This window comes from Lutra lutra, chromosome 5 (genome assembly GCF_902655055.1).
Source record: "Lutra lutra chromosome 5, mLutLut1.2, whole genome shotgun sequence".
NCBI lineage: Eukaryota > Metazoa > Chordata > Mammalia > Carnivora > Mustelidae > Lutra > Lutra lutra.
The window spans coordinates 42,122,441-42,192,925 of NC_062282.1; the positions used below are offsets into that span (position 1 = coordinate 42,122,441).

The following is a 70,485-nucleotide window of genomic DNA, read 5'->3' on the forward strand; positions in this document are numbered from 1 at the left end:
GCTGAGCACTCAAGACCCTTCCCACAAAAAGGAAGTCGATTTAGAAGTTAGGCTGGCCTTGGGATCAAGTCTTCATCCCCTAGGGGGCTTTGGATAGGTCACTTAGCCACTCTAGGATTCCATTTCTCTTTAGAATTCCTACACAATGGGAAAGAAACCTAGAGATCTTTTTTTTTTTTTAAGATTTTATTTATTTATTTACAGACAGAGATCACAAGTAGGCAGAGAGGCAGGCGGGGGGGGGGGGGGGAAGGAGGCTCCCCGCCGAGCAGAGAGCCCGATATGGGGCTCCATCCCAGGACCCTGAGATCATGACCCGAGCCGAAGGCAGAGGCTTTAACCCACTGAGCCACCCAGGAGCCCCGAAACCTAGAGATCTTTAAACCACTCTAACTTTTATGGGACTTTTCTTTGAAACATTTTTTTTAAATTTATTTATTTGACAGATCACAAGTAGGCAGAGAGACAGGCAGAGAGAGAGAGGAGGAAGCAGGCTCCCTGCTGAGCAGAGAGCCCAGAACCCTGGAATGATGACCTGAGCCGAAGGCAGAGGCTTAACCCACAGAGCTACCCAGGCGCCCCATATTTTTTTTTTTTTTTTTTAATTTGAGAGAGAGAGCGTGAGTGTGAGCATGAGTAGAGGTTGGCAGGAGGAGAAGCAGACACTCCGCTGAGCAGGGAGCCCAACACGGGACCCTGAGATCATGATCTGAGCTGAAGGCAGATGCTTAACCCACTGAGCTACCCAGGCGCCCCTCTTTGAAGCATTTCTGATAAGCCTCTCTGCTTGGATGCTGACTTCTAAAAAAAAACCTTTTTTTTTAAGATCATTTATTTATTTATTTATTTGTCAGAGGGAGACAGAGGGAGTACAAGCAGTGGGAGCAGCAGGCACAGGGGTAAGAAGGATCCCCACTGAACAAGTGGCCTGACGGGACTCCCTCCCAGAACCCTGAGATCATGACCTGAGCTGAAGGCAGTTGCTTAACTGACTGGGCATGCAACCCTTGAATGCTGACTTAAAATTTTTTAAAAATTATTATTGATGTATAGTTGCCATGCAATGTTATATTTTGGGTTTTGTTGTTGTTGTTTTAAAGTTTATTTATCTTTTTTTGGGGGGGTCATCTCAACACCCAGCATGGGGCTCAAACTCACAACCCCAAGATCAAGAGTCACATGCTCTTCCATCTGAGCCAGCCAGGCATCCTGCAGTGTTATATTTTGAATGTTGACCTTTAGTGGTAAGATGCTCACTCTCTCACTAACTCACTGATGCCACTTTTGAAATGTTCTGTTAGAGAAGTTCTTCCTTACATGTTCCAATGTGTGCTTATGGATTTCCGCATGCTAGAGACTTCTCAGGTCACACACATGAAATCTGATCATGGATCAGAAAGCTCTCAACTTCCTTTGCTTTTCTTGTCTACAGACTAAACCACCCCTCTCCCCTTCTAGTTTCATCCATCACATTCGAGACATAGCCCCATTTTGGTCTTCATGTTTTTTGTTTTGGGGGTTTTTTAAAAAAAGATTTTATTTACTTATTAATTAGAGAGAGAGAGCACACACATGAGAGATCACAGGTGGTAGGGAGGGCCAGAGGGAGAAGCAGACTCCCCCACTCTGAGCAGGGAGCTGGAGGGGAGGCTTGATCCCAGGACCCTGGGATCATGATTTGACCCAAAGGCAGACGCTTAACACACTGAACCACCCAGGCACCCCGGTCTTCATGTTTTTGTGGGTGTAGACTAGTGGTTAAGCAACAGGAGGCCTCCAACAGTTTGAATTTGAATACTGGTCCTGTCCCTTAGTAGCTGTGTAACAGTAGGCAAATTGCTTTCATTTTTCTGGCCTCAGTTTCTCTAAAATGAAGATAGTAGTAACAGTAATGCTAAGAAGCATGCCTTTTTTATAGAGAAGTTGTGAATGAGGTAAATGAGGAAACACAAGTAAAATGTTTACTATAGTGCCTGGCATTTAGGAAGCCAAATTACTATTGCTACCACTTATAATAATAAATAATAAGCCCTAATAATGAGAATAAGAATTAGAACTGAGAAGATTTGGGAAAGTTAATCTAGTCGATTGCCGATCCCACAAACAAGGTTTGCCTTCCCGTATACGACACTTTTTCATAGCGATTTTCACTCTTCAATGTCAATGTTCTAAGTGTCTGACCAACCTCACCCACCACCGCCCCGCCCCCCAAGGGGGCGGGGACCTACTTAGGGCCTAGAACAGAGTCCTATTTCACAGCAGGGAGAGAGTGGACGTACAGCTTTCTATCACAGGAAAGGAGACTGGGGTGAGGGAGACTGGCAGATTTGTCTGAGATTGAGCTCGTGGGAGAGCTGGGTAAGAACCCAGAGGTTCTGGGCAGCGGACCCTGGGAATGAAATCGAAGTCTAGCCCTAACATCTGGTGCTTTGGGCAGAGCCACGGATACCCAGATTGTCAGTGATCCAAGGGTCAACATTCCCACCGGGTGGCCTAAGCAGTGGCCCGTGTTTTGGGGGCGTCGAGACCGGGCAAGCAGGCGGCTGAGCGGAAAGGCACGGGTGGGTGCACCCGCCCTCCCCGGCGGCGCGGCGCTCAGAGTCGCGGCAACTCTCGGCGCTGGCGGCGGGCCAGGGCCACCCGGGGCCGGGCCGGGTCCCGGGCGCAGCGAGTGGAAAACAACCTGGCCGCAGACAATTGACAAAGGCGCGCAAGGGGGCCGGCCCTCCGCCGCGCGCACGCACGCAGCGTGGGCAGAGCCGCGCCCTCCGTGGGACCCGCGGCGCCCAGGCCCAGGTGCGGCGCGTGTCGGGGAGCGGGGCGTCCCACCCGCCTCGGCGGCGGCTCCGCGCGGGGAGTGCGCCCTGCGAGAGGGGCGGGGTGGACGGGCCGGACGCCCGGGTCCAGGTGGCGCTGTGGAGCTTTGTGTCCTGGGGCCGCAACGAAATGCAAGCAACCTGATCCACGTGACCTTTTACAGGTGGGCAGATAAGGCCTAGAGAGGTAAGGTGGTCTGGAAAAAAACTATTATTTCTTGCGTCGGTTTGTTTATCCCTGCCCGCTTCAGTGTAGGATTTGGGGTGACTTTTAATAAGAATCGATAGGTTGAAACAACAGAAAAATACAAACAGTATTAAAGGATCCTTGCCAAGGAAAGTATAATTATTACTACAGGCGGGGGTGGGGGGAAGAGAAGGGAAATTCGAAGTCCCTATGTTGTGCTGCCTTGGCCAAGGACCCGCAGAAAAGTGCCAGAGCTGAGAACAGAAGCCTGAGTGTCGGGCTCCCCCGGGAGTTCAGTGTTCTGGGCACAGTGAGCGACCAGAACTTGCAGGGGAGTAGAGAAACAGCAGCCTGTCCGCGGGCTTCACCTTCTTGGGATTCTGGACCCCTTAGACACCTGGATCCCTTCCTACAGAGGGGTTCACACATGACCTTGCACACCGTTTCAGATTTGACACGAAGCATTCTGCTGTAAGGAGTGACTGGAAGGCTGGCACTCAGGCTGTGCTATCAAGAGCAATTTTTTGCTCTTTTTAAAGGGATGCAACCAGGGAAAAAAGCGAGAACCGGCTGTCAATCCAGTGTTCTGACCCCGCTAGCTGGGTGATCTTGGACACACCGTTTAACCTCTCCAAGACCCAGTGTTTTGCTCTCTTTTTTTTTTTTCTTTACAGATTTTATTTAAATTTGAGTTAGTTCACTTATCTAGTGCAGTATTAGTTTCAGTCCCAAGCCCGGCTTTATCTGTAAAATAGAGATGAGATTGTCTGCCTCCTCCTTCAAGTTATTGTCCGACTTAAGAATGAATGCTGATCCCAGTGTCTGGCACGTAGGGAGTGCTCAGTGAGCGGTGCAGGTGCACAGAGCCCAGTGGCTCGCAGCTGTGCCAGTTAGGAAAGATGATGACATGGAAGACATTGGGCTGTCTCTGAAATAAAACACAAAATTAAAAACATTGTAAACCTGAAACTATAAAGAGAACCCTATAATGACTCAAAGCGACAGCACAGATCTTGGCGATGATCATCTAAACAAAAGTACAGCAAAGCACCACATCAATATTTGGCCTAAGGTGAAAGGCTGAGAGGAGAAGCCACCAGACATTCTAACAAGGACTGTTTACTGGGCCTTGCTTGCCTCTTTTGAGTGGAACCAGCACCTGCATAGCTTGTTTCTAAATGAGAGGAAAGAGGAGGGTGATGTGGGGACCTGGGCGACACCCAGTCTTACCAGGTGATGTGGGCTCGGCTGAGTTCTGGCCGAGGCACAGGAGTTGCTGCAGTTGGCTCTCATCCCTCTTGGATCAGCAGCTTGTTGTGGTAAATAGAGCCTTGGTTGACTGTGTTCTAGATCAAATAAATGGCTTTTTATTTAACCGATGGGGGGGGTGGTGTTTGAGTGCTTTAACTGAAGCAAAATAGTGTTTGTTGAGCTCCATTGTCCAAAGCCTATAGCTTGTTTACTGACAGGCTAAGGAGTTTTTATCATTATTATTATTGATTTATTTGATTTATGGAGAGAGAGCACATGCATGCATGCACAAGGGGAGAGGGGCAGAGGGAGAAGGAGAAGCAGATCCCCCACCCAGCTGGTCCCAGGACCCCGGGACCACCACCCAAACCCAAGGCAGATGCTTAATTGATTGAGCCATCCAGGTGCCCCAGGCTTAAGAGTTTTAAAATCTGCAGGTCCAAAATTGTGAGGACAGGGCCTGGGCAGGCCTACTTGCCTATAAAAAGAACTGCTCTTACAAAAAAAATACAGTGTTGTTTTCTTTCTCTGCCATTTTAGGCCTTGCAAATAGAGTCAAGGAAATATGGCTTAGGGCAAATAGCTGCTATTTAATTTGGGTTGAGACAAATTACCTGTCTGGTGGGTTACATGCCTCTCCAGGTGTTTATAAAGGAGAGTTCTTCCTCAGAAACAGAGAATGTGTGTGATGTCTCTTCTCTTGCCCCCTGTCTGCCTCCCCTTGAGCCAGTCATTTCTCAACCCAGAGAAGTCCTTTTTCTGCAAGTTCAGTGACTTTGGCAAGTTCCTTCCCTTCCTGGCTCTGTGGCCTGATTTTGTTTCACAGTAGCTCTGTTGGAAAGTTGTTTTTTTGTTTGTTTGTTTTTTTAAAGGCTTCACACCAATGGGGGGAGCCCAACACAGGCTTGAACTCACGACCCTGAGATCAGATCTGAGCTAAGATCAAGAGTCAGTCACTTGGGGCACCTGGGTGGCTCAGTGGGTGAAAGCCTCTGCCTTCAGCTCAGGTCATGATCCCAGGGTCCTGGGATCCAGCCCCGAATCAGGCTCTCTGCTCACAGCAGGGAGCCCACTTCCCCCTCTCTCTCTGCCTGCCTCTCTGCCTACTTGTGATCTCTGTCTGTCAAATAAATAAAAATCTTAAAAAAAAAAAAAAAAGTCAGTCACTTAACAGACTGAGCCACCCAGGTGTCCCTGTTTTGTTTTTTTAAAGTAAGCTCTACATCCATTGTGGGGCTTGAACTCAGGACCCCAAGATTAAGAGTTGCATGCTCTACCAACTGAGCCAGACAGAAAACTAGAAAGTTTTCCCTAATTTGACCTTTAGATTCTAACCATTTGGTGCTCATAGGATGGCATAGAGCAAACATACTCTCCTAGGCCAAGGCTCTTCCTTATTTGAACGCAGCCCGTGGACCTCTTTCATGTTTCTACTTCCAGACTCGCTGCCTTCATTCTTTCAACATTTCTGTAGTAGGTTGAGATTAAAAGCAGAATTTTCCCAAGAAGTGATCTACAAACTACTTGCATCAGAGGAACTAGGGCGCCTGGGCGGCTCCGTCGGTTAAGCCTCTGCCTTCGGCTCAGGTCATGATCCCAGGGTCCTGGGATCAAATTCCGCATCAGGCTCCCTGCTCAGTGAGGAGTCTGCTTCTTCCTTTGCCTCTGCTGATCCCCCTGCTTGTGTGTGTGCACTCTCTCGCTCTCTTGCTCTCTCTCTCTCTCTCTCTCAAATAAATAAAAATCTTAAAAAGAAATCACCTAGGGGCTTGTGGAAATGCCCCATCCCTGACCACCTGAATCAGAATCTTCAAGCCAGCGGACAAGAATTTACACATCTGACAAGGGCTCCTGGTGATTCTTATGCACCTTTGGTTATCTGTTTGGGTGTTGGGGGTGTGGATTGGTAGTGGGGGATTATATATTCCTTATAAATTCTATATTGTTTGTCTAAATTATGTAATGAGTGAGAGCCTCTTTTGTAAATTGAACAAAACCATGATGTCCAGGGAAAACATGAGTAGCAAGTAAGTGCTTGAGAAAATGCTCAAGATAATTCATCATTCGGGAAATGCACATCAAAACCACATGAGATGTCACTTCCTACCTATGAAGGTGGCTAAAATTAAAAAGACTGACTGTAGCAAGCTTGATAAGGATGTGGAGGAACTAGAACTTGTATGCACTATTGGTGCGAATGTAAAACGGTACAACCACTCTTTAAAAGTTTGACATCTATCTTGTGATCCAGACACATCCCTAGGTCTGGCATTATTGAACGAGAGAAACAGAGAACAGCCAATTGTTTGTCCAGTGTGTGGGTAAACAAACAGTGCTATGTCCCTACAATTAAATATGCTCAGCATTAAAAAGTAATGAACTGGGGCTCCTGGGTGGCTCAGTGGGTTAAAGCCTCTGCCTTCAGCTCAGGTCATGATCCTGGGGTCCTGAGCAGAGAGCCCGCTTCCCCCTCTCTCTCTGCCTGCCTCTCTGCCTACTTGTGATCTCTGTCTGACAAATAAATAAATAAAAATCTTAAAAAAAAAAAAAGTAATGAACTACTGACACACAGATAGATCTCAAAATAATCTTGCTGAAAAGAAAAGAAGCCAGACCAAGAGTACAGACGCTACAATTCCACTTATATAAAACCCAAGGTAAAAAATTAATTAAAAAAAAACAAAACAAAACAAAGCCCAAGGGGAGTTGCTCTCCCCACCGCCCCCCCCCATCTTAAACATTTTGGTGGCTCTCAAGAATTTTGTATGATTATATTAGTCAACCTCCACTTGTTACAGTGTCATTGGCAATTTGATCTGCCAGTGTTTCTCCATTTCATTCATCCATTCAGTTAATCGAGTACTTACCATGTGCCTGATCTAGAGTAGATACTGTGTAATGTGTTGGTGAATAAAACAGACATGATCCATAGGGACGTCTGGTGGCTCAGTGGGTTAAGCGTCTGCTATTGGCTCAGGTTGTGATCCCAGGGTCCTGGGATTGAGACCTGCATTGGGCTCCCTGCTCAGTGGGGAGCCTGCTTCTGCCTCTGCCTCTGCCTGCTGCTCCCCCTGCTTGTGCTTGTGCTCTCTCTCTGACAAATAAGTAAAATCTTTAAAAAAAAAAATAGACATGATCCCTTTCCTTGTGGAGTTTACCCTTTATTGAATGAACCAGTAAAACAAATAGGATAAGAAAAATAGTTATTGGGGGAAAGGAGTGCTTCTTTGGAAGGGGGATGGGAATCAGAGAAAACTTCTTTGGGTTTCAAGCAAGAAGTAAAGCAGTCAGTTTCTTTCTTTTCTTTTTTTTTTTTTAAGATTTTTATTTATTTGACAGGGAGAGACACAGCGAGAGAGGGAACGCAAGCAGGGGGAGTAGGAGAGGGAGAAGCAGGCTTCGCTGAGCAGGGAGCCTGAGGTATGGCTTGATCCCAGGATGCTGGGACCATGACCTGTGCCTCACTCCCCTCTGGTGCTGTGAATCTAATCAGGATGCCATTATACTTGTCCAGGAGAAAGATGGTAGAGGTTTAGACTCAGGTGGTCTTAGAGATGGAAAGCATTAAAGGAACTGATGGATATCCTTAAACTGGGCAGATCACAGAGGTTGAAATTGATCAATGTTCTTTGAATTATGTAGTTTTTTTCAGTTTTTTTTTTTTTTTTTTTTTAAAGGGGGGTTTCAAGAGCAGGAGGAGGGAGTAGCAGACTCCCAGCCGAGCAGGGAGCCCAATGCAGGGCTCCATCCCAGGACACTGGGATCATGACCCAAGCCAAACGCAGACTCTTTTTTTTTTTTTTTTTTTTTTAGATTTTATTTATTTATTTGAGAGAGAGACAGTGAGAGAGAGCATGAGCGAGGAGAAGGTCAGAAGGAGAAGCAGACTCCCCATGGAGCTGGGAGCCCGATGTGGGACTCCATCCCGGGACTCCGGGATCATGACCTGAGCCAAAGGCAGTCGTCCAACCAACTGAGCCACCCAGGCATCCCCAAATGCAGACTCTTAACTGATGAGTCTGTTTTATCAGTCCCTAGTTTTATCAGTCTTTAGTTGTCCCTAGTTTTATCAGTTTTTATTTCATATTACTCTACTATGGTCCCCTCCACCCCCAACCCCCAGCTCTCAGCCTCCATCACCCATGTCTTGCTCCTTAGAGAGACCGCTTAGAAAGACATCAGGACCTTGCCAGGCTGGTTACACTAGCGTACAGCATTCCTTTGAGCCACTGGCCTAGTTGCCTTTCAGTAAGAGAATGAGGATAGTCTGCAATTACCTGTTATTCTGTTTTGTTTTGTTTTGTTTTTTTATCTATCCTGGCTCCCGGTGATCTCTGTTTCCCTTTATAAAGGCTGAGGGACCATCTCTTTTACTCAAGTGGCAGAATCCCCAAAAGGCTAAGGCTAAAGAGGGTGAGGAAAGAAAATATATTAGCTCCTAAGAAAATCCAAAGGCAGGGATGCCTGGGTGGCTCAGTAGGTTAAGCATCCGACTCTTGATTTTGGCTCAGGTCATGGTCTCAGGGTCGTGAGATTGAGCCCCGTGTTAGAATTAGCTCAAGAGTCTCTCTCTCCCTCTCCCCCAAATCTAATTCAAACAAACAAACAAACAAAACACCTAAAGGCAGTCAGTCTCCATCATGGCTGGACTGAGTAATGGCCTCAGGGCTCAGTTTCATGGTCCCTCAATCCTTAGCTCCCATTTCTTGGTGTTTGCTACAGTTTGAGTCAGGCTCTGGTGTGTCATTCCTGTTATTATTATCATCATGATCAGCTGTTCTCACCTTCAGCTTGAATATGATCAGCCAAGTGTCCTTAGATAATGTCTTGACCCATTGGATCCATGGTAGTGCTATCCTTTACAGTGAAACAACAATAGTAACGAAGCAACTATTAAAATTTTTGCGAGCTTACCTTGTACCACGTACTCTGTTAGACACTTTACATGGATTATCTTTTTTTTTTTTTAAGGATTTATTTATTTATTTGGCAGAGATCACAAGTAGGCAGAGAGGCAGACAGAGAGGAGCAAGCAGGCTCCCTGCTGAGCAGAGAGCCCGATGCCGGGCTCGATCCCAGGACTCTGGGATCATGACCTGAGTCAAAGGCAGAGGCTTTGGGGTGCCTGGGTGGCTCAGTGGGTTAAGCCGCTGCTTTCGGCTCAGGTCATGATCCCAGAGTCCTGGGATCGAGCCCTGCATCGGGCTCTCTGCTCAGCAGGGAGCCTGCTTCCTCCTCTCTCTCTGCCTGCCTCTCTGCCTGCTTGTGATCTCTCTGTCAAATAAATAAATAAAATCTTAAAAAAAAAAAAAAAAGGCAGAGGCTTTAACCCACTGAGCCGCCCAGGCGGCCCTACATGGATTATCTTATGAAATTTTATAATCACCCTGTAAAGGAGGTTAATAATTATCCCAGGAAAGCCAGCTGACTGATTGCTGAATCAGAATTTAAAATTGGATTTTCTGGCTCTAGAGTGTGGACTCCAAGCCTTTACAGTGACTCTTGAAGTCCCTCTTAAGAACTAAGAAGAGGGGAGCAAAGCCATCAAATAGTGTGCCTGTATCTTACTTTTTCTGAACATCAATCTTAAAATATACATGGCAATCATAGTAGGGGCAGAACTTTGGAAGTTATTTCATAATTTTGTCAATCTCTGATCCTTATGGGTTGTTAGAGTTTTGGGAGCTCTTCGTACAGGACGTCTCTCCTTGACTATTCAGTATGTCTGTATAAACCAGGAATGTCAGGCAGGACTCCAGTGTGGCCACTCTTCTTTCTATAGGCATTTCCTCCCTTTGTTTTTCTTTTCTTTCTCTCTCTCTCTCTCTCTTTTTTTTTTTTAAGATTTTATTTATTTATTTGACAGAGAGAGAGATTACAAGTAAGCAGAGAGGCAGGCAGAGAGAGAGAGGAGGAAGCAGGCTCCCTGCCAAGCAGAGAGCCCGATGCGGGGCTCGATCCCAGGACCCTGGGATCATGACCTGAGCCGAAGGCAGAGGCTTTAACCCACTGAGCCACCCAGGCGCCCCTCTCTCTCTCTTTTTTTTTAAAGATTTGTTTACTTTTATATGAGGTGGGGGGCAGAGGGAGAGGGAAGGAAGAGAACCCCAAGCAGACTACCTACTGAGCATGGAGCCTGACAAGGGGCTTGATCCCACAGCCCTGAGATCATGACCTGAGCCAAAATCAAGGGCCAGACACTTAATGGACTGTGCCATCCAGTACCCATAGTCCCGCGTCTTAACTGAGGTGGTGGTTACGCAAATGTGACATGTGATAAAATGACATAAAAACAATCATTCACAAATAGTAGACTGATGCCAATTTCCTGGTTTTGATATTGTGCTATATTTAAATAATAGGTAACCATCAGAGGACCCAAGTGAAAGATGCACAGAAAATCTGGTACTATCCTTGCTACTTCCTGTTGAATGAGTGTGTAAGTCTTATACTTGTCTGTAAGTATTTCAAAATAAAAAGTTAAAAACAAAAAATTACATAGCTTAACTTACCCACTATCTTTGCAGCTCTGTATGGACAAGTACCACCCAAAAGCCTGGGAGAGCAGGCTGGCTGTCCCTGTTCTATTTCCTGGTCTGGGTCGATAAGGAGGCTTATCTCAGAGAACAAGCTTGGGAAACGTGGCTTTCCTTGTAGTCCAGTCATGCTCAGTCCTGGGATCTCTTTCATGTCCCATGATAGGCAATTTTTTAAAAAAGATTTTATTTATTTATCTGTCAGAGAGTGAGCACAAGCAGGGGGAGCAGCAGGCAGAGGCAGAAGTAGGCTCCCTGCTGAGCAGGGAGCCCAATGCAGGGCTTGATTCCAAGACGCTGGGGTCATGACGTGAGCCGAAGGCAGACACCTAACCAACTGAGTCCCCCAGGAGTCCCCATGATAGGCAATTTATTTTTTTTAAACTTTTTTTTTTTTAAGATTTTATTTATTTATTTGTCAGAGAGAGAGAGAGAGAGAGCGAGCACAGGCAGAGTGGCAGGCAGAGGCAGAGGGAGAAGCAGGCTCCCCACAGAACAAGGAGCCCGATGTGGGACTCGATCCCAGGACGCTGGGATCATGACCTGAGCCGAAGGCAGCTGCTTAACCAACTGAGCCACCCAGGTGTCCCCCCATGATAGGCAATTTAGAACTAAAATCAGTTTAGCCCTCTGCTCTCTCTCTCAAATAAATAAATAAAATCTTAAAAAAAAAAAAAAAGACACAGAATTATTCCGTGACCACAAAGCTCTCCCTGGTGTTCTTTCTTTATGGTCACACCCACCTGCCCTTCACCCTCATCCCTAGCCAGGTGACCACTAATCTGTTCTCTGTCTCTATAATTTTGTACGTGACATAAATGGAATCATACATGACCTTTTAAGATTAGTTTGGTTTTTTTTTTCAGGCCGTGTAATACCCTCAAACGCCCTTCAGGCTATTACAATTTATGCATAATTCAATCCCTGTTATTTCTGGGTATTCAGTTGTAATGGATATACCCTTTCTTTCTTTTAGAGCATTCACCTTTTCTTAATTATTTTTTTTAAAGATTTTATTTATTTGAGAGAGAGACACAGTGAGAGAGAGCATGAGCGAGGAGAAGGTCAGAGGGAGAAGCAGACTCCCCATGGAACTAGGAGCCTGATGCGGGACTCGATCCCGGGACTCCGGGATTATGACCTGAGCCAAAGGCAGTCGTCCAACCAACTGAGCCACCCAGGCGTCCCTCTTAATTATTTTTTAAGTAGGCTCCACACCTAACATGGGGCTCGGACTCATGACCCTGAGATTAAGAGTACCTACATGCTCTACCGACTAAACCAGCCAAGTGTCCCTAAAGCGTTCACCTGTTAAACTCACCTATTAAAACAACGTTTTGATTGTTTCCGGTTTGAAAATTACAAATAAAACTTCTGTAAGCATTTGTGGACACATTTTTGTATGGACATAAGTTTTCTTTCTCTGGAATAGATGCCCGAAGTTATAATTGTTAGTAAGTGTAGGTTTCTTTTTTAAAGAAACTGACAAGCTGTTTCCTGCCGTGGCTATACCATTTTTGCATTCCCACCAGTGATGTCTGAGCGATCCAATTTCTCCCATACCTCTGCCAGCAGTTACTACTATATAATATTTTTCTGATTAATGGTTTTATTGAGCTATAACTCATCTCATATCCTTCACCCACTGAAAGTGTACAAATCAGTGGTTTTTAGTATATTCACTGAGTTGTGCAAGTATCACCACAATAAATTTAGATCATTTTCGCCACCCCCAAGAGAAACCCTGTGCCCAGTAGCCACCACACTCTATACCCTAGCCCGTTAGCCTAGGAACCCGATGATCTGCTTTTCTATAGATTTGCCTGTTCTGGATATTTCATATAAGTCAAATCATAAAATATGTGGTCCTTTGTGACTGATTGCTTTGACCTAGCGTAATGTTTTCAAGATTCATCCATGTTAGAGCACATATCCATAGGACTTCATTCCTTTTCATTACCAAATAATGTATAATATTTTTAAAGAAATAAAAGTATGTTTCTTTCCCTTATACAGACCATAAACTAAGAGATGACCAAATGCTCTTACAGGGAGGTTTTGCCAGGCCGACTTGGAGGTCTAGCTTGCAGTTAACCTAAGTGCAAATTAATGCTATTTTAAATATGTAGCAGTTCTCTGTAGAATGTGCTTTTTGTTTGTTTAGCAATAGTTCTGAGTAGTGGAACCTGAGTAGCTCTCCTGAAAGCCTGTTGGGATCTTTCTAGAGAACCTACTATGCGCAGGGGGGGTGAGTGTTAGTGACTCAGGCCAGGGACAGGTCAGCAGGCCACGGGCAGTGTTCAAGAGCTGGAACAGAGCTGTGCATCAGACAGATGCATTCTGGGATCTTTCTAGGCCCTTTGCTCTCCCCATTCAGTTTACAGATCATCTGATCCACAGGTCAGCGCTTATGGCCCAGGACAGAAACTTCTGCTGCTACTAGTCCCTCCCAAAGGACATTTATATATGCAAGTATCATCAGTATTGTGAGGAATAGTGAAGGACACCAGGTGAATGGGTGCTCCCCTGTCTCTGAGTGCGTAGGGTCTGGGCAGGAGGCTGAGGCTTGGTTCTAAATAATCCTAAATAACCAAGTACAAGTTTGAACGGGATGTGTGCCACTTTAAATATTAGGAAATATTTTACCCATCCAGAAAAGAACAAAGAACAGTGAAACAAATACCATGTTCTTACCGCCTCGCTTTATTTAATTTTAACATTTTTGTCCTCTGTGCTTCATTATTTTTAAGCAAATAGGACTTCTCCTACTTCAGCAATAAAAAGGAAGGAACTACTGATACATGCAACAATTTACAGGAATCTCCAGGACATTATGCCGATTGAATAAAGTCAGTCCCCAGAGGTGACACACTGTAATGATTCCATTCACATACATTCTTGAAATGACCAGATGATAGAAGTGAAGAATAGATTCCTGATGGCCAGGGGTTAAGGTTGGGATGGAGCTGGAGGGAAGTGAGTGAAAAGGGAACATGAGGGATCCTTGTGATAGAAATGAGCTGTGCCTTGCTTCTATCCTGGCTGTGAGATTGTTTTAAGAGTTTTGCAAGATGTTGCCATTGAGGAAATTGGGTAAAGGTACATGGAATCAGTTTATTATTTATTATAACTGCATGTGAATCTCTATCTCAAAATCAGAAGTGTAGGTCAAAACAAGACAACTTCAGATCCCATTAAGTCCCTTTTGATATGTCCTCAATTCCATTTCTCTGCTTCCCTTTCCAGAGGCTGCTACCATCCTGAATTTACTGTTGATCATGTTCACAAAATTTTTAATACATATATATGATATATATTATATTATATATTATATATATTATTTATATATTATATATTATAATATATATTTTTATTTACAGTGTTAGTGAGACTACCCATTATGATATATGAATTTGTAGTTTGTTCATTTTCACTGTTGTTGAGAATTCCATGGTATGGATATATTACAAGTTAATAACCCATTCTCCTGTTGATGGACATCTAGGTTGTTTCTAATTTCCTATCATCAGCAGTGCTGCAGTGAACATTCTTGTCTCCAATCCTTGTGTATAGGAGGAGAAGTTTCTTTTTTTTTTATGAGTTTATTTATTTATATGACAGAGAGATTGAAAGAGAGCACAAGTAAGCAGAGTGGCAGGCAGGGAAGAAAGAGAAGCAGGCTCACTGCTGAGCAAGGAGCCAGATGCCGGACTTTATCCCAGGACGCTGGAATCGTGACCTGAGCGGAGCCTTCCGCTTAACACACTGAGCCACCCAGGCGCCCCCAAGTGGACAAGTTTCTTAAAGACAGGTTATCTCTAAGAGTAGAACTGGCCTGATGGTGCAAGCATTTTTAACTTTTCTAGTTATTGCCAAATTGCTCTTTGGAGTGGTTGCAACAATTTACATTACCATATCGGTACATGAGACTTCCCAGTCATCTACAGTCTCACCAACATTTTTATATTTTGCCAGTCTGATGGGCATGAAATGTTATCTCACTGTGATTTTTTTTTTTTAAGATTTTATTTATCTATTAGAGAGAGAGAGAGAGAGATCACAAGTAGGCAGAGAGGCAGGCAGAGAGAGAGAGAGAGAGAGGAGAGAGGGAAGCAGGCTCTGCTGAGCAGAGAGCCCGACACGGGGCTCGATCCCAGGACCCTGAGATCATGACCTGAGCCAAAGGCAGAGGCTTAACCCACTGAGCCACCCAGGCACCCGTTACTTTTGTTTTTAAAGATATATTTATTTGAGGGAGAAAGAGAGTGCATGAGCACAGGGGCAGAGAGAGGGAGAGAGTCTCAAGCAGACATCACGCTGAGCTTGGAGCCTGACGCAGGGCTACGATCCTAAGGTCATGACTGAAGCCAAAACCAAGAGTCCACACTTACCCCACTGAACCACCCAGGTGCCCCCATTGTGGTTTTACTTAATCACATTTGCCTCATTTGTGTATTAGCCATTTAAACTTCTTCCTTTGTCAGTTACCTGTTCATACCTATATCGGCTAGAGTTTAGTTGGAGAGAACACAGGTCATTCTGTTTTAACCAGAGTTGGAGGCTCAGCTAACTGCACCATGCAGATGTCCCTCCATGTCTTTAAATAGCATGCAGGTACTGTCGAATGAGCTTTTGGTTTATGTATTATTCTTTGACTTTCTACCACGGAAGATTTAGTTGTTTTTTTACTCCCCTCCACCACACATACACACTCCTCCCACGACCACATACTCCCAGTATAGTTATACATCATATTGTTTAGGTCACTTGCATTATAGTGTGTATAAATTGTATTTATAACTGAACCAGGCAGCAATGTACAATTACTTTTATTTTTCCTGCACAACTTTTTAAATTTTTTAAATTTTATTTATTTATTTTTAAAGATTTTATTTATTTGAGAGAGAGAGCGAGTGAGAGAGAGAGTGAGAGAGTAGAAGGTCAGAGGGAGAAGAAGACTCGCTGTGGAGCTGGGAGCCCGATGTGGGACTTGATCCCAGGACTGGAGGATCATGACTTGAGCTGTAAGCAGTCGCTTAACCAACTGAGCCACCCAGGTGCCCTGGCACAACTTTTTTTTTTTGCTTTTAATTTTTTATTATAAAATATGACAAACAGAAAAGTGAAGCTGAGTGAATTTTCACAAAACAAACCCCCATATAACCACCACCCCGGTCAAATAACGACCACCACCCTGGAAGCCCCCTCATGTCTTCTCTTATTATCAGTCCTCTTACCCCTTCCACAAGGGTAACTGCTCTGGCACAACTTTTTTAACAATTGTTTTGTGTTTGTTTGATGGTTTACCTCTTAGTTTTGTATGTATGATCTGTGTGATTATCCCTAAAGATATACCGTGTTCTTTATCGATTCAATGAATCTATTCTCAGGACGTTCTAGCACCTTCTGAAATACCATAGACTGTTTGCCATCGGCCTGTAGCCAGGGGTCAGTCCTAGGATTTTCCTTCCCCATCTGGGGATTTCCTTGGCCCTTCTCACTGTAGATCACCAGTGCCCTCCACCTGTGTCTTCCTCTTTCCTGTTTCTTTATTTTGGTGGAGGATATTTATTCTCCCATAGTTTTCTGAGAAGAGGAACATACAAGGATAAATTCTCTAGGCTTTCAAGGTTCTGCAGTTTCTCCTCAATGGATCTAGATACGGATTTTTAAAATACTTATCCTGTTAGGGACTTGTACTTCCTGGATCTAAGAATTCATATATATATATTTTTTCTTTTTTTCTTTCTTTCTTTCTTTTTTTTTTTTTTTACAAATTCTGGGCAATTCTTACTCTTATTTCTTTGAATATTGCCTCTCCTTACTCTCTTTATTCTTGCCTTCTAGAATTCAGATTTGATGCATGAACCTTCTTCTTTCAATATCCAGATTCCTTAAGCTCTCTTTCATATTTTCCATGCTTTTCTCTCTCTTTAGCAATCTGGATAATTTCTTCAGATCTCTGTGCCCTTTTGGTATTTCTCTTTTCTAGATGTCTATTTAATCTGCCTATTCAGTGTTTAATTTTGAAGACTTTATGTTTAATTTCTGTAAGTTCTGTTTGGTGCTTTAAAAAATCAAAATTGCACAGGTCTTTTTTTTTATATATTATGGGGTTTTTTCCCCCCTTGCTTATTTTACAGTTTTTACCTGATAGTTTGACTCTCTGGTGTTCTTGGGGTCTACTCCTGCTCATTGCTGTGGAGATCTTGTAATTTTGGATGGCAAACTCATCTTCAGGACAGGGTTCACAGGTGGAGACATTTTATTTCTATGAGCACTCAGAATAGCATTAGTCCAGAAATGTTTTTGTCAGTTTCTCAGCTTTGGGTTACTTGGGCCACATGTGTAGTATTAATTTGAACCTAAAGCCCAGTGAGGGCAGGCCTGTTTTTATGAATTTTCAGAGGGGACTTTTTGTCCTCGTGTAGGACCCAAGCCAAGAGGACTTCATCTTCTATGTGAGTGGGGGACATTTTTTCTTTTCGATCCACCATTTTACTGGAGTCTTTGGGGGTCCCAGTTCTGTGAAGAAGTTTGTCTCCTGTTCCTGTCTGAACACCTGTGCCCAAGTCCCTGGTTGCCTGAACTTGGCCATGCCCTTTTCCCTGCCCACTTCTACTTGGGGCCCCAGCCACGTCCGCTCAGCTGCTCCTGCTCTGCTTTCCAGTTCTCTCTGTTTGGGGGTCTTGCTATTTCCTTTCCTCTCTTACAAGCCCTGCCGGGCTTTGAGGAGGGAGTTTTATGCCGATACAGCCTGTCTAGGATGTTTTGTAGCAGGGAGGGGTTTTAGGCCATGTTGTTCACAGTATTGCCATTTGTACCTTTAAGCCTAGAGATAAAGGGGTTGTGGGAGTGTCAGGGAGGAAAGGTCCATCGGGCTGGGAGGTTCAGGAAAGGGAAGGGAAGATGAATGTCCAAGGGTAGAGACATGGGAGGGGGCCTAGCAGGTGCAAAAGCACAGAAGCAGGAAATGACTGTGCAGGCCCGGAGGAAAGCACGTAGCTCTCTTTGGCTGGAGGATGGTCTGTGAAGGGGAAAATGAGCTTGGAGCCGGACCACAGAGCAGCAGGGAGCTGTTCAAACCCCATAGCGCAGAATGCCATGATCACAGCTTTGTTTCAGGAAGTGTAAGCTGGAAGCACCTCCAGGATGTGTGGGTGTGGGCGGCAGCCAGAGGGAGAGGGCTTTAGACTTGGAACAGTGCTCCTGGAGGCTATGGAAGAGCCCATGGGATGGACTACAGGGCCCGATTGGGGTAGTGGGGGTAGAGAGGAGGGAACCCCTGGGACAGAGGGTGGGAGAGACTGGGCTGAACCAAATAAAGAAATCTGGGTCAAGAGCTGGGAAAAAAATAGAAGAAAAGCTAGGCAAACACATTATCTGAACCCTGGAAAATGTCAGCAATTACGAGCCTTGTTCTACCTTTTCAAATTGCTCAGATACTGCCCACAAATGCTAATACACATTTCATTGTGCGATGTGCAAGCTAGAGATGTTTTTAGGCCACTTGATGAATAGTTGTCTTTGGATTAGACACAGTATGTTCCAGTAGTGCTCCTGGAAGTGAGTTGGGATGTGTTTGCCTTTCCTAGAACCTGCCGACATGGCTGAACATGGGACTGATGAGCCGTCTTCCAGGACAGGGAGTCCTGACGGAGAAGGCCAGGCCTCTGGGGACAGACTGTCGCTGCATCAGAGGCTGGCTGTCAGGGAGCTCATTGACACTGAGCTCTCCTACCTGCACCTGCTCCGGCTCTGTGCCTCTGACATCAGGAGCCGCCTGCAGCAGGTACGGGGGCTGCACACAGCCTCCCTTAATAGGGGCAGACCTGGGTCCTGGTTTCTGAGACCCCACAGCTCTTCCAGGAGCAGGCCTGATGGAGGGGAAGGTGTGGTGGCCGGGAAGTCATCTGGATGGAAGCTGGGGTGCTTCCATTTACTGGGCGTGCAGCCTTCAGCCAGGCCTTTAACACATCAGAGCCTCAGTGTATGCATCTGCTAAATGGAGAGAGAAGTAATCACCCCAGAGAATTAAGTGAGCTAATGCATAAAGTAGCCCTTTATCAAATTTACAACAGATTGCTTAAACTGACCTATATTCCAGTCGTCTCATTTAGGAGATGGCAACAGGAAGAAGTTATCATGATGGTGGGTTTTTACATCTTTTTTTTTTCCCTCTTGATTTCAGAAATAATACAAGCTCTCTTTATAAAATATAAAGTATCCCTTAGCATGTAAGCACCATTAGGGCAATGTACCCCCAGTTCTGGACTCATAAATCAGAGACCTCCAATTAGTGTTTCTTGAATGAAATACTCAAGTGGGAAATGTGGGAAGTGAAAGTTTTCTCATATTTTACTTTCCAGAAATTAGGATTTTTCTCTGTAGGTATTAAGCAAACAACTACAGGTTGTTACTTACTCCAACAAAAATAAGAGCACACTCTAGAAATCTTTCTGCAGTTAGCTCTTCCTACTTGATTGTGCATCCAGGACACACACACACACACACACACGCACAATCTCCTGCATACACCCATGCACATATATAGATGTCCTACAGTAGAATTGCCAGTTCATAGTAGCTGGAGTTCAGAATATATGTCAAGGTAATGGTGGTGGGTGCCAAGTATGTCAGAGCTGGAAGGAAATCCAGCTTTCCACCCTAATCTGACAGATAGGGAAACTGAGGGAAGAAACATGATGGCTGCCAGCAGATCTGGGATAAAACCCCAGTTTAGCTTTCATTCCATGCTGAGCCCTCCATCTCTTCCTCACTTCCTGTAGAGTAATGAGAACACCTAATTTATAAAGTTTTTCAAAACCTTGCAAACATTCCACTGTGACAATATTCCCAAGAGTAATAGGACCCTGAAGGTGTGAATGTTCTGGACTGATGTCCAAAGTCTGCAAACCGTCCCTCTGCTCAACTCCCAGAGACTCCTATGGTTTTTTGTTCCTTCTAGCTGCCCCAGGGAGATCTGGATGTCCTGTTCTCAAATATCGATGATATCATTGAGGTGAACAGCAGATTTCTTCATGATCTGCAAGAGACAACATCCAGGGAAGAGGAACAAGTGTACTTAATTGGTAAGCAAAAGACAAGGCAGTTGTCAGCCCTAGATTCCCATGAATTGTCCTCAGCATGTGGGTATTGCTGAACTATCTCCAGTTCCAGGGAAATGCCGTTCAATGGGAGTTTCCTTTGGGGATCTCTGAAATACAGCATGACAGAGCTGGTAGGACCCTCAAATAATATCCAGCCCAATCCCATCACTTTACAGAAAACGAGATTGGGGCCCAGAGACAAGGAGGGACTAATTTGGTTAGTGGACTGGCTGAGCCATTAGTTATTTACTAAGCTTAGTTATATACAGAGCACTTGCCAGTTACTATGCTGTATGCTGGGGTCACAGCATCAACAAGTGAGTCCAAGTTCCCATTCTTAAGGCTTGACAAGTTAGAGAGACAGCAGATAAACAGATAAACAAGAGAATTTTAGAAAATAATTTAGAATTTGAAGAAAAGAAACAAATGCAGTAACCCTTGGATATGATAGTAGTCCTCCTAGGAAGGGGGCATTTGAACTGAGATCTGAATATTAGTAAGGAGATGGCTATGGGATCTGGAGGGAGAGCAGAAAGAATGGCTGTGCAAAGGCCCTGAGGCAGGGTTATCCCTGCCTAGAAAGTTTGAAAGACAGACAGAAAGAAGCCTAGTATTACTCCAGGGAAGTTTATGAGGAGAGTATGTTTGGAGATGAGATGGAAGAGGTGGAGAAGGACTGAATCATGTAGGGCCTTCTAGGCCTTGGTAAGGAGTTTGAATTTTATTCTGAATGTGATGAGAAACTATTCAATGGTTTTGAGCAGGAAAGCGATATGGTCCTCTTTATCTTTTTGATGACCTCTTTGGCTATTGCGGACAGTGGGTATGAGGGAGTGGCAAATATGGAAGCATGAGACCAGTGGGGATCTCACTGTCACCCAGGTGAGAGATGGTGGGAGTGTCCTCACTCTGGGATGGTTAGGAGGACCCTTTAGAGCATAAAGGAGGTAGGATGAGTGGGGATAAACCTCACACCTGTGTCCCACATTCTCTTCTCATCTGTTGCCCTGAGCTTACACCACAGAACCCCAAGGTCAGGGGTTTTGAGTGGAGTCAGGCAGGGAAGGTGAAAGGGTACCAGGTAGAGAAGGGGGGCAGGGAGGGCACCCAGCACAGAGCCCACCCAAGTTCCCTGACCTTTACATCACCAATCTACCCTTTCTGAGACATGAATGATGATGGAGATTAAAAATAACAAGTACACACATTTTTTTAGAAAGCCCATTTTCTGAGTGTTTACTAAATGCTTAACACTTATGGAGTCATGTATTAACTCATTTCATCCTCACAACAACCCGGAAAGGTAGACACTGCTACCTCATTTTACAGTTGAGGACACGAGGCACAGAGTGGGGAAGTAACCCATCGAGGTCACGCGGCTAGTGGCAGAGCCAGGATTTGAACTTGGTAGTCAGTTTCCGGAGCCAGTGCTCTCTTAACTGTGGCACTGAGCAGCTTCCACGTAGTGGAGAACGGTAGTGAAGCCTGTGAACGTGTTTATTATTCCCTTGAGAATAGAGTTCCTTATTGAAACAGCAATGCGAATGAGTTATCATTTCCTATAAAAGACAGATGAACACAAAATGAAAGAACAAGATTTTTTTTAAGTAGCTAAGTAGATATTCTTAACATTTATCATTTTATCCTTATTTCTATTACAAATTACCATTTATTTGAGTGGGAATCAGTATAACCTCAGGCTGAGGACACGCTGGGGTCCAGGGACTCAGAGTCAGGTTCTCCTGTTGCTGTGGTTTAAGGTTCGATGCCGTTCCTTGTGTGAGGGGCCTTGGTTGGCAGTCTCTGCCTTCCTGGTTGACCTGCAGCGAAGAGTCAGGATGTCACTTTGTTTTTCCAAACACTCTGCTCCCTGCCTTCCTGGTAGAGCTGCCAGATAAAATACAGGTCCCAGGGGGGCCTGGGGGGCTCAGTGGGTTAAAGCCTCTGCCTTCGGTGCAGGTCATGATCTCAGGGTCCTGGGATCAAACCTCACATCGGGCTCTCTGCTCAGCATGGAGCCTGCTTCCTCCTCTCTGCCTGCCTCTCTACCTACTTGTGATCTCTGTCTGTCAAATAAATAAATAAAACCTTTAAAAAAAATACAGGTCCCAATTAAATTTAAGCTTCAGATAAACAATGAATAATTTTTTAAAGATTTTATTTATTTGAGAAAGAGAGAGAGAGAGATTGAATGTGCACGATGAGCAGGGGAAGGGTCAAGCAGACTCCCTGCTGGACGTGGAGCCTGATGCAGGGCTCCATCCCAGGACCCTGAGCCAAGGTCAGACACTTAACTGCCTGAGCCACCTGGGCGCCCCGTCAGTGAATAATTTTTTAGTATCAGGATGTCGCATGCAACATTTGGAATATACTTATACTAAAAGTGTGTTCATTATTTAGCTGAAATTTAGTCCTGTATTTTTTCCCCTCTGATATGGCAGTCTGATTTCCTGTCCTATTTCCTGTTTCCTTTACAGAGTCTACAGAAAATAGCCTTCTCATCCTCTGACCCTTGTGGTTAGCCGAAAAAAGGCACAGAGAATCCACATGGCTCTTCTCTTCGGTGCCCTATGTATTGGGTCAAGACTGCCCTGGCTTCTGCCAGCTCTCTATTCCTGATCTTGCCAGCCCCCTCGCCTTCCTGCATAAGGAAGGCCCTTCTCCCAATCCTGCAGACACAGCATTTCAAAAGATTTTTAGCTCTCAGGCATAGCTGTCTTTTACAGGCTTTTTTTCCCCCAGATGACTTAGGTCCCCTGTCCTTTTCGAATGAGTCCATTACAACTCTGACATTCACAGGCGTCTCTGCCCCGGGTTATCTCACCAGAAGGTGCCCTGGTATAGCTCAGTGCAGTCCAGTAGAAATGTAATTCAAGCCATACACGTCATTGAACATTTTTGAGTAGCTCCATTTGGAAAATTAAAGAAGAAAGTAAAATTAATTTTAGTATATTTGATTTATCCCAATATGTCCAAACTCATATTTTAACATGTGATCAATATAAAAGTTATTCGTGAGACATTTTGCTTCTTTTTTGTACTAAGTCTTTGAAATCCAGTGTCTTTTATACTGACAGCACATCGCAATCAAGATCCTCCATATTTCTAGTCCCCAAAGGCCACATATAGCCGGTGACCTCTGCCTCTGGGCTGTATGGGTCTAATGGTTTGGAGTCTGACTGGCAAGGCTCTGCTGCCCACCGGTTCCTGTGGGTCTCCGAGCCTCAGTTTCTGCCTCTTTGAAATGTGCCAGCCATGACGCTGAGTAGCACAGATAGCTCCTTCATTCTCACAATACTCTGACTAGTTGATTACTATTATTATTGTCTCCATCTTACTAAAGAAAAACCGGAAGCTCAGAAAAGTTCAATAATTTCCTCAAGGTCATACAGCTTGGCCAGGCAGAGTCAAGAGCCATAACCCTTGACCATCTTGACTCTCTTTCTTATCTTTCTGATTCATCCCAGCTGTAGGTATACTTTTTTTTTTAGAAAGATTTTATTTATTTATGACAGAGAGAGACACAGTGAGAGAGGGAACACAAGCAGGGGAGTAGGAAAGGGAGAAGCAGACTCTCTACTGAGCAGGGAGTTGGATGTCGGGGCTCCATTCCAGGACCCGGGGATCATGACCGGAGCTAAAGGCAGACGCTTACCCACTGAGCCACCCAGACACCCGATAGGTATTCTTTTGATGCTGGGAGTAACTTTTCCACTGGAGTGACTTGTTCACAGTCTGTGGCCATAAGGCAAGACGAAAAGAAGTTTTAAGTCTTTACTTTTGCATTCCTGGTGTTCCTGCCCCTTTGGATAGCCGTACTTCCTGGGAGTTTGCCTTCCTCTACCGCTGGCCATGCTACGCTACAGTTCCTTCGCCATCAGTCACATTTGTGTTGACCCCTTCCTGGGTTAAGAAGAATGTGGGAACCGCCCTACATTTCAGGGCTGCCCCCAGGCTGTCTCTTAGCTGGGATGGTCTCTGCAGTTGGCTGATCTCCTGGCATGCACATTCTCCCTAGCGACAGTTTTGTGTCCTCTTTTCTCTGTGCTCCCTCCTTCTGGGGGCTTCTCCTGAGGCATTCTCTCTGAGGATCGGCTGGGTCAGAACTGGGGAAGTGGACTGGTCCTGTGTGGCAGTCTGGGTGGCTGAAAGCTAGACCATGCCGAGCTAGGCACTGTCCCACGTGTCTTATGGGGTCTGGTCCAGGTCAGAGGCCCAGACTGTAGCTTCAGCAGGCAGTAGGGTCTGCTGGGCTTCCTGTGGTCCACAGCCCCCCACTTCCGTTCTTGGCTAACACATTTCTCTTCACCCTCACCACTTCCCCCTGGATGGATGACCATAGGCTCTTGTGGGTGGGTGAGGTAGTTTTCTTTCTTTTTTTTAAAGATTTTATTTATTTGACAGACAGAGATCAGAAGTAGGCAGAGAGGCAGGCAGAGAGAGAGAGGAGGAAGCAGGCTCCCCGTTGAGCAGAGAGACCGACTCGGGGCTCGATCCCAGGATCCCAGGATCACGACCTGAGCTGAAGGTAGAGGCTTTAACCCACTGAGCCACCCAGGTGCCCCGAGTGAGGTAGTTTTCTAACTGCCATTCCTGTAACCACTTTTGACCCCTAGTTTAGTCTCAACATAGTATAGATTTTTTTTTTTTAATTAATAGACTTTACTTTTTAGAATGCTTTTAGGATTACCGACAAAATAAGTAGAATGTACGGGAACTCTCATATGGTCCCACTCTCCGTAACTCATAGAAGTGGAATTTGTATTTTTCCTCTTGTGTTTGGCTCTCACTTGGTATAATGTCTTCAAAGTTCTTTTTAAACTTTCTAAATCTTGGGCATCTGGGTGGCTCAGTAGGTTAAGCCTCTGCCTTCAGCTCTGTTCCTGGTCTCAGTCAGGGTCCTGGGATCGAGCCCCGCGCTGGGCTCTCTGCTTGGCTGGGAGCCTGCTTCCTCCTCTCTCTGCCTGCCTCTCTGCCTACTTATGATCTCTCTCTCTCTGTGTCAAATAAATAAATAAAATCTTAAAAAAAGAAAAACAACTTTCTAAATCTTAAAATAATTTTAGATTTACAGAAAAGTGGCAAAAATAGTACAGAGGTCCTAAACAACCCTCAAACTAGCTTTTCCTTATTTTAACATCTCAGATATCCATAGTATATATATATTTTTTTTAAAGATTTATTTATTTATTTATTTGACAGAGATCACAAGTAGACAGAGAGGCAGGCAGAGAGAGAGAGAGGGGGAAGCAGGCTCCCTGCTGAGTAGAGAGCCCGATGCGGGACTCGATCCCAGGACCCTGAGATCATGACCTGAGCCGGAGGCAGCGGCTTAACCCACTGAGCCACCCAGGCGCCCTCCATAGTATATTTTTGATACCAGAAATTAGCATTATTGCAACGCTATTAACTCTACAGACCCTATTCACATTTTGCCTGCTTTCCTACAGATGTCTTTTTTTCTGGCCCAGGATCCAATCTAGGTTACCACAGTTCATTTTTTTTTTTTTAACATTTTATTTATTTATTTATTTGAGAGAAGAGAGAGACAGTGAGAGAGAGCATGAGCAAGGAGAAGGTCAGAGGGAGAAGCAGACTCCCCATGGAGCTGGGAGCCCGATGTGGGACTCGATCCCGGGACTCCAGGATCATGACCCAAGCTGAAGGCAGTCGCCTAACCAACTGAGCCACCCAGGCACCCACCACAGTTCATTTTATTGACATGTTCTCTTGGCCTTCTTTAGTCTGTCTGTCTTTTGTGACCATATACTTCTGAAGAGTCTGAGCCAGGTTTGTAGTATATCTGTCACTTTGAAGTTTTCAGTTATTAAAATTAAAATGATATTATAGATTGTATAAAAGCTTAGGTATGTATAATCTATATTTTATAAATTATAAAAGTACATATTTATAAACATTTTATGTATTTATAAAATTAAAATTATTTTTGGGACACCTGGGTGGCTCAGTTGGTTAAGCCACTGCCTTTGGTTCAGGCCATGATCCCAGGGTCCTGGGATAGAGTCCCACATCAGGCTCCTTGCTCAGCAGGGAACTTGCTTCTCTCTCTGCCTCTGCCTGCCACTCTGCCTGCTTGTGTGCTCTCTCTCTCTCTCTCTGACAAATAAATAAATAAAACCTTTTTAAAAAATTAAAATTATTTTTATTCTTAAATTGACATAATACATTTTTGGCAATAATATCCTGGCCAATGTCCTGTCCTCCTTAGTGTGTCAGAACACGGGCACTTGCTGTTCCCATATGTTATTACTTAGAATAATGTTAACTTTGATCACATGGTTGATAGAAGGTAATATCTGTTGTGTTTTTCCACTATAAATATTATTCCACTATAAGTACTATAAGTAATATATATAATTTTCCCCTTGTTATTCATAAATAGCTTATGGAGAAAAACTTTGATAGTATCCAAATGTCCTATTTCATCTCAAACTTTCACCCATTAGGTTTTTTTTTTTTTAAGATTTTATTTATTTATTTGAGAGGGAGAGAATCAGAGAGAGCATTAGCAGGGGGAGCAGCAGAGGGAAAGGGAGCAGCTGAGGCAGAGGGAGAATTCTGCAGGCTCCCCACCGAGCAAGGAGCCCGATGGGGGACTGGACCCCAGGACCCTGGGATCATCACCTGAGCAGAAGGCAGACGCCCCACCCATTAGTTTTAACATCCATCAGTGGTTCTTGCCTACAAGAACTATTACTGGTGTTCTCATGGTAATTTCTATTTCGCTTATCCCTTCGACATTTATTTATGGCAATTTTTCTGTAAGCAAGAACTGTCCCTCCATGCGCATTCATTTGTTCAGTTATTTATTTATGACAGTATGGCCTCTTGAATGTTTACTTTATTCCATGAGTCAGAATCCAGTACTATCGTTATTTATTTTCTTGTTCAGATTGTACCAGTGTTGGCCATTGAGAGCTCCTTCCAGTTGGCTCCCATGTCCTCGTAGTACGCCTCTGACAATTTTTGAGAACATCCTTATTTTCTGACACCACAAGGTGTTCCAGGCTCATCTTGTGTTTCCCTGCCTTGTCTTTGGAATCAACCATTTCTCCTAGGATCCCTGGTTCCTATTTGGGGAGAATAGTATTTAGACACCAAGCTCTAGGCTGTAGGTGTGCTCATTGCCCCTGGGATGTCAACTAATAGAGCTGGGATATATATGTATATATACTAGTATATGCATATACACTACATTTCTTTCTATATCTATCTGTCTGTATTTATATATTGAAACCGTGAACTCATACCGATACCTACAATTCCAGTCCATCCAACCCATGCTCACCTCTCATCCCTATTACCCAATCCCATTCCCTCGTTCTTTCCACCCCAATCCATCCACCTGCTGCAGGTAACCAATCTCATAAATTTCTGATTTAAAAATATGGAGTGTGGGGCACCTGGGTGACTCAGTCGTTAAGCATATGCCTTCCACTCAGGTCATGATCCCACGGTCCTGGGATCAAGCCCCACGGTCCTGGGATCAAGCCCCACGTCCTGACTCTCTGCTCAGCGTGGAGTCTGCTTCCTCTCTTTCTCTGCAGCTGCCCCTGCTTGTGTGCACGCGTGCTCTCTCTGTCAAATAAATACAATCTTTAAAAAATAAATAAAAAATAAAAATATGGAATGCTTCATAAATTTGCCTGTTATTCTTGTGCAGGGACCATGCTCATCTTCTCCATATTGTTCCAACTTCCGTGTATGTGCTGCTGAAGCCGAGCGCTAGAGTGGTCTTTTTAACACAGAAAGCAGATCATCCCTGCTCAAACCCCTGCCTCTATTAGAAGAAAACACAAAGGGGCGCCTGGGTGGCTCAGTGGGTTGGGCCGCTGCCTTCGGCTCAGGTCATGATCCCAGGTCCTGGGTTCGAGCCCCGCATCGGGCTTTCTGCTCAGCAGGGAGCCTGCTTCCTCCTCTCTCTCTGTCTGCCTCTCTGCCTACTTGTGATTTCTCTCTGTCAAATAAATAAATAAAATCTTTAAAAAAAAAAAAAAGAAGAAGAAAACACAAACACTTTACTCCATCTTACCTACCTACTTGAGGCCCTGTGTGATCTGGCTGCAGCTGCTGGATTATTTTCTCTGCTTTGTGCCCTTGTTTCCTCTGCTTCGGCTATTCTTGCCTTTTTGCTGTTGCCCATATGCCCAGTGCTCTCCTGCCTAAGGCTTGAAGCCCTTTGCATTTTCTTTCCGAAAGCCTGGAGTGCTGCTCCCACTCCACGTTCCCAGGGCCCGGGTGTTTCTGGTCTCTGATAAACATGCACGTCCTCCTGGAGGCCTTCCTTATGGAGATCTTCTACTGCTTTCTAACGCTTGGTTATGCTTCTTCGTATCATCGCATTGTGACAGGTGTAACGTATTTACTTACTGCCTGTCTTCACCACGGGGACACAGGCTCCATGAGGCAGGGACTTTGTTTTGTTCGCAGGGCGCAGAAGGGGGCATGACGTCTAATCCATAGATAAGCAGTTGGTAAATATTGTGGGAGTCAAGTTTGCATCAGATGTTTTTACACGCTGTGTTTGATTTAGTTCTAACAACAACAACAACACCTGGAGGTGAAGACTCTTATTCTAATCTGTGGGTGAGAAAATAGAGGGTCCAGGAGGTCAAGGGCTCACCCTAGGTCATGCCCCAGGGGAAGGGTTGGCTGGAGAGCTGTTTCTGGTCCTCTCTGACTGCAGAGCCCATACAGGTGACAACCTGTGCTCTGCTTGAGCGTGTCTTTGTAGACTGGGGGTTTGAAGTTGTCCTTGGCACACACGTGATTGTAAAGGTGTGACACGAGTATGTTCTGGGACCTGTAAGGCACCTCACTAATAATATTACTGCTCTAATGATAGCCGTGCTTTAGTAAGACTCCCCGGGTGCCAGCCTGAGCAGCGTTCCGTCACATAATCCTTCCAGCAGCCTTTTGAAAGCAAGATGGAAACTCAGGAAGAAGAGGTAATTTGCCCAAAGTGGCCCAACAGGTCAGGCCTGGCGGTCTCAATCCCCAGTGGAGGGCTCATCTGTCTAACTCACCACCTCCATGTCCCAAGTGAGGGGACAGACAGACATGCCTTTGGGGGCCTCTGTTGCTTTTTCACCATCAGGCAACTTGTTCCTGGAATTCCAAGAGGAGCTGGAGCGAGTCTACAGGGTCTACTGTGCCAGCTACGACCAGGCCTTGCTGCTGGTGGAGACCTACCGGAAGGAGCCAGAGCTGCAGCGAGAGATCCAGAGCGTCATCGAGGCCGTGGTGTGAGTAGCACGACCAGTGCGCATGCGCTCCTGCTGCCTTCCGCCCTGGGGGCGGGAGCCGTCCGGGTCTCTCCCCTCCTCGGTGCTGCTGGTACTGCTGCAGTGGCTTCGAGTAACAAAGGTTTATGCCTTCCTGATGCTCCACTGCGGGTCACCTGAGGCTCTTCTCTGGGCCATCCTCGCTTTGGGGCCCACGCCGACAGCAGCCGCTCTCTGGGTTATTGCCAGTAACTGCGGCAAAGGGCAAGGGAGCTCTGGAGGGCTCGATGCTGCCAATAAGTGCACCAGGCCAGGGGCGCCTGAGTGGCTCAGTGGGGGAATTAAGTGCTCCTGGCCAGAAATGATATGCATCCCTTTCTGGTAATTCATGGCCCAGACCTAATCCCATGGCTTTGTCTACCTGCCAGGAAGCCAGGGTATGTCACCCTGCTTGGGGGTCCAGAGGTGGAAAAGCAGAAACATTTGGTGAACAACACTCCTTTCTCCCACGGGAAGGGCAGTGAGATGGTGGGAACCATGTGCTATAGGAAGCATGGCATGAGGTGGACTCAGATCACCCCGGAAGGCCTCTCCACACACAGTTGAAATAGGATCCAAACTGCCCTGGGTGGCCTCACCACCCAGAGCTGGCACCAGTGCATAGACGCTCTAGATAGAAATTTGGAAAGAGCAGGAATTCCTGGGTGGCTCTGTCGGTTAAGTGTCTGCCTTCGGCTCAGGTCATGATCCCATGGTCCTGGGATTGAGTCCCGTATCCTGCTCCCTGCTCAGTCTGTTCCTCCCTCTGCCTGCTGCTCCCCGGCCTGTGCTCTCTCTCACTCCCCCTCAATTTCTGACAAATAAATAAATAAAATATTAAGAAAAAGAAACATGTAGAGAACAGATATTTTTTAAGTTAAAATTTTGAGTGGAGAACAGTTACATAGTTCAGAAGCTTTTTAAAAAATTGATGCCCCAGAAGCTTTAAAAAATCCAAATTTATGCAACACAAAAAATCCTGTCCTGTCCTGTCCAATCCTGTCCGTTCATTTACCTAAGTACTACTCCCAGCCCCAAAGTCATGCTAACCACTTGTAAATTGCTTGTGGATCTTTGTAGAGTTCCTTTATGCATACAGAAGCAAATCAAATATATGCTGTCATTTCACTGCCTTTTTAAAGAAAGTTTGTATTTTTTTTCCCTTCACCATGTATCGTGGACACCCTCCTATTTCAGTGCATACATGTATGAGCCTTTGAACAGCATGTTCTTCTACCACATGGCTGTTCCTCAGTTCATTTAACTGGTTTCTATTAATGGACATTAATTTGCTTCTTTTCTTTTGCTATTACAGATAGCGTTCAGTCATTATTCGTGAGTGTATGTCATTTTACTCAGGTGCATATAGTTCTTTTTTTTTTAAAGATTTTATTTAGAGAGAGAGTGTGTGTGTGTGTGTGTGCATGGGTGGGGGGATGGGCAGTGCAAGATGGAGAAAGAGGCTCTCACGCAGACTCTTCACTGAGTGCAGAGCTCAATGCAGGGCTTGATCTCAGGATCCTGAGATCATGAGCTGAGCCAAAACAAAGAGTCAGACACTCACCCGACTAAGCCACCCAGGTTTCCCACAGGTGCAGGTGTTTCTGTAAGGTGAATGTCCAGAGGTGGACTTTCTAAGTCAAAGAAAGCATATATGGATAATTTTGCTAAGATTGCAAACTTTCCTTCTATAGAGGCTATGCTGTGAGCAAGGTATGGGTGTCTGTTTCCTCATAGCCTCACCAGGGTGTGTCATTAAACTTTAGAGTAATGCCACTGAGAGAGGTGACAAATGGTGTCTCAGTGTGGTTTCATTTTGCATTTACTTCTTATGATTAAAGTTGGTCATTTCCTCGTATATTTAAGATCATTTATATTTCCTTGTCTGGGATTGTCCTGCTTCTTTTCTATTTCAAAAAGGCTTTTACCTTCCCCAGGACAAGCTCCCCAAATGGAGATAGATGAAGGTCATTTTCTGGAAATCAGAATAGTGCAGGAGGATGAGAGGCGGTTGTTATTTTATCTTACTTAGACATTCCCTTTACACCCAAGAGAAAGACTGTGCAGAGTTAGATCTTTGAAGATGATGTTATCTCCTATGGAAGCTCCTGCTTCCTCCCCTGCTCCTCTCCCTTGCCTATCCCCCCAACCTCCTAAAGCCTCCTTTTCAATTACCCATGTCCTGGCTCCTCACTACCCCCCAAAAACTATATTCACTTCCCCCTTCGATTCATCCTTTCATGGGTCTTAGAAACTTAGGTTTTGGGGCACTTGGGTGGCTCAGTGGGTTAAGCCGCTGCCTTTGGCTCGGGTCATGATCTTAGGGTCCTGGGATCCAGCCCCGCATCGGGCTCTTTGCTTGGGGAGAGCCTGCTTCTCTCTCTCTCTCTCTGCCTGCCTCTCTGCCTACTTGTGATCTTTCTCTGTCAAATAAATAAATAAAATCTTTAAAAAAAAAAAAGAAACTTAGGTTTTTGTGAGGGTCACTAAATACATTTCAATAGGAGAGAGGCAGATAACAAAAACAAGAGTGGCGGGGCGCCTGGGTGGCTCAGTGGGTTGGGCCTCTGCCTTCAGCTCAGGTCATGATCCCGGGGTCCTGGGATCGAGCCCCGCATCGGGCTCTCTGCTCAGCGGGAAGCCTGCTTCCTCCTCTCTCTCTCTCTGCCTGCCTCTCTGCCTACTTGTGATCTCGCTCTCTGTCAAGTAAATAAATAAAATCTAAAAAAAAAAAAAAAAAAAACAAGAGTGGTACATGTGGGGCATAAGGGAGCAGTGGAGACTGTGGCCAACCAGAGCCAACAGACCCCATGTAGAGAGCAGCTGCAGCCCTGTTAACGTTCCCTGTATAACAGAGCACCCAGAACAGAATGGCTTAAGACAGACACGTGTTTGGTTCATTCTGCTGCTTGTTAGCAATATGGCTGGGCTCCATAAACGATTCCTCTAGCCCCGCCTGAGCACCTTCACATGCCCGTGATCACCTGCAGGTCAGCATTGCTGATCTCAGCTGGGCTCTCTTGTATGTCTGAGACACCGAGCTGACTCAGATCTGGCTATACAGGCTCCCGTCACCTGGCAGGTGGCCCAGGCTTGTTCACATGGTGGTCATAGGGTTGAGACAGGGGGATAGCGGGAGGGAGGGAAAAGGGAGGTGGGGGGCAGGAGAGGGTAAGACCTTGGGAGGTCTTGGCTGGGAATTGGTGTTCTGTGACAGACCCAAGGGGTGGAAAAATTGACACTGCTTCTCAAGGGGAGGAGTTTCAGGGTCGTACACAAAGTGGGTACAATAGCAGCCGCCCCAACAAAGGGTGTGCATGCAGAGAGTAGAATAATTACAGCCCTACTTTACAAGCCATTCGCCTCAGTTGCCATGTAGGACTGTGAGTCCACTGTGGCCAGACCCTCCGACTACTCAAAAGAAGTCAGAAACTGTGATAGAACATCTCCCAGGTGCCAAATACTGGCATCGAGCTCAGACAGGTTAGAAGCACTGTCGGGGGGCCCTGGTTGGCTCAGAGGCTGCGGTTTCTCATGTCTCCCACACTCCGGTCTTTCCCAGCCAGACCAGTCCACGCTTTTCTCATGGGCTCCGGTGCCACACTGCCCAGTGGTGGATCTGGCTCCGCTCCAGCTCATCCTGGCAGAGCCATTTCATGTCTCCGAACCTGGTTTCCTTACATGTGAAAGGGGGAGTAATAACTGTGCCTCATAGGGGTTTGGACTCACTTGTACCCAAGTGACACTGTAAACCCCAGGTATTACCCTTGTCCGACTGGGCAGTGTTTGTAGTTCTCTAAAACCACACTGTCGCTCTCAGCACTAGTGGTTCCAATACTCTTTTTTTTTTTCCTTTTTTTTAAGGAATTTATTTATTTGAGGGAGAGGGAGAGAGCACAAGCAGGGGGAGCAGCAGAGGGAGAAGCAGGCTTCCTGCTGAGTAGGGAACCCAACGTGGGGCTCAATTCCAGGACCCCAGGATCATGACCTGAGCCAAAGACAGACGTTTAACCAACTGTGTCCCCCAGACGCCCCCCACTTTTTTTAAGAGAGTGAGAGAGGGGTAGGGGAGAGGGGCAGAATGAAAGGGAGAGAGAAAATCTTAAGGAGGCTCCACACCCATCACAGATCCCGATGTGGGGCTCGATCTCATGACCCAGAGATCAAGACCTGAGCCAAAATCAAGGGCCTGACATTCAACCAACTGAGCCACCCAGATGCCCCTCAATGCTCCTTTTTTGTAAAAAAACTTTAATATCCTGACATATATTCTTGAAATAGATCAGCAGATAGATAGATAGAGAGAGAGAGACCCTGCCTGTATACATAACTGGAAAGAAAAGATAATGGCTTAAAAGTAATAAAAAGAAGTAAAAGGAAAATAATGTCTAATAAAGTAATATGTATTTCAGTGTGGAACTGCCTGGGCACCGCTACCCTAGAAATCTAATGAAAGAATCAGATGCTGGCACCTACTTGTAATAAATAAGTTTGGATTCAAGGAAAGAAAAGTCAGAAGCCATTCCACGTAAGAAGTATCAAAAAAGGAAAGAGCAGAGAAGGCACATGCTGTAGAATGACAAGTAGCAATGAGAGCAAATTTGACCTCCCTGTGTATGATAAGAAGAAGCAAACGACATAAATGACCCAGGGATAGCATTGTGCTCTGGGGACAGAGGAAGTGAGGAAGTAGGACGTATGATGTTCTTGCAGATGGTCTGGGTCTTATTTATGAAAGGTAGCATCCTAAAAATTTCCAGTGCTTGGGGCGCCTGGGTGGCTGTCGTTAGGTGTCTGCCTTTGGCTCAGGTCCTGATCCCAGGATCCTGGGTTTGAGCCCCATATCAGGCTCCCTGCTCAGCAGGAAGCCTGCTGCTCCCTCTCCCACTCCCCCTGCTTGCATTCCCTCTCTCACTGTCCCTGTCAAATGGTCACAGTAGAAGGAGAGGGAGAACCAGGCTCCCTGCTCAGCTGGGAGCCTGGTTCTCCCTCTCCTTCTGCTGTTCTCCCTGCCTGTGCTTATGCTCTCTTGCTCTCTCTGTCAAATAAATAAGTAAAAAAAAAAAAAAAAAAAAAAGACTTCCAGTGCTGTGATCAGTGACTGGATGGAGTTGAATAATTCGTCATAAGAACACCTCCGTTCTTGAACTTGCAGCACATTTTCAGGCATTCATTCAGCCTGTGCATGTTCAGAGGGCCCTAGGAGACATGGCACCCTGCTCCACAGTGCAGGGCTGTCTGTCCTTGCAGACGGCCTGCTGCCCTGGACCCTCCTGCTAAGTGCCTGGAGCAGCCCAGTGCCTGCAAGTTTCCACCGTGCCCTCGATGAGAGCCCCTGTTCCATTGTTGCCCTGGGAAGGCCATTCATCCCGCCAGCATTGCTTTCCACCTCCTCTCTCTTGAGACAGTAGTCCTGGTTTTCTTGTGCGTATGATCATGGGACTGTTTCTGGAGCTTAGCCGACTAGAATTACCACACCAAGCAGTAAGGGGTTCTTTTTCATCCATCTAATCCAATTCTTTGTGATTCCAAAATGCATGCTGTTGCTACCTTTTTATTTGGGTGGGTGAGCAGGCAGGCTCTTCAATTTGTCCTGTCTCTTAATGTAGCTCCCACCTGAGGGCCAGGGGATCAAAGCTTGCCCCTGCACTGGGCAGGAAGCTCTGCAGCTGGGGTGGCGGGGTGGGGGGGTGGTAAAGCTGCCCTGCAGAGGCTGATCAGTCCAGCAGAGCGCCCACTGTCTCAGAATGACAGCCGAGGCAGTGTTTGGAGAGGGCAAATAATCTCTCTTTTCCTTTATTGACAATCTTCCATCATTTTATTTTAAAAAATTTTTAAGCACTTATTTGAGACATAAGCAGGACGAAGGGGCAGAGAGAGAGGAGGAAGCAGACTCCCCACCAAGCAGGGAGCCCGACACGGGGTTCCATCCCAGAACTCTGAGATCATGACCCGAGCTGAAGGCAGATGCTTAACTTTATGTGCCACCCAGGCGCCCGTCTTTTTTCATTTTAAATATAAAAGTAATGAATGCTTACTGAAAAAAAGGAATATTTAAACAAAACACGGGGAAATAAAGAATAAAAGTCCTTTGTCCTTCAGCCACGTTTCTCCATCCCTCCACCTGCTGGTTAACTTTTCCATCCAAACTTTCTTCTGTTCATTTATTATTTTTTTAAAGATTGTATTTATTTATTTATTTGACAGACAGAGATCACAAGTAGGCAGAGAGGCAGGCAAAGAGAGAGGGGGAAGCAGGCTCCCTGCCGAGCAGAGAGCCCAATGCAGGGCTCGATCCCAGGACCCTGAGATCATGACCCCAGCCAAAGGCAGAGGCTTAGTCCACGGAGCCACCCAGGCACCCCAGCAACTGACTCTTGATCTCAGCCCAGGTCTTGAACTCAGGGTCATGAGTTCTATCCCCATGTTGGGCCTACTTTAAAAAAAATTTTTTTTCCCTCCATATTATCTTAGAAAAGCTGTAATCATAAAAGGCTGCTATGATTCTGTCATGACCCCTTGCTAATTGTGGAGAAGAGCAGTGATCCTCTCTTTGAAGACCCCATGTACTCTTATTTGTGGACAGCTGTCCGCATGAGGCGGTTGCGCCCTTTCCCATGGAAAGTCAGCCCAGAGGACAGAGCTTTGCAAGTGTCTGGTGACTCTTCCATCTCCCCTGCCTGTGGTTGGCCAAATGCTAGGAAACCCATGGTGAGAGCAGATGGTCAGCGTAGGCACGTCTTGACAGGTATTCCTACCCCTGCCTCCCCCACAACCCCCCGCGGCTAATGAGGGAACACCCACCTGTTCTGCCTGTTCTTAGCCTCAGGACTAATACTTCCTGGACATTTGGTCTGGAAATATTTCCTTAGGAGGAAGAGTAAGAGGCCAGAGTACCATGGAGAGGGGCTGGAGAATGGCTTTGAGCAGCATCTGTGAGTCCTCTTGGAGGAGGCGTGCTAGACACTGAGGTTTGAAACCCTCATAGGCTTCTTGAAAGGCAGGTCTGAGGGCTCCTGGTTATGATCAAGGAAAACTGTGGGAGCCTCTTCCCAGATACCACTGACAGGTATTTTTTCCTGCAAATCCCGAAATCAGCAAGAAAGGGACTAGAAAGTCATCCATTCATCAAATAGTGCATCTGGAAGGGATCTTGACACTACTCATTCTTGTGTTTCGCACCTATAGAAAAATAGAATGTAATAAACATATACCACTACCTAAAACTAACCAGTGTTAACATTTTGCTGCCTTTTTTATGCTGAACTGTTTAAATACAAATAATAGAAATCATGACTGTTTACCATTAAATAAGTTTTTTTTTCCCCCTAAAAATTTTACTTATTTATTTGAGAGCGAGAGAGAGTGAAAAGAACAGATGGGAGGAGGGACAGAAGGAGAAGCAGACTCTCTGGAGAACAGGGAGCCTGACCCAGGACTCAGCCAGGACCCTGGCATCATGACCTGAGCCGAAGGCAGAGGCTTAACCAACTGAGCCACCCAAGCACCCCCTACCCTTAAATACTTTTTTTTTTAAAGATTTTATTTATTTATTTGACACACAGAGAGATCACAAGTAGGCAGAGAGGCAGGCAGAGAGAGAGGAGGAAGCAGGCTCCCTGCTGAGCAAGGAGCCAGATGTGGGGCTCGATCCCAGGACCCTGAGATCATGACCTGAGCTGAAGGCAGAGACTTAACCCACTGAGCCACCCAGGCACCCCTACCCTTAAATACTTTAAATGCATCTCTATAAACACAAAGTTCCTGTGATTTTTTTTTTTAACTTTCAACTGTTAAAGCCACAAAACCATTTTACTGCATGAAATGTCAAATGGGTGCCCTGCATAAAGAGTCGAGCTTGGGACATAGCCAGGTGGACATGTCACGCAGGCAGCTGACCGTGTGAGTCCAGAGCTCAGGACAGAAGTGGGAAAACAGGTCTGGGGTGGGGCTGTGTTTAAAGCCATCAGACTAAATGAAGTCAGTAAGAGAAGGAATGGAGGGGAGGGGAGGCCCGAGGGTGCTCTGGCATTGGAGGGAGGCCAGCAGAGGAGGCCAAGAGAATGTCCCACAGAGCAGGGAAAGCAGGATGAAGGGCATCTCTGGGGCCAAAAGAAGAAAGTGTTTCAAGAGCAGGGACAAGTCAGCTGTGTCTGCTGCTGACAGGCCAAGGACGTGGAGGACCGAGAACTGACCATTGCATTTAGTACAGATGGGAAACCAGGACCCAGAAACTGGAAGAGTGAGAACTAGCAGCACCTCTCTAGCATCTAGACTTCATGCATTATAGATGAGGAAACTGAGAACCACGTAAGGAGGGTGACTTGCCTGAGATCACACAGCGAGTTAAAAGGCAGAGCTGGACCTAGAGCCCAGGGCTCCTGTTCCCTGAAACAGTGGGTTTCCCCTACCTAATGCCAGCCTTCTCCCTCAGGCCACAAGCTGGGCCCTCAGGCCTCAGTTTCTTACTGGTGATCCCTCTTCAGAGGATTACAAAGTACCCACTACTGCTGCAGAAAATCCTGGAGAACACAGTCCCTGATGCCAGTGCTTATCCTGTGCTTCAGAGGGCTGTCTCTGCCCTCCAGGACGTGAACACCAACATCAATGAGTACAAGAGGCGCAAGGAAGTGGGTAAGGACTTGGGGGACTTAGGGGTTATATCAGTGAGAATGCTTCCAGCTACAAAAACACTAATTTCAAACCATCTTCATTAATAAGTGTAGTGGCTCATGTAACCGCAAGTCCAAAGGTAATGTGGACTTTAAGTAGGGTTTGATCAGGGTCCTGGCTCCATTTCCCTAAAATTCTCTCATCTCTGATCTTTACTGTGTGTTACTTCGTGTCCAGGCTGGCCTTCCTCATAGTAGTAAGTGGCTATTGCTGTTCCAAGACTCACATCTGATACCACACCCTGCAGGGATCTTTCACCCCTTAGTCATAAATTAGATTGGAGTGTCATTCTGATAGGACCCATTTGGGTCCTGTGCTTACCCTGAACCAGTCACCATGTTTAGGGGAATTCCATAAGCTGTTTGGCTTGGGCCTGGCTTATGTATCATTCTTGGAACCAATCACTGTGATCAGGAGTTTGAGATTATACGAACTGGCTTATCCCAGCTAGCACCCACCCCTTGAACCGAAGCAAGATCAGTCCCATGCAAACCACAATGCATATACTGTGGAGGAGAAATTAATATGGAGGAGACCAAGAGCTGTCTGTGTGTGCGCGTACACATACCTTGGGAAGGCCAGCTAGTGCATGGGAAACTCTGTCTCTTAGGTTGTTAAAACAAAAAGGTTTGGGAAATGAGGCAGTGTCCCAGGTAGAGAGCAAACTCCACTGTGCCATCTGGATGGTATGATAGTGATAATCCAGCTCCTGTGACACGTCTTCCATTCCTTATCTGGTTTGATCCTTACCATTGCTCTTGGAGGCTGGCCCCGGTAGCCCCATCTCACAGTCAGGTCAAATGAAAGCTCTAATCATTCCCTCTAGATGCCAGAGCTGGTGAGAGGCAGAGCCGGCTTTCAGACTCAGGCCCAGGGTGGAAAGCCCTGCACCGGGAATGGGGCTTCATGGTTCCCAGCCTGGCCCGGCTGACACGGGCCCAGGGACCTCAGGCAACTCACCTCTCCCTTGAGTCCTCCTTTAGAAAGTCCATTCAAACCCACTGTCTTCTGTGATCCTCCGAGCAAGCACAGGAGGTGGCCGGTCTCATTTACGAATGAGGAAGCAGGCCCAGGAAGGGGCGCCTTGCCCAAGTCAGGCTGCTCAGCCAGCCTCACACCTTGCAGCCAGCCCGGGGCTTGCCCTCTGCGCGCTGCTGTTGGAGCAGGTGTACCACTGGCGTTTGAGACGAGGGCCCAAGTGTGTGCCTAGCCAGGTGTGTCCAGGATTCCTGCTCTCCTGGGTCAGCTCTGGTCCCTGTGCCTTCTCTCTCCTCTGTTGCTGCAGCCTCCAAGTACGCCAGAGTGGAGCAGCTGACCCTCCGGGAGCGGCTAGCCCGCCTCAACACACACACCCTCTCCAAGAAGACCACTCGGCTGAGCCAGCTGCTGAAGCAGGAGGCTGGGCTTGTGCCCAGGGTGAGCCTGGGCGGAGGAAGGGTGGCATCCCCGCCCTTCCAGAGGGGAAGGACAGTGCTGTGGGTGGAGCAGGTGGCTTAGACTCCTGTCAGAGGTGGCGGCTGAGGGGCTGCAGGGACCCCTCACGTGATTCCGAAGAGCCGGCTGGGGCTCTCTCCAGGGCACCCTGTGCTGTCCTTTTCTGAGTATCACTTTCTGCAGATAGGAGTACTAACCTCTGGACACGGGCAAGGGACCCGCTTGGAATAGCTCCCAGGAGCAGCTCAGGTTGCTGGGGGCACTTACTCTAGACCAGGCATTATTTGATCAGCACAATGAAGTAGGTATTTTTATTACCCCATTTGTAGCTGAAGAAAACAGGCTTCAAGGAGGGTAACATTTGCTCCAGGTCACACAGCCAGGGACCCAGGACTCCTGCGTTTGAGTATCTTACTCCGTGATCTGAGTACCAAACCACTAAGCAGCACTCACTGCCTCTAACCATCCCACTCAGCTTTGGGGCTGAAGGACCTGGCTCTGGTGGGCAGGGCTGCAGAGAGGTGGGCCCCAGTGAGAGCTTGGGACACGGATGGGCCCCCGCCGTTACCCCGCCTCCTCCCTGCGTGGATATTCTCAGCGTTCACAGATCTCACTGTCCTCTCAGACGGAAGACAAGGAATTTGACGGTTTAGAAGAGAGGTTCCACTGGGTGTCACTGTGTGTGACTGAGATGAAGAACAATGTGGCCGTTTACCTGGATAATCTGGAGGTGAGGATCCTGCCGGTAACGATGGCTGGGCTGGGCTGGGTCCCCCAGGCAGGACGCCCGGGGTCCATCCGACAAGCTGGCAAAGGCACCAGCCGCAGGAACCCAAATGGAAGAGGTCACCGGGTCGCTGGCCGCAGGTCAGAGGAAGGGCCACAGGCGAGTGCTCCCCAACCCACAGCCTCCAAGCCCATTGAGCTCTCAGGGGTGAGGTTCCCACTGAGCAGGGTTAAAATTCACTGGGGTTCGAGTCCCACCCCACCAGTCTGGCACCTAGAGCAGGTGACACAGGTGCCTATGAAAGTGAGGCAGGTAATATTGTCGCATGAAATGTGCACATGTCCGAGTCTTAGTGTCTAATAGGCTGTTGACGAGACTTTTCAGTAGAGTTAAATGCATAATAATACTTAGAATTTGACCGTATTTGAACAAAGCCTAAAGGGGCAGCAGTTACTTGACTTGGAGAAGCCATGGCTGTTTGGAAATGTGGACCCGGCGGTAGCCAGTTCTGGTTTTAGGGGGAAAAAACTTTCAGATGATATCTCATGATGTGTCCACGTGAGCAGCAAATTTAATGAAAACTTAAGTGCTCTGTAGGCCCAAGAAAATGTATTTCTACAGGCTGAATTCATCCCACAGGAACACCAGTTTGCATGCCAACAGGCACATTATTTTCCTTGTTCCCAAACTCTCCTTCACTGTTGTCATCGACGCTGACTCATTCCATCCACTTCATCCCTTTGTGGTTTTGTCCTCAGTCATGGCCATTCGCACAAAGCGGCTTGGTCAGAGGATAACGGGCTCTTTGGATAATGGGATTTGGAGTGTCCTTACGGGAAGTGTGGGAAGCGAGGGAGGTCATAGTTGCAGGCCCCTCTGTGTGGGGCAGATCCCCCTGTTTCTTCCCACTCCATCCTGGGCCCCCTGGGCAGAAGGCAGCAGGAGCCCATCACAGTGCAGCGAGACAGGAGGGGACGGCTCCCAGAAAGGATGCAGAAGCAGGGTCACGTGCGAGACCCATCCGGCTTTGCAGGGTAGGACAGATATTTGGAAGCATTAAGCTGTGTTCCCCCAGAGGCGGGCTTACATGACATAGAGTCCCCCAGCAAGCGCGGGACCCCTCCTTTAATCCCCTGAGTGCAGGAAAAGCTGCTTTGGCTGGTGTGTCTTTAACCCTGGCAGAGTGTGTCTTGGGCCGGGAGCCTTCTGCCGGCGGGGCTGTCCAGACAGAACTTAAATGACCTTGTTTGCTTTTATAGCAGTTACTCTTACATGCCTGTTTGTGGCAGTTACTGCTGGTTTTCCCGTTATGGTAGTGTCGTAAGGTGATTTAAAAAAATACAAAACACTGATATGAAAAGGAATGGTTAGTTGATTTCAAGTATCCATCGAATATGTGGAATATGGGCACGGCAGTGAAATCAGAGGTGCCATGCAAACACACCCAGTCGGGCAGCGCTGGATTAGGGAGAAAGGGCTGGTTCTGTCGCAGGAAGATTTGCTAATCACCCGAGCTGTGCAAGGATGGAGTAGGCTGTGTGCTTCCCTGTCACAGTGGGTGTGCGGAGGGCTGTACCGCCTCTCCAGAGGTAGGGTGGGGGTAGGGGGTGCAGGCGTGGGATGGCCACAATGGGTCTTCATTGGCTGTTTCTTGTCTGCTCCGGGTCCAGGCTTTCCTCCGCTTCCGGCCCCAGGAGTGCGATCTGGACATCGCTGGCGGGCCCGTTCCGGAGTACTGTAGCCTCATGCGAGAGCTCCAGCTCCAGGCCTTCCCACGCTTCGTGAGTCCAGCTTCCCCTTTCCCCTTCCTTTGAGAAGCAGGTCGTAGAGCCTAGTGAGAATAGTATTTAGGGGCCTCCTGGCTGGCTCGGTCAGTAGAGCACGCAACTCTTGATCTCAGAGTTGTGAGTTCAAGCCCCACAATGGGTGTAGAGATGACTTAAAGCCAGGCCCTTTATATGATTGCTGCATCCGTAACCTTCCAGAGCAGTAAGCAGGGCAGAAATTATTATTATTAATGCATTTTGCTGATAAAAATAGCCTCAGCTAATGTTTGCTGTGCCTTACTATCCGCCAGGCAGATAAGCTGCTCAACGCTTTATAGTCTCCATTAATCCTCACAACACGGCTTACCGGGCAGATGCTGCTAAGAGCACCACTCTGCAGGGGAGAGCTGGAGGCTCAGGGAGGGTGACGTCCCAGCTTATTCACATGGTCAGTGTCAAGATGGAATCTGAGTCCCAAAGACTGTGATGTGGTCACCCCTCTCTACAAAATCTCCTAAGATCTGTACACAGATGTTAGGAAGGGCCAGGCCCTCTGCTAAGCTCATACATGCACTGTCCGCATTGTTCAGATGGGCACACCGAGGCACAGAAAGTTTAGATACCATGCAAGAGGTCACAGCGAGTTGGCGGGGGTGGGACTTCCACCTGGTCCTACCTCCCTCCAAAACCCCTTCTCCCCAGTTCCTGCCCTCTGCCGCTCCCTTTCCCAGCCCCGAGCTCCCCTCTCCCCGCAGAAGCAGCGGCTGGAAGGCCTGGTGTGGCAGCCATTGTGCAGCCTGGCCAAAGCCCTGGCCGGCCCTCAGAACCTGGTCAGGAAGCGTCTGGACAAACTCCTGGACTTCGAGAGGGTGGAAGAAAAGCTGTTGGAGGTGGGCAGCGTGACGTACGAGGAGCAGGAGGCCCGGCACACATACCAGGCCCTCAACTCCCTGCTCGTGGCCGAGCTCCCTCAGCTGAACCGGCTGGCCGTGCGCTGGCTGGGCCAGATCCTGTGCACCTTTGTGGGCCTCCAGAGGGACCTCGCAGAGCAGGTGCTGCAGAGGGCAGAGGGAGGCTTGGCCCAGGTAAGGCCTCCGGGACTGGGGCGCCTCTGCCGAGTAGCCAGGGCCTCATAGCCCTGCAGCCAGCAGTTCATGGGGGCTGGCATGGAGGGAGATTAGGCTGTCGGTGCTTAGCAGGCGGCCATGGGGACCTCCTGGACCTCTCTTATGTCATTTGCCCATTCCTGGAGTCCGATCATGTGAACGAGAATAGAACTGGGACTCCGGGCAATTCCTGGGCTCTGGGATTCAGAAGCAGAGGAGGCTCTGCTGGGAAAATAGCAGACCTTGGGGCCCGTCCTTGGAATATATTAGAAGTCGGTGACAGAGGCCCAGCCCTTCCCCGAGTTGGGAGTCAGTGTCTCTGGTTGGCGTTCCCGCTGCTGTGACTACTTCTAGTAGCTGCATCCTCGTGAGCACGTGGTGTGTCCCTTCCATGCGTTATCCCAGCGCATCCTCACACTGACCGTAGAGCGTAGGTACCATCATCATCCGCGTTCCAAAAGGAAGCAGAGGCACAGAGGGGTTAGACAGCATGCCCGAGGCCACACAGCCAATAGCAGGAGTTCACCCTGGCAGCTCAACTCCAAAGCCTGGGCTCTGAACACTGCTTGGCATCCTAGTAGAGAAGTTGTCCACTGAAAGATCTATTTATATAGATCACAAAGAAGTTTGGACAAACTTCTAAGGACAAACTTTGAATTCAGAGCTTTGAGGACCAGGACTGATGCAGGGAAGAAAACCGAGCTGCTTTCAGGTCTGTCTCTGTCAGCGTCAAAGCTGAGGGTCTGTGGGCCTGGCCCCCAGGATGGTCCAGCACTCCTCAGAGCACACACTGTCTCCTGGGCTTCATGGTCCGTGGCTCAGCCGCCCCCTTGCACTGTGTTGCATGAAACTTCCTCTGAAACGCGCATGCCCCCCGGCTCCTTGTCCCAGTCCACCCTGTGGTCCCACTTCCTGCACACCGCTTCTGAGTGTGACCACGTCCCTTTGCACAGACCCCTTGCTTGGCCTGAAATGCCCCCAGCCCAGGGCCCCCTAAGCCTTTCACAGTGCCTGGTGCATGGTGGGAACTCCCCAAATATGTGACAGATGAATGAACCTTTCCATGAGGCTCTCAAAGCCACCTCTTGCAGCTGGGAGAGCCCATCTCCCCATCGCACATACTCCAACAGCCCTTAGGATGGGCTGTGCTAAGCTCTTCGCAGAGCCTGCCTTCATCTGGGGCACTGGAAGAAGCTGTTTCTCCTCATTGAGGAGGGCTGGGACGATAGGCTTTTATTCTTTTGGGCCTTCAAAGCATTTAGTACAGAGTTCTGTCTTAGACATGCTTTTTGAATTTAATTAAGCCTGAACCATCTGCCAAAAGAACCCTTTCTCTTTCCCGAAGCCAGAGGGTCAGTGTGATTAGATGAGCGTCATTCTCTTTCCACCCTCCAGTTCTGTCCGCAGGGCTGCCAGGCCTCTTGTGTTTAGACTGGGATGTGCGGGCCTGGGGAGTGTTGCTGGATGCCAGCAGCAGGAAGATCAACTTTATAAAAGCAGAAAGTGGGCCTTTCCTGGTTGGGCCTGTCCTTTTGAATGTTCGGACCTCTCAGTGACTGGTGCCAGCTTCCTTGTCTGTGTCCCATGGCCCATTGCCCTGGACCAGTCCCGTGGAGCCTGGGAAAGGCCTGCACGGTAGAACCTCAATCTGTCTGCATCCTTGGGGGCAGGGAAAAGGCTCTAAGTCAGACCCAAGAGCAGTAAGATTGGTGACAAGCAGAGAGGGCAGGTCTCCATTAGCTGTGGATCTTACTCGTTCCTTGGTTGTTGGTAAGAAAGCAGGAGATGGCTTGCTAGGCCAGGGTCTCAGGATGGGGCATTACTCAGAACTCCTTAGGTTCCAAACCAGCTGAGGCATAAAGAAGGACATCCTGATTTGCATAACTGGGAGGCCCAGGAGGTGATCAAACCCAGGGCAGGTGCATTCAGCACAAACATTGTCAGGGATCCGACTTTCTCTCCATCTTCTAGCTCTGCTTCCCTGTCTGGGCTGGCTTCATTATCAGGCCAACCTTTTTCTGCATGGTGGGAGAGACAGCTTCTACATCTCAGCATCTAAAAGAGAAGTTTTCTTCTCGTTCTCAGCCTTCATATTCTAAATGTGATGGGAGGATTCTGCTGGCCTTGCTTGGGTTCGTTGTCTAGTCCGTGGGCTGCTCACAGCAGTTGGGAGAAGGGAGGCCATGCCTTCCAGCCCTGTGGCCACAGCTCCATGGTGGGCAGTATTCCTAGACTCCAACAGAAGGACGCTTTCTTGAAGGACACTGAGCAGGGCAGTCAGCAGACACACATGACAGCTGATGAAGACATTAAAATCCCTCTTCACACACCTGGGGCTGGAATGTAGACTACCAGAATCTTTCTGTCCCCTTCCTCCCAGAGAATGCTCTGATGACAGTGTCTATCCCACAGCTGCCCCACTACCACCTCTCCGAGCCAGCCTTCCAGAAGCTGTTGGAGGACACCCTGGGCCAGAATGGTCACCAGCTTCGCTCCTTTCAAGAGAACTTTGAGAAAGTGCTGCCACCTCCCACCGTACAAGTAAGTGTCCCTCCTTGCCCCACAGACTGTCCAGTCCTTTACCTGCCAGTGGGGGAAGGCCCAATCCTGTTTCCTTTTCTTACCCCAGGTTTCCCTGTACCCTTTCCCTCTCTTCTTTCTGTGAGCCAGAGGAGGTGATAGGATTCACACCACCTACACGCATGCTCCTCGTGGCCAATAAACATCAGAGAAGAACAGTAGAATATTAAGTGCAATTAGACATAATAACAGACAAGTGACATCAGCATCCCCAAACCTGGAATTTCACATTTTTTTAAAAAGCTTACTCTGTTTCCTTACTATCCCACTGAACCGGCTTCGGATACCAGCATTCAGGGTGAATAAAAAGTGGGAATAATAAATCATTTACATTTTCATTTTGCTATGGCATTTTCAATTGCAAAACATAGCATTTCAGCTGCATTATGGTTTACAGACTTTGGCTGGCCAGATGCTTTTCTGGGTAAAGTATTTTTCTCTAAAATAGAAGGAAAGGGTATGTTTCCGGTGCACTTGAAGGATGTACGCAGGTAGCATATGTTGGAAGTGGAGCTGAAGTAGCTGAAGGGAGAAGGGGGCCCTGCAGGGGACAGACCTGGACGAGAGGCTCCTGAAGCTGTGTGTCCAGTCCCATGTGAAATGTGAAGTCAAGGGTGGGGAGATAGGGCCAGGATTCCCCGGAAGGGAGGAAGGGGCCCCAGAGACCCAGAGAGACAAGTAAAGGAGACCATCCCACAAGGTGGCCTGTAGAGGTGGCCTGTGCACCTGACTGGAATGCAGAGAAGGCCAAAGGCCATCAGGGATGCAAGCCCTCTCCTAGGAGAGCGGACTCTTCCTTGGGCCACAGCCGTGCTTCCCTCTCCCCCCACACCAAGGCTGTCTCAGCCAGATGTCCCACGGGGGTTGGGGTGGCGTGGGCCCTACAGTGTGGGGGGAGGACAGGTACAGAAAGTAAAGAGCAGAGCAGCCACTCAGATGAGTCATGGGAAACTCCTCTCTCTCTCTACTTGAGATAATATTTTTCTTATTGGAAAAGCGTTTCATGCTAATTGTAGAAAAAAAGAGAAAACACAGAAAAACAAGAGAAAGGAATGGAAACATCATGATCCCTATATATGTTGCAAACGGGCAGGAAGAGAGGAGATGCCCCCTCTTTTCCACCCAGACCCCCACGCCCCTCCTATGCATTCCTGACTTCTTTGGCTCAGGGTTCAGAACCCACAGAAGTGAGGTGTTCTCCCAGGACAGAAGCAGTCCTCCTGATATTCTTCCACGTGTCCCCTTGGTCCCTCCAGGGAATGTGGCTCTTCTCTGCCCGGGGCCTCTCGGACTTGAGAAAGAAGGCAAACGTTTCTACACCGCTAGCTTTTATACTCAGGGTAACACCTCCATTCTGGGAAAAAAAAGCTCCCCTGTCTCCATATCCACCTAAGGGCCTGTTTAGAAACATCAAGTTCTGCTAGTTCTTGAACCTGACTAGTGAACCCACTGGAGTAGGGGTAATGGCAGAATGGCAGAGTCTGTGCCCAGACGTCCCTGAAGGGCACCTCTGTCTGCTTTCCCTACACCAAGCACTTCCTCCCCCCAGAAATTACCACATAGAATATGATCGCTGTATATATACACACACATATATAGTCAGAGAATCTATTGTAAGTCTGTATTAAATGTTTTTAGTTTCTTCTTTGTTTTGCAAAAAGGGGACCGTCACCCCTGAGTCTTTTCTTGGTGATACTTTTGCTGGAAGAAATGAACAAGAAAACAAAGGCAGTGCCAGGAGATTTTTGGATGCATGGAAAGCACCCCTGAGTCATTCTTCCCAGCTAGCTGGCCGTTTCCATCAGGGCAGAACTGTCTTCTGCATTTCTGTTACCTCATTCAGAAGGCTTACTATGCCTTGTAAACAGTAGATGCTTGATAAATACTTGTGGAATAGAAGATAGCACTCCTTTCTGTCACATGTGAGGGAGGGTCTGTGCGTGTCACCCCATGCTGGCTGTCGGAGCAGCCCCACGAGTCAGGCCTGGTGCCCATGTGAAGGTCATGGTCTTACTCATTCAGGCTGGAAGACCTGTGCCAGGCTTTTTCCTGTGGGGTTATTCAGCTTGATGCTGTGGCCAGAGTTTAGGGCCCCATCCTAGAGTTCTGTAACTGAGAACTTCTGGAAGCTGAATTAGAATTTTAGAAAATTCCAGAAGTTTAGACCTAGGAGGGATTTTTTTAGAGGTTAAATTGAGGGGGATTTTTTGAGATCCCTTCGGAGCCTAAGAGTATGTGTCCTTCCTCTAATCCAGCCTTCCTCTAATCTGTTAGTGAGGTGACTGTTGCCCAGTGGCAGCAGAGGAAGCATCGGCGCAGGGCTCCTGGCTGTCAGCACGTGGGCAGCCAGCTTTGACACATCGACTGAGGCACCTGTGTCTCTCTTTGTCCCTCCCCCACCCCCAGCCACTCCTTCCAGGGGCTGAACGCCAGGTGCAGGCTCTCCTGAGCAGGTACGGCCCAGAAAAGCTGTACCAGGTGACAAGCAACGTCAGCGGGGCTGGGACTCTGGACCTGACGCTGCTGCGGGGCCAGGTTGTGGCTCTCCTTCAAAACAAGGACACCAAAGGCAACAGCAGCCGCTGGCTGGTAGACACCGGGGGTACGTGGGGCTTTGGGGGCTCTTACCCTCCCTCTGGGAAGCCCCCCAACAGGAACCAGTGGGGAGATCCGGGCTGTGGGCAGGGGTCTGGCTATGCAGATTTGCAATGGGAATTGACCCAGGTGAAAACTCAGGGCTTGGGGCTCAGCCAGTTCAGCATGGCCCGTGCCATGCCACAGAGAGGAAGTGAGTCTTACATTGCTACATCTATTATCAGGCACATGTTATGTGCCTTGCGGACCTCACAGACTTTTGGGGTAGACAGACAGAGATGTGCAGAGAGAGCTCCAGCATCTCCTTCAAAGATGAAGATACGCAGAGAAGGCTCGCTTGGATCCCAGCTACAGGGAGGACATCTGGCATCTAGAACAAGAGACGTGTGGTCCTGCCTGTCCCCCATGCACTGGGCCCAGCCTTGGATGTGCTGCTCAGGTCTGGGTGCCCCAGTGTAACTGGGCAGGAGGCAGGTGGCACCTTGAAACCAAGAGGAGATGGCCCAGCAGTGTCTTTCAGAAAGGGGCCTGTGACCCACAGATGAGGGTCACACAGGCTCACTGGGAAGGGATCCACAGACAGTTTTTCCCCTTCAGACAGTGTATTGTAATTGTCACTGAAATATTTTTCTGCGTATGAGAAAAACGATAGCCAGTTCATAAATCCGTAATTTTATTCATATTATTGGTAGAACAAGTCTAAGTTTTTAAAAGTGAGTCTATCAAAAAATTAAGTGTGTGACTCTTGATCTCAGCTCAGGTCTTGATCTCAGGGTCGTGAGTTCAAGCCCATGTTAGGTTTCACACTGGGCACAGAGCCTTCTTTAAAAAAAAAATTAAGAAAATGGTACAAATCCAGCAGAAACTGTGAAAGGGCAGTCTCATGACTCAAGTTGACAAACAGCTGAATTGGATTCAAGCCGGCCACTGGGGTCAAGGGGACTGAGTTTGGATCCCAAGTCAGCCACTTTACTAACCGTGATCTCAGAGAAGTTAGCGGAGCCTCTCCGAGCTCCGCTGGCCCAGCCGTCAGATGGAGACAACAGTACTGACCCGGAGGCTTGGCGTGAAGACTGGACAGTCAAATGCCAGTCCCGCCACCCAGGAAGCTCTCAGGCGGTGCTGGCCGTGCACAGTGATAAGGAGCAGAACAGCGCTGGAGCAGGAACTGGGGGCACTCAGCGAAGAGAAAGGCAGTTTCTGCCTCCTGCAGAAGGCTGTGTCGAGTGAGAAAGCAGCCCCACTCTAGGTCTCCGCTTGAGGGGACGGGGACCAGTGGGCCCAGCGCCAGGAAAGCAGTATTCATCCCAGCCCGAGGGAGAACGTCTTACCCCTGTCAAAGCTGTTCAAAGCAGAGTGGGTTGCCTTGGTAGGGAATGAGCTCCCTGTCACTGGGGATGTGCAAGTAGAAGCTGGAAACAGTGAGTGTGGGTGGGTTTGTGAGGTTCCTAGATGACCTTTTCAGGTCCTCTTTCATGTTGGGAAATTGTGCTGGAGGCATTCACATCCATAAATGGTGCTGACTTCCTCTACCACTAAAAGGGATGGGAAGGGCGGTCTGCAGCCAGATAACATTGTGCGTGCGTGTCCTGTAGGACACCGAGGGTATGCGCCAGCTGGGAAACTGGAGCTGTACCATGTCATCTCCGGTCAGGAGGAAATCAAAGGGCAGGAGGGGCCTCACCAGGACTCCCATCATCACCTGGCACCAGAGCCCATCCCAGCCCCTGTCCCCTCTCTCCCAACGGTGACCCAGGTGAGTCTGGGAGAGGGGTGGGGTTTGCCCTTCCATAGCCACCTGGAGTGGGGTTTTGATCTTCCTCCTGTTGGAAGAGGCTACCGTCCCTTGAGGCTGGGGACTTGGTCAGTGGCCACAGTCCTGGTCAGGACTGGACCTGGAAAAGGAGGATTTCATCCCTGCCACATAAACAACCCCTTGCTCCCTATTAAGGGGATGAGTGGAATTCATTCATTTATTCATTCATTCATTCACTGTTTGCCAGGCATTGTGCTAGATGAGAGATGTAATCATGAGCAAAAGTAAATCTTGGTCCTTGCCTTCCTCAGATTTTTAACCTGAGGGTGAGGAAAACAGCAATTAATAAAATAATCATGGGAATCATTGTAAAGTTAGAGCAGTGATAAGTGCCGGAGCCCTAGGTCTCGTGGGAAAGGTGCAGGAAAGGCTTTTCTAAGAAGAATGATGCTTTTCCTCCGATTTGAAGGGTGAGCAGGGATTAACTGGATAAAGGGAGTGTGCTGGGGTGTGGATGGGAAGAGCTCCCCAGAAAGTGTGCATGGTGAAGGCAGAGGCCCAGCGTGTTTGTGTGTGTGCACATGTGCACATGTGCATGTCTGTGTGTGGACAAAGGAGGGGCACGTGGCAGGGAGGAGAAGGTAGGGGTGTGGAGCTGCTAGAGAGGTTGGCAGGGCCAAGCCAGGGGGGTCGTGTGGCCTTGGCGAGGGTGTCCACCTTGGCTTCAGAACAGTGGGGAGCCCAGATGCATGTTCGCAGCGGCATTAGTCGTAACTGTCAGGAAGTAGAAACAAGCCAAGTGTCCATCAGCAGACGAGTGGGGCTAAGTGAGATGCAGCGTAGCCACACAACGGAGTATTACTCAGCCGTGAAAAAGAAGGAAGGGCCAGTACGTGCCGTCACATGCTGCTCTGTGCAGAAGGCCTCGTGCTGTATGACTTTATATGAAACGTCCAAACCAGGCAAGTGGCTGGAGACGGGAAGTACATCAGTGGTTGGCAGGGACCAGGGTGGGGGGGAGTTGGGAAGGGACTGCTATCTGCAATGGGGGTTCTTTTTGAGGGGATGAAAATGTTCTGGAATTAGAAATGCTCATTGCACGAACTTTGAGCCTATTAAAAACTACTGAATTGTACACTGTAAAAAGATGACTGCTACAGTATTTGAATTCAACCTCAAAACCAAAAAAATGATGGGAAGCCATTAAAGGGTTTGGCTTTGCTGGGATGGAGTCGTCGAGGGAGGAGAAGCTCTGTGGGGTCGCTGTGAGGGCCGGAGGAGCTAGGAAGGCCAGGCCAGGCATAGGTGAGCCTCAGTTGACGGCAGCCACACTCCCCGGTAGAAGAGAGCTTCACCTGTGACAGGTGGGCAGTAGAAAGGGCAGGAGCAGTGACACGGAGCAGTGGTAGGAAACCAGAGACTGGCGGTGAACAGTCCAGGAGGCCTCAGGCCAGAGAGGAGCCTCAGGTGGGCTGTCAGGGGGCAGCGGAGAAGCCTGTATGATGTGAGGTGTACAGCGTGGGGCACATCCCCAGGAAGGCTCCGAGGGCCAATGCCTCCTGCTGGGCCTTCCCCCCCATCAGCCAAGAACCCACAAGGAGCTCCCCAGAGGGCCTGGCCAGGCCCCAGCTCTTCTCAGTGTGGGCAGCATCTCTAGGTCTGGGTGAGCCCAGCCGTCCATCTTCCCAGACACATCAGCCGCTTCCTCTGTTCATGGGTCCACACTTGTGGAATGGTCCCTGTCCTCCCCCGCTTCTGACTGTTCTGGAGGGTTGGCCGCAGTAACAGCAGGAATGGTAAACAGAGTCAGAGCAGGCCACATGTACTGAGCCCTGAGCGTGTACTGGGCACAGACGCACATCATTCATTGAACTCCCACAATTACCTGGAGTGGGGGATGCTATTACTTCCATTTCGCAGATGATGAAACTGAGGCCAGGGAGGTGAAATATTAGCCTAATAACTACACTCTCCTCCAGTCCCCCCCCCGCCCAGTTCAATGCCTTTCCTTAAAAATTAACCGAGTCCCCTGATCCCCAGTCTCTACTCTAAGTTGGGAAGCGGGCCTGGGTAGGTGACACCCTCAGATCCGGGGAGGGTTTTGGGGGAGAGGCTGCCACGTGCTCTGCTCAGTGGGGTGACAGCAGTGGACCGAGGGCACCTGTACTGACAGTCCTGGCTTCGTTGCTGTGTGATTTTGAATGAGCTCTTTGACTTCTCTGAGTGTCCATTTCCTTATCTGAAAAATGGAGCAGATAGAATTATAGAACTGTGAGAGTCAAGCCCAGGGAACGCGCTGGAACAGAGCCTGGCACACAGTGGGTATTGCTGGTGGAAGTGGCAGCAGTAGCCTTCCTCTTTAGCATAGAGGATGTCCTTGGGAGATGGTGACTGCCCCGTGGGCACTGAGTCGGGTGGGAGGGAGCAAGACGAGAATGGCATCTCTGGGTTGGGTGTGTCTGTCCCCCTGCCGCACTGTTTCTGTGTCACTCCCCATGTGTTTCAGGTGGTGGCGGTGTACCCTTTTGTGGCCAGAAGCAGCCATGAAGTGAGTCTGCAGGCGGGCCAGCTGGTGACTGTCCTAGAGGCCCAGGACAAGAAGGGGAACCCGGAATGGAGCCTCGTGGAAGTGAACGAGCAGAAGGGATATGTGCCTTCCAGCTTCCTGGCCAAGGCCCCAAGCCCAGCTCCATGGGGCTGGAGTCTGCCCTCCTAGGGTGCCCGCTGTGGTGCCCGAGCTGCCAAGGGACAGGGAGGCTTGGATGCTAGGCCCTGTGAGAGGAAGGAATCCAAGAGAAGGCGGGGGTGAGAGGGGAGATCAGGCCTAGGTGGGGTGAAGGGCAGCCAGTAGAAGTGGGTGGGCCTTGTAGGCATACCTGGCGTGGGTGAGCAGGAAAGGCTCCAGCCAGAGCCGCTCATCAGGTCTGCAGAAAACGGGGTTCCCGTCTGAAGTCACAACAGCCCGGATGGCAGGTCAAGTTGATGAGGACTTGCTGTCGTTGATGGCCTGTCTTACCTGCGCTCCCATCCAGCCCTGCCCACCGAGTGGGTCACGCAGGTGAATATTACCTGTGTGCGCGGGGTTGCAGGGTGCCGGCCTGACAGTTCACTCCCTGCATGGCATCAGGAGACACCGCAGCCAGCAAATGCCGGCAGCGGAGTTGTCTTGGGCGGTGAACCTCCCCTCCAGCCCTCTCTAGCTGGGGAGCAAGGCTCGTGAGGGCAGTGGAAAGGTTCTCCTTGGCGGAGCCTGGGAGCGGGTGTGGCTGGGAGCGGGTGTGGCTGGGTCACCGTTCTGGAATGTGTTTATGCAAATTCAGAGGCTGTTCCTGGGAACTGAAGATTTTGAGGGTGAGGAGTGAGGGTGCGGGCACATGAGGCTGTGTAGCTACTGGGCTTGTGTTCTCTGCACTAGAGAACAAAGGGCATGCAAATTGCTTAGGCAACTCTGTGCAGCAGGTGATGGAAAGCCTGGTGGGTGGGGGAGCTTGGGGAATGGCTTCCTTTCCTGTTTCTGGAAGTCGGGAGCCAGGGGGAGCACCCGGTGGTTTCAGGGCCTGGAGGTAGCAGTTGCATGTGGGTGTCAGTTGGAGGAAGGGCCTTAGACATAGGACACAACCTCAGTTTTCTCATCCACAAAGATCTAACTCACAGGGTTGTGGCGAGAATGGCCTGAGGCTAAGGACAAGGAGCGCCTTGTAAATTGTGAAGTGTGATAAAAATGTCAATTCTCATGGTAGCACGATGCAACCCAGCAATAGTCTTAGGATGGCCCCAGCACCCTCAGGCCCAGCTGCAGAGTACGAGCCTCTGCTGGCCCTGCCCAGCCGTGGCAGACACTGGGAATCAGCATGGAGCCCTCTCCCCTCAGCCCAGGAGCTACCTCAGAGCCCCTCTCCACACCGCTTTCTAGGTAGCCAGTCTCTTGAACTTGGTGAGGTCAAACCCATCGCCATCCCTTTCTAGGACCTGGAAATGGGAAAAACAGTACCTGTTCAAGGCAAACCAACCCACTGGGGCTGTTCTGGGAGCAGCCACCGTTGAATTACCCTCTCTGGGTTGTCACTTTGGCTAAGATACATCTCAGGATTCACGGAAGAGGCCAGGGGGTCTGGCCTGACCTGTAATACAAATTATACATTTGGGGGCCGACCCAATCTAGAGGCTGGGGGAAAATCCAGTGGTAGCTTAGACTTACCTCCAAGAACCTCTCCATGGTATTGTAACTGTAGTGCCTAAAACAGTTAGCTCTGGCTTTGGGAGGGCTTTTAAGAAATATATACATGCCCGCGTGAGATCTGCACCTCACTCCTCAGTTCAGGAAGGTGGGAAGATGGATTGTGCAAGAGAAACTCAGTCCCCACTGACCCCGTGCTGGCACCAGATTCACTCTGTAAGATGCTCTTGACTCATTTTCCTTTCTCTTTCCCACTAAGATTTCTAATACAAGTAGAAGGCATAGGGGAGCATTTACAAGACAGGAAATCCACGTGTGGGTCCCTCAGTGCTTACTGAGACTCTCCTGTGGGCTACAACCCCAGCTCAGGCTTCTCAACCTGTCTGCTTGCTGTGGGGCCGGTGACCGATGCCAGGATCTCGCCCCCCCACTGTCCCGCCCGCAGAGATTGTAATGGAGTTGGTCTAGGCTGGGGCCAGGCCCTCAGGAACTCAGAAAGCTCCCCAGGTGCTTCCGGCGTGTACCCGGGACTAGGGACCTCGGCCCGAGACACGCAGTAGTGGACAAGACAGGTCTGCAGTCCGAAGCGGTCGCCAGCTGTGAGCTGGGATGTGCCCCCTCTGAGTTCTGTCCTTGCTCAGATGTTTTGAACAGGCAGCTTTAGAGATGTTTTGAAAGAGGACAGCCTGTTCTGTCAGGTCCCAGAATGTATATTTATTAAGCGCCATTAAGAGGGACCTGAACAAAACTGGATGTTCTTGAAGGCAGAAGGCAGAAACACATGTGGAACCACATCTGTCTCGTGAGGGGAGAACGAAAATGTCTTTGGGGGCACACGGGTTGTGGTTTCTTGTAGACCAGGGGCGGAGATCCAGAGTCAGTGACAGCTGAGAAAATGCATGTTGAGAGGCAGAGAATGGCCTGGATTTTCTGCAGAGGCCTCTGTGTAATGTGCCTTGCCCCCGCCCCCCGGAAGCCTGGAACCCTACGCTGCGTCTTCCGTCCTACGTATCGCCCTGTGGGGCCGCCTCTCCCTGAACTTGCCAGGGTGTTTGCCCGGGAACCAGACAAGGCTGATGCCAAGGGCGGCCCTCGCTCCCTGCCGCGGAGTGCAACCTCTTGAACCTTTTCTGCCCAAACCCAGGTCTGAACGTGAGGGCAAGGTTACAATATAGAGGAAAGATGAATGGAGTCCTGCTCACTGTGGGGAGCTCTAGCTTGGTGAAGCAGTGACGGGAACTGCTAAGAATAAAGGACTTCAAAGAGGAAAACGTCTCTGGAGTTTGCGGGACTCTAACCGTTGGAGAGTCAGATGCCCCAATGGGACAGGTGTTCATAAAAACAGGACCTCGTTCGTTCATGTGTTCATTTTCCTCTTTTTTTTAAGAGATTTTATTTACTTGAGAGCAAGCGTGCACACACAGAAGTGGAGGAGTGGCTAGGAGAGGTAGAGGGAGCAGCAGACTCTCCACGAGGCAGGGAGCACAACCCGGGCCTCAATCCCAGGCCCCGGAGATCATGACCCGAGCCGAAGGCAGACACTTAACTGACTGATCCCAAGTGCCCCTCATGTGTTCATTTGATAAGGGTCTACCACACATCTCTGGTGCCTCTAGGAGTTGCCCTTGGCTGCTGGGATACAGTGAGAAGTCAGATGGGGGCCCTGTCCTCCCAAAGCCCACTGTCTGGAGAGGGAGACAGACAAGTCAGTGGTCCATTACATGCAGTGTAAGTGTTTGCACATGGCAGTAACAGGTGCCACTGGAGCCCATTGGAGGGGTCAGTCTCCCTAACCAACACTGGGCCACTAAGGAAGGCTTCCTTAAAGAAGTAACATCCAAGCTGAGGCTTAAAAGGTAACTTGGGTTGGGTGAAGGTGGGACAGAGGGCACATGCAAAGGCCCAGAGGTAGGCATAAGCATGTTTCATCAGGGAACCAAAATGCTATAGAGCTAGAATGCAGGGTGTGTGGGGGAGTACTAGGTGTAGAGAGAGATGGCTTTGAGATGTCCACATGGGAAGGAGCTCTGAGTTATGTTCTGAGACCAGTAGAAAGCCACTGAAAGGATTGATGTAGAGAAGTGACATGCCCAGGGTCGCATTTTAGGATGCAAGCTCCAGTTCATTCTGGAATTTCCCCAGGGTCCTGTCACATGGCTCAAGGAATAAATTGTCAACGCACATTGCTTACATAAACATCCCAGAGGGGACAGGAAGCCCTGCCTCCCAGGAATCTCCTGCCAGCTGGAGAGACAGGACATACAGGCATCAGGCAATTACCTGCTACCACAGGGTAGCATGCTGTCAACCCCAGAAGGGGACTACGGGCCAGGCTTATAGGTGCTCAAGTGAGAGGGAGTTTGGGGGGCTGAAGTGATCAGAGAGGCTTCCTGGAGGAGGCAGGACAGGTGCCAGGCCTTTTGGGATAAGTGGGATTGGGGAAAGCAAAAGGGAAAGAAAGGCCTTCTCAGGCCTAGGGAGGCAGCATGGTGGTGTGGAAAATTGTCCCACTCTTGGCCTTAGAAATCCTGAGTTCAAGGCCTGCTTGACCATAGACAAGTAACAGTGCACTTACGGCTTCTGCATGTGAATAAGTGGGATGAGGGTCCCCAGCCTGCCCTGTCCTCTTCAAGTACTCATTGTATCATCCTGATTTTTTTTTAAAGATTTTTTATTTATTCATTTGACAGAAATCACAAGTAAGCAGAGAGGCAGGCAGAGAGAGAGGAGGAAGCAGGCTCCCTGCTGAGCAGAAAGCCCGATGTGGGGCTCGAACCCAGGACCTGGGATCATGACCTGAGCCGAAGGCAGCGGCCTAACCCACTGAGCCACCCAGGCGCCCCTGTATCATCCTGATTTATCCTAAGGAGGCACAGGCTCTCTCACCGGGACCTAGCGTCCATCGTGGAAATCATCATAGGGCCTATTGAGCAGGACAGAGCCTAAAGTATCCTGGGCTGGGGTTATGGAAAGAACAGGATTCCACTTCCGGCAATATCAGGAAGAACAGGTAGCCTGAACCATCCATTCATCCATCAATTCAGGCTAGGTTCAACTAGCCTGAGCCACTTAATCTTGCTCATCTGTTTTCTTAGCGGTAATTTCCGTATTTACCTTTCCTGTTTTCTCATCTGTAAGATGGTGCGATTCCCATTCTCACGGGATTGGTGGGGGGTGAGAAAATTAAATGGAACAGTCCGAGTGAATGGTCAGGGATAACACGTCAGGAACCTCACTGCCCGGCCATGATGGAAAGTGTGGGCTGTGGCCACCAGGTGGCAGCAGGGCTCTACCAGTCTGCTAAGGGGCCGCCTGAAATGCCCGTGGGGCGGGGCAGGGGGCGCAGTTGAGTTGAAGGACCAGATGAAAGACGTTAGGGAGTGGTGGGGACTGCGATGGATCAGAGCCCTCACCCGCAGTCCAAAGCAGCTAGCAGCTTCCTGGCTCTAACCAACATTCCACATCAGGATGAGGGCCCAGTGGTGCCAAACATTCTGATTTTTTTTTTTTTTTTTATGAAAGAGAGCATGAGAGGGAAGGCCAGAGGGAGAAGCAGACTCCCTGCTGAGCAGGGACACCCCCCCCCCCCCCAATGTGGGACTCAGTCCTGGGACTTCAGGATCAGGACCTGAGCTGAAGGCAGTCGCCTAACCAACTGAGTCACCCAGGTGCCCAGACATTCTGATTTTTCAAGAAAAGCCAGAAACCAGGGTTTTGTCTGTTTTTATTTATGTTTTTAAGATTGTATCTACTTGGGGCACCTGAGTGGCTCAGTGGGTTAAAGCCTCTGCCTTCAGCTCGGGTCATGATCCCAGGGTTCTGGGATCGAGCCCCGCATTGGGCTCTCTGCTTCATGGGGAGCCTGCCTTGCCCCCTCTCTTTGCCTGCCTCTCTGCCTACTTGTGATTTCTGTCTGTCAAATAAATAAATACAATCTTTTTAAAAAAGATTGTATTTACTTATTTGAGATGGGGAGGGGCACAGGGAGAGGGAGAAGCAGACTCCCTACTGAGTAGGGAGCCCAATGTGGGCATTCAATTGGTTGAGCCACCCAGGTGCCCCTGTTTTTATTTTATTTTATTTTATTTATTTATTTATTTATTTATTTATTTATTTATTTATTTATTTGACAGAGATCACAGTAGGCAGAGAGGCAGGCAGAGAGAGAGGAAGGGAAGCAGGCTCCCTGCTGAGCAGAGTCTGATGCGGGGCTCGATCCCAGGACCCTGGGATCATGACCTGAGCCGAAGGCAGAGGCTTTAACCCACTGAGCCACCCAGGCGCCCCCCCTGTTTTTATTTTTTGATGTGCAATCTATGTGGGGATTGTGTGGGCCACAACAGGCTTCCTCTTTGTATCTTGTGCCTGAGTGTGGGTGGACTGTTGTGGGTGGAGAATCTCCTCTGAAGAATTCATTTCATATCTTTCTATTTCCTGTGAAATGCGTTCGTGTTTCTCCACTTTACTCAGACACGAATCCCCCCCTTCCTTGGGTCTCTGGGAGTGCTGCTTCCTTTTATGCTAATGTTACCATGGCTGTCTTCAAACTTTTATTGGACTGTGGGCCATATTTTCTGACCCACCCATGAGAATCTCCATGGTACCTATCCCACAAAGTTCTTTTAAGGATAAATGAGATACTGATAGAAAATCACTTACCCCAGCACCAGGCACATTAGAGCTCAAAAAACACAGTTATCATTCTTATGGGGACCCTAGCAGAGATGGCATGACATCTGGAGGAAGGTTCATAGGGCCTTTCTCCTTGTATGTGGGAGGGTGACAAGGCCTCCTACTCCCCTCCGGAGGGGAAGACCCCGACCCTGGCTCTCGAGGGCCTGGCTGCAGTTGGGCATAGCCCTTCCCTCAGAAGCTGCTGTCACACCCCAGAGGCATGCTGGAACTGCCTGTGCTCCGAGATCCGTGGTGCTGCCAGCCTGGGCCAGGTGTACAGCCTTCCCATCCAGGGCGATGCTCACCGGCACGGGTGGCCCGGATTCTCCCGCCTCTATCACAACAGGGCTCTCTGCTGTCTGCTGCACCCGGACAGACCAGACGGTCACTCAGGCCATTACCAGGCCCCCTGCTACTGCCAGAGCAGTGACTCTGGTCCTAGGCTCGGGGCTGTCTGCACCCAGGAGCACTTTCTCAGGGTGTTGCCAGGGGACCCGCAGCTCAGGGACAAAGCTTGCCGGAGGCTCCAGCAGCAGACTAGGGAACAAAGATCTGCCCCCCACTTAATTAAGTTCATTAAGCTTGAACTTAATGCTGGGCTCAGGAGCCCTGGCTGCTGCTATTCGGTTACTACGGATGCCCCAGGCAGTCCCTGGCCTTCCAGCACCTCTCCAGGGGGTTCTGAGTTCCCATCTTGGGCCCATCTGCCTGTCCTCAGGGGTCTGGGCATCCTTGGATCTGAGTGGAAAGAGAGCTCTATACAGCGGCCACAGGTTTGGGACACCCCCAGGCCCCGGGAAGGTTAGGTCAGAGCAGGCGTGGGGGTTGCGGCCGTCCCTTCTGGGCAGCTCCCGTCTCCAGAGGTTGGTTATGCACTTGCCTGCCCTCATAGGCATCCCCCGCCCCGCCCTGCTCTGTCCTGTGGGGAGAACATTTCCCAGGGCCCCGTCCTCTGGTGTCCTGGCGGGAGATAGGAGGGGAGAGCCCAAGGTATTTCTCCGCTTCAGGCAGCCTCTCTCCTTGTGGCGGCCTCTGTGGTCCCAGCCCCCACCAATGGCCCCCCCTGACCCCCTGGACAGGCCTGGCTGTGCTGCCACTTCCTGTCAGGTAGCTCCCGATCCCGCACGCTCGAAACACGGCCTCTCCCCCGCGTCTCTCCTGCCTGAGGACTGGAGGGTCTGTTTGCTGTTGCAAATCTCTGGGCTATTTCTTGGGTCTTCGGGCATTTGTGTAGCCTCCTCCCTATATTAAATTTTTCGATTCAAAATCCACTCCCTGACCAGCTAGTGACAGAGATGTTGCTCATTAGCTAGGCACTGGGCATTGGAAATATGGGGCTCCCAGCTGCCCCTGCCCCTCAGGGAGGAGGGGGACCATCGCCAGGCCTTGGGGGGCTGTCCAGCCCTCAGAACTGGAGTGCTTGGGACTGCCCTCCAGCAGCCAGCAGCCGAGTGGCTGATGCAGCAGGGTCAGCGTCGGTGAGGGTCTGCTGGGCCGCTCCGAGTCCTAGCCAGCTGGGACTGTTCCTGCAGGGCCCGAAGTAGACAGAGACCCAAAGGCAGCTAGCTGCAGGAGAGCAAAGCCAGGCTATGGGCGGGAGAGGGTCCCCTCCCTCCAGCCACGGTGCCTGGAGTCCTGCCCTGTCTCAGGAGGGGCAGTGAGCCCCAAGTCAGGGAGGAAGGAAGTGCAGGTGAGGCCCGTGGTCGGGAAAGAGGCTGCTTATCTTAATTCTGGGGTCCCAGGGCTTCGGGTGTCTCAGCAGAGCCTCTGACCTGGGGAAAGACCAGGGCCTGAAGAGAATCCCAGCAGCCTCTATCCACGACTCACATGGCTGCTTGAGGGCTCCACGAGGGAGTCCATTGTACATGATTAATTCCGTGCCTGGCACATAGCAAGGTCTCACACGCTGCACACTAAAAACATACAAACAAACAAACACAAACAAAAACATACAAACAAACACAAACAAATCTCACCAGCAGTCAGCACAGAAGAACTCATTCTGGAGGCATTTCACGAGACACGCTGGTGTCCTAGTTAGCATTGAGCCCTGAGCTGCTCCCCTGGGATAGAGCCAGGCTGGGAGCACAGATCCAGCTGCCAGGGCAAAGAAGAGGGTTAAGTCAGCTGAAGAAGTTGTGAGGTTGGGGGGGCACACTCCCAGAGGATTGGGGGGAGGGCCGCAGGTGCTCCCAGCCTCCATAGGGCACTTGAGGACAACGATCTCCTAGCGTCCTGGCAAGAAAGAGATTAAGATCAGGTCAGAGACAGGGGCAGTAGAGGTGCAGGCTTTGGGTTGAGGTTCAAGTCCAGGCCGTGGGGACTCGGGGATCAGGCTCGATATGGATACAGAGATCCTGGCAGGAGATAGGACTAAGAGCTGGGCTCAAGGTCAGAAGCTTGCAGCACCCAGGAGTGGATGTTGAACCCTGGGGTCTGGCCTAGAGCTGCTTGAAACCCCCCTGTCAGAGGGCAGAATTGGATCTAGCAAGCACAGTGGACTGGACTAAGGAGAAGGAGGTGGTGGCCATCAGGGGCCCAGGCTTCCTGTTGCAAAATGCCTGAGTTCAAATCCCGGCTTGACACTTAGCTGCTGTGTGACCTCCACGAACAAGTTACTCCATCCCTCCAAAACCTCACTTCCCTCTTTGTGGGCAAATAAGGAAATGGTCCTACCTCAAATGGTTGTTGGGATGTTGACATGGGAAAAGGCATGGAATCATTGAGGTATGTGCTATCTTGAGTGTTTTTAATGAGTGATTGATCCCTGAGCATACCAGCCCCCCGCCATGGGATCCCTTCCAAACTTGGCAGGCAGTGACCCGGCGCCCAAGTTTTCTTTGCTCTGGGCTCACACTCCCTGTGCCTTCACCTCTTCTCTAATGCCTGTGTTCCTGACCCTTCACCACCTCAAACTCTGAAAAATACCCCTTCTCTGTGTGAGCTTCTTTCAAAACTGAAAACAAGTGGATGTCTTAAGAGGCCAAAGGTTGTTCCCCTGGGAAGGTACTGGGACCACGTCCTCAGATACTCTGTGGTGATTGGAGGCAGCCATATTGAATTACTTCCTGCTCTGGGGAGGCTTCCCCAGCAGCCGTGGGACCTGTGGCAGATAGCCTTGCTGATTCAGCCAGCATTGGCGAGTGTACCTTCCCCTGACTTTTTTTTTTCAAATTCCTAAATGTTTTTACCTCAAATACTTTTCCACACTCCTCACCCCCCAAAAAAGCTATGGAACAGAACACCAAGCATAAAATAAAAATACAAGCACAATGATACACACACACACACACACACACGAACACACAATTGGGAAAAATCTCAACATCCATCTTCTTCTCCTTTTTTTTTTTTTTAAAGATTTTATTTATTTATTTGTCAGAGAGAGAGGGAGAGAGAGCAAGCACAGGCAGACAGAATGGCAGGCAGAGGCAGAGGGAGAAGCAGGCTCCCTGATGAGCAAGGAGCCCGATGTGGGACTCGATCCCAGGACGCTGGGATCATGACCTGAGCCGAAGGCAGCCGCCCAACCAACTGAGCCACCCAGGCGTCCCTCTTCTTCTCCTTTTATACCACACCCCTGGCCACCTCCCAGGACAGAGTTTCCAAGCAATGGCACACCCCTTGGAAGTCATGCGTTCCCACCGCCACCTGGAGAGTCACAGCCACCAGCCAAAAACTCTTGGTGCAAATGTCCTTTCTGCAGTCCTATTGCCATGATTATGAGCTTTTTGTAAATGTATCACCATATGCAGGTACCATGTTATTTTTAATAAAATTGAATATGGAGTTTGAATTATATCACTTCATTTGACCAGAGACTGTCATACTTCTTTTCCTCCTTATGACATACAGAAGCAACACATACCTAGCCTGCAACCACCACCCCAACATCCACAGCCTTCTCCTCTCTGTAAACGGCACCACCATCCATTGGGTTGTTCATGCCCAACCCCTGGTGTTCCTTCTGCTTCCCCTCTTCCTCTCAGCCCCTCATGTTCCACCCCGGTCCACCCCTCTCGAGAGGCCAGTCCGCCCTCCTGCTGTCTCTCCTCTTCCAGTCTCTACCACACTCCAGGTGACACAGCAGCGGCCAGACCCTTGCAGGAGCCTCCTAATGGCCACTCTGTTCCCACCCTTGTCCTTTTGCCCTCAGCCCACTCTCCACAGAGCAGCCAGTGGAATTCTTCAAAAAAGAGAATGAGAGAATGGCATATTCCCCTGCTTAAAGCGGAACAAAGTCCCAACTCCTTACTCTGACCTACAAGGCTGGGTGTGATGGGCCCCTGTCTGCTTCCCAGCGCATCATGGATTGCCCTCCCCTTCACTCACTGTACAAGGCCGCAATCGCCTTCTGTCTTTCTGTTCCTCAATTATTCTAAGCTCGCTCCTGACTCAGGGCCTCTGCACTGGCCCTTCCCTTCTCTGGTCCCTCTTCCCCCAGATCTGCCCACGGCTTAGCTTCTTGCCAGGAAGGGCAGCTCCTCGGTGATTCCTTTGCTGCGCACACTCCATCTGGGTGGCCTCCAACCCTCCCCAGCCCGAGCCCATCACTCACTCCTGCATCACCCCTCTTACCATCATTACAGACTCTACCACTCCCTTATTTTCTTGATTTGTTTGTTTGTTGTCTGATTCCCCTGTCAGAAAGTTAGTTCCTTGGGGGGCCTGGCTGACTCGATCTGTAGAACACATAGCTTTTGATCTCAGGGTTGTAAGTTCGAGCCCCATGTAGAGACAGGGTGTAGAGATTACTTAAAAATAAAAATAAAAACAAGCTAAAAAAAGGTAATTTCCTCCAAGGTAGGGATTTTATCCCTCTTAATTGATCTTAAATTAAAATACATGTCAATGTGTCCCAAATGGAATATGCTTATACTAAAAAGTTATTTCTGTTTATATACAGATTAGATTTAACTAGTTGGCCTATGTTTTAGCTGGTAACCCTACTTAAGGCCTGTGGTCCCACATCCCAGTCCCATGAGAATGAAGCTGACATGTGAAGGGAAGAGAGAAAATGTACAGGGATTTGCCGAGGGCCACACAGATGTTAAGAACAGAGCAGGTTCTATACCTCCCTTCATCTGACTCCCAGTCCAGTCTCTGTCCTCTGTACTCACCCTCTGACCTACCAAGAATCCCTATCGAGCACAGATCTCCCAGAATCACCCACTTTCCACCATCCCCACTGCCATCAAGCCCTGCTCCTTGGGGCTCTGCGGTGCTCACCCACCATCTTGCACTGGCCCCTGACGGGGGCTCCTGCCACCAGTTCCTTCTCTCCCTCACAAGGCCACTGCAGGGGCCAGCCTTCAGAAATACGGATCTGAATCCAGATCCTTTGGGACGTCCTTCCCTGGTAGGTTCCCAACCAACGGTGCCCTCGTGGTATGGCCCCTGTTTATCTCTTCCCCTCCTTGACCTCTGCACTCTTGCTGAACTTGGTGCATTGCCCTCTCTGGCCTCCTTTGCCCTCGCTCTTTCATCTGGGTGATGCACCCTTCCCCACTACCCTTCACCATGCTAAATCATCCTTCAAGTCTCAGTGACACGTCACTTCCTCCATGAAGGCTTCCTTGCTTGCTTCGGGGGCTTCTCCCATGTGTAGCTCTAACTGGGGTCCTTCCCCCTCTCTCTTGAAATTGCCTCTTTACTTGAGGGTCTCCCCCACTGAGTTAGCTCCATGAGGGCAGAGGCTGTGTCTCCCTATTGGCACTGCAACCCTGGAACCTCCGTGAGGAGCTGGGGCATGAACGAGGCTTCCCTGAGTTATAGTTGACTGCACTAAGCGCCAAGCTGAGTTTGCCGGCGCACAGTAGGCTCCAGTACGTGTCTGTTGAATGATTTCTGGATGAACCAGTGAAGTAATCAACAACAGGACTCATCTCCTCTCTGCTTCCTCCACCCTCCCAACCCCACTCCCAGGGCACACTGGATTCAGTTCACCTCTCTGCTTTGCAGTCTCGGGCGGAATAAAAGGGATCTCGACTCCTGGTTTGAATACTATGGGGTTTTGAGTAGGAAAGAAAAAATAGTGCTCCTTCCACAAGAGGAGTTTCAGGCCATCCAGGCCTTTCTTCTTGGCGAAGGGAGGAGGGAAAGAAGGGGCCTCGGCCTCGTTTCTGGGTGGCCTTAATTGGCCCTGAACTGCCTAATAAAGTGTGAAATTGGCTTTATCCTCCACTATATCTCCGCAGCCAATGTGTCCCCTTGGCATCTCCCTCTGCTACGACGGCTGCGCCCCCGTCTCCAGCCCCTCTGTCCCTGGCAGGCAGGAGGGTCATCACGCCCACGCAGCCCCACGCCCCGCACTCTGCAGAGCCCGAGAGGCTGTTTGGCCTCCGGCCAGGAGAAGCTTTCAAAGCCAGAAGCATCCGATGTGGCATGTGTGACGTCTGACGCACCTCCTAAGCCAGCCCCTGGCCTCTCCCGTCCTGATTTTCTCCTCTGGCACACTGGCTTCTAACGCAGGAGCAGGGGCTGAGGGACACTGCGTTAAGCGAGCCCTTTGAGATGCCCCCCAGCCTTCCCTGCCCCTGTTGCATCAGATGCGAGGCTGGAGAGTCAGAGCCAAAGGGACCCCAGAGAGCGAAGCAATTGGGGAGCTCAGGGGAGCTGCTGGGTGCTTTAGGGGCTGCTTGGGGAATAACCAGAGGCTACTGAACCCCTCCTTCCACTAAGACGGCCGTTTTTGGGTCAGCCTTGTTTATTGGCTACTGTTGAAGAGTTCCTAGGCAGAAAGGGATTCCGTGACTTTAATAAGTCCTAAAACCAGCAATCTATCAGTCATTCGCAAACTTGCCCATGAATCCAAATCAAGTGGGTGACTTGATTTCAGAAATGTGGATTCTGAGCCTTGTAGCATGTCTGCCCACTCAGCACCCATTCTCTCTTCCCCCAAGGAGAGCCCCTGTGTCATCTCAGAGAGCCCTCCCTGCCCCCACATGCAACCTTGTGTGGTTCAGGTGGAGACGGACCCCTGGATCTCCGGGGGAGAGCATGTTCCCTGGCCAGTCACAGACGGTGGTCAGCCCAGGGTCAGAGTGTGGCTGCTCTGGCAGCCCCAGGATTCGGGCAGAGCCGTAAGGGAAGAGATGCTCTCTTTCCTCGGAGGCCCTAGGCTGTAGCTGTCAGCTTGGAGCTGCTAGCTTAGAATAAAGGCAACACAGAAGCAGATCCTGACGACAAGCGATCAGAGAGAGACAAACCTTCCTAGTGACATGTTATGAGCACCTGGATGCAGCCATGTCTGAAGTTTATCCCCCTGGGCTATTCATATACATGAGCCAATAAACTGCCTTTCTATTTATTTATTTATTTATTTATTTAGCTTTAGCCAATTTGAGTTGGGGTTTCTGCTCCTTGCAACAGAGAGTTCAGCCTGCTACATAGACCTAGACCTCCGTCTCAGATCTACTGAATCATGAGCTCCCTGGATGGATTCCAGAAATCCAGATTTTTCCAAAAGCTTCTAAAGGAATTCTGATAAAACGTCACCACTTTGTAAGTCCTTGTTTGGACATCACTGGGATCCTGGTCTAGTGGTGCACAGATAAAAGTGATCCTGCCATAAGTAGCCATTAATTCCTATGTCAGAATGGTGTATGTGGTCTCAATCCTCACCACACCTCAGTGACGAATGAACGTGTCATTCTTCCCATTTTATAGATGAAAACACTGAGGCCAAGAGAGGTGAAAGTGTTCAAGGACACACAGCTAATAAGTAATGGCTCTGGGAGTGTGAGCTTCCAAAGCTCATTCTCTCTCCAGGATTCCATATTTCCCAGAATAGTTTTTCAGCTTGCCTAGACCCTCAACAGCTGGTGTGGAAAACGTCCTTTCTCTCCAGAAACTCCCTCAATAAGCAAAACCTATCAGAGTCACTTAGTGTGCTGTGGCTACAACAGGAGAGGATTCCAATGTGACAGACCTAAACAGTACACTGCATTCTCTTTTTTCAGATTTTAATGATTTATTGGAGAGAGAGAACATGAGAGAGAGTATGAGCAGGGAAGAAGGGAAAAGGAAGAGGGAGAAGCAGACTCCCTGTTGAACAGGGAACCTGATTCGGAACTCGATCCCAGGACCCTGGGATCATGACATGGGCCAAAGGCAGAAGCTTAACCGACTGAGCCACCCAGGCACCCTACACTACCTTCTACCATGTCCCAAAGTAGGATGGATCCAGGATTGTTTAATTCAGTGACTCAGTGTCATAATCAAGAATTCAGATTCTTTGCATTTTTCTGCTCTGTTCTCTCCGGGTGTCAACTGCCCTTCAGGCTAGCTTTTTTCTTGGTTACAAGATAGCTGCTACACTTTAAGACATGGCAATCCCAGGGGTGCCTGGGTGGCTCAGGCGGTTAAGTGTTTGCCTTCGTCTCAGGTCACGTTGACAGGGTCCTGGGATCCAGCTCCAGGCGGGGCTCCCTGTTCATCAGGGGTGTGCTTGTTCTTCTGCCCCTCCCCACCTTGTGCTCTTTCTCTCCCTCTCTCAAATAAATAAATAAAATGTTCAAAAAAGAAAAAAACAAAATTCAAAAACATAACAATGACCAGCACAGATGGACGGTCTGTCTCTTCTTCTGAGGGTCCTTTCATCTGTGGGGGGGGGGGGGGGGAAGGCTCCCCAAAGACCCCTCCTATCATTGGTCAGAATTGCATCACATGTTTATACCTAGTCCAATGGCTGGCAAGAGCGGTGGGAGCATCTCGATGGGCATAGACCAATCACGATTCACCCTCAAGCTGGGCTGAGTAGATACCGGAACAACACAGGACTCTTCGAGAAGGGAGAAGAGGACAAAGAAGGTTAAGCTGTGTCTGCCACATTATTCCTCTCCTGCTCCCTGGGACTCTCTCCTTGATTCTAAGCCCAGAACGCTCCAGAACGCTCCAGAACCATCTGTCTTTTCATTAGGCATGATCCTTGCAGGAATGTCCATTTTCAAAGTTCAGAATCCTCCACATGGCTTCTGCGTCCCTTCTTCCAGACCTCTCACAGCCAGTAAGACGTTCTGAGGAAACACAGGACTTTCCCTCCCACATCCAGAGCTGCTCTGCCTGGCTTTACTTCCCTCTGTTTCTGCTGGACTGATACCAGGTGGCTGGGTTGCTGGGAGGATGGATGGGGCATGTGTACTGGTAGGCAAGTGCTATTTCCTGCCCATCCCCCATTTCCCCTGATTCTAATTAGAGAATGCACATTGTTCCTAAGGGACCGGCCCTCTACCACTCCCAAGCCACGTGGTGTAAGCCCCGCTGATCCTCAAGCTAACCCCAGCTCTTAGGAGTCTCTTCCCCTGCATCGTGGGGCATGAGACTCAGGCCTGTACAACCACTGTATTCAATGCCCCTTGCCACAGGACTTGATTTAGGCGGGATAATAACCCCAGTCTGCACGGGGAGAGTCCATTCCTGCGCCTTCGGCTCCAACTCTTGAGGTGATAGAAGTTTTATTTCTACCAGGGTTGCTGGGCTGCAAGCTTTCAGCAACCATTTTGCAACTTCCTGGGGGAAAGCTGGCCTGAGAATGAAGCTAGTTAACACTGGGCCAAGAGATGGAGACGAGAGACCCTCAGGGGCAGGATCCACCCGGGCCTGATGCCAGACAACCCTGTACATCTCCTTTCTTGGTCAACCTGGTCTCAGCGGGCATTCTGCCCCCTTGTAATCAAAAAACAGCTAATATAGCATGTGTTTTTGAAAAGCTGAACTGTGCTAGCCTTTGGCTGAGTTATTAAGTGTGTAAAGGGGAGTAATGGGAGATGAAGTTGAGAAATGTGGCCAGAGACACCATGGCGTGGGGCCTGGAAGACGTTGGGAATGGCCACCCAGTCTCTGTGACCACTGGGGAATGCAGGAACTACTTATCCAGGAGGCCAGGTGATCCCAGGAGTTGCCAAACAGGCTAAGCTTTGCCCTCGGGACCAGAGTAATGTTTTTGCAGCTGCTGATAAAGTAGGATTCTTGACCTGCGCAGGACCCATCCTCCAGGCACACTTTTAGCAGGGGTCAGTTGGGAGAGTTCTGCATAATTGAAAATGTTTGGAGGAAAGGAACTGTTTGAAGATCATCAGCGGCTCCTGGGAGCCACGTATGATGAGGGTGAGGAGAAACCCAGTACAACTGATGAGAAGGTCTGGGGATGCCACCAATGGCGTCCACATCCCTGTTAAATTGCCTGGAATAGGACATGGGCTGGCCAGAGGAGAGGGAAAGACATCTCCTCCTTCTTTCTACAAGACTTACTTCTATTAATGCAACCTGGGATTGTACTCACTTTGGTGACAGCCCATTATGTTTTGTATTTAAATGGATAGCATATGCTGTCGGTATATTATATTCCGCCCCCCCACCCCAGTCTCCTCAAGTCCTCCAAACCATCTCCCACCTGGGGAGAACTCCTCTACCCTCAATTCCTTTTTCTTTTTTTTTTTTTTTTAAGATTTTATTTATTTATTTGTCAGAGAGAGCGAGGGAGAGAGAGTGAGCACAGGGAGAGAGAGTGAGCACAGGCAGACAGAATGGCAGGCAGAGGCAGAGGGAGAAGCAGGTTCCCTGACGAGCAAGGAGCCCGATGCAGGACTCGATCCCAGGATGCTGGGATCATGACCTGAGCCGAAGGCAGCTGCTTAACCAACTGAGCCACCCAGGCATCCCAACCCTCAATTCCTTTTCAAGACTCCATGAATCAGAAATCTTGCCCTGCCGGTGAGGTGGGATGTCAGGGCTCTACTACCACCAGCAGGAGCCTGAAAACACAGTCAGCACTATTATAGGCCCATCCCCAGAAGCAGTCCCTACTCCCTAACAAGACCAGTTTCTTGATCAAGGTGCATTCCATTTGGCTGGTCCTGCAGGTGTTTCTCAGGGGGACTGGGGAAGGGAAAAGACATCTCCCACGTGCCTATGGCTGTTCTGTGACACAAAGGCCTGGACATCCAGTGTTGTGGCTGTTGATTTATACACAGATACTCAAACGCAACTGATCTCTTTCCCTAGGTACACCAGCAGTGCTCTAGAGTAGCTGGGTTGGAACCAGTTTCCATTTGGAACTCAGCTACAAACTGTCCCTAGAAGTAGCAGCCCTAGGCTCTTGCCTACTCTGGGCTCACTAGAGGGTAGCTCTTGGTTTGCAGCTGAGCCTGGAAACTGGGAAACCCGTTCCCTCCTTAGCTGTCTTAAGGGAAGTTGCTCTCACTGGCTCTCTAAGGCAGCCATGATTCTTGGCTCCATCTTCCCACCATTGGCCTTCTCCAGTTCAGCCAAGGGGTTCACTCAGCTGGGTGAATCAGTGGGGAACACTCCATCTTTCTCTTGACTTAGGCTCTGACAAGAGTGAGGGAAGAGTTTCTTTGGGCAGTGGCAGTGCTGGGGTCACCAAAGCATCCACAGCCCTGTCCCAATGAAAGGCAATGGCTGCTTTTCCTACTTCCTGCTTCTTGGCCCTCGGAGTTCCCTTCATTCCCGCTAACACAAACCTACTTTCAGGTCTTTCATCAATTGAAAGACTGGCCTCCCCCCAAAGCCCCTGTTCTCTAAACCAACAAACCCTGTGTGACACAACCCCCAAGGAGGAGCTATCTCTTCCCCTCTCTTGCTTCCAAGACTCACCCCAAGTCCTTCCTCAGAGGATAGTTTGGGTCCCCCAGGGCAGGACCCCATCTTGCCTCATGTAAATCCTCATAGAAACAGCAAGCAAACACAAAAGGATATGCTCCCCGAATGTTGTCACCAGTAGTGTGGGGCGCTGGTTACTAGAGGGCTTCATTTTCCCCTTTCCGCTCATCTTTTTCACTGAAAAATCATTT

General features: G+C 49.0%; 1 protein-coding gene and 1 non-coding gene across 11 annotated transcripts; one reads left to right on the top strand and one right to left on the bottom strand.

Moving 5' to 3' along the window:
* The first annotated feature begins 2,287 nt into the window (after positions 1-2,287).
* ARHGEF37 (Rho guanine nucleotide exchange factor 37) lies at positions 2,288-55,269 on the top strand. Of its 10 annotated transcripts, none has more exons than XM_047730692.1 (14): positions 2,290-3,003; positions 10,617-10,712; positions 18,386-18,582; positions 19,759-19,882; positions 29,019-29,166; positions 37,619-37,818; positions 39,143-39,273; positions 39,917-40,021; positions 41,689-41,799; positions 42,540-42,869; positions 45,303-45,431; positions 47,877-48,072; positions 49,661-49,821; positions 52,328-55,269. In XM_047730692.1, the coding sequence occupies exons 3-14, from the start codon at positions 18,397-18,399 to the stop codon at positions 52,535-52,537; spliced, it is 2,031 nt and encodes a 676-aa protein (XP_047586648.1). In that variant the 5' UTR covers positions 2,290-3,003; positions 10,617-10,712; positions 18,386-18,396; the 3' UTR covers positions 52,538-55,269. The 10 variants fall into 10 exon arrangements, with proteins under 10 accessions (XP_047586654.1, XP_047586648.1, XP_047586646.1 ...); XM_047730690.1 differs by having other exon boundaries at positions 10,617-10,693; XM_047730694.1 differs by having other exon boundaries at positions 2,290-2,980.
* Positions 27,540-27,647, bottom strand: LOC125101402 (U6 spliceosomal RNA). The gene has a single exon (XR_007127818.1). It is a non-coding gene; the product is annotated as a U6 spliceosomal RNA (small nuclear RNA).
* Positions 55,270-70,485: the final 15,216 nt, after the last annotated feature.

Excerpts from the sequence above, each read along its gene's own strand:
- ARHGEF37 (XM_047730692.1), top strand. The coding sequence starts at position 18,397 with ATGGCTGAACATGGGACTGATGAGCCGTCTTCCAGGACAGGGAGTCCT. Across the intron at positions 39,274-39,916 it reads AGGCTGGGCTTGTGCCCAGG|ACGGAAGACAAGGAATTTGA; the intron begins GTGAGCCTGGGC and ends CTGTCCTCTCAG. Across the intron at positions 48,073-49,660 it reads CTGGCTGGTAGACACCGGGG|GACACCGAGGGTATGCGCCA; the intron begins GTACGTGGGGCT and ends CGTGTCCTGTAG.